Source organism: Ictalurus punctatus, chromosome 21 (genome assembly GCF_001660625.3).
Source record: "Ictalurus punctatus breed USDA103 chromosome 21, Coco_2.0, whole genome shotgun sequence".
NCBI classification, from domain to species: domain Eukaryota; kingdom Metazoa; phylum Chordata; class Actinopteri; order Siluriformes; family Ictaluridae; genus Ictalurus; species Ictalurus punctatus.
The window spans coordinates 2,600,290-2,665,000 of record NC_030436.2 but is presented as its reverse complement, the minus strand read 5'-3'; the positions used below and the strand labels follow the sequence as shown (position 1 = coordinate 2,665,000).

Here is a 64,711-nt window from a genome sequence, read left to right as displayed (position 1 = left end):
GTCGTTGCTGTGCTCTTGGAGGAATTTTGGAAGGTCGGTCACTTCTGGGAAGGTTCACTACTGTGCAGAGTTTTTCCATTTGGAGATAACGGCTCTCACTGTGGTTCTTTGGAGTCCCAGAGACTTTGAAATAGCTTTGTAACCCTTCCCAGACTGATGTACAACCCCAATTCCAGAAAAGTTGGGACGCTGTGTAAAACATAAATAAATATAAATAAAAACATCTGAATTACGCATGTAACCCTGTTCCTTGAGAAGGGAACGAGACGTTGCGTTAATCATAACACTATGGGAGCGCCTCTCACATGCGACCAGCATCTGAAGCTTGTGTAAAATCATGCCTATTTATAAGCCTGCCATGATCAGGTGATGTGGCAATTAAGTGCGTCGCATGATATAAATATGGCACCTGTGAACCGCACCATCAGCCTCTATTATCTGAAGCGAAGATGCAATTCACAGGTCTGCCCTGGTATGACAAAGCTACACAACGTCTCGTTCCCTTCTCAGGGAACAGGGTTACATGCGTAACACTGCAAGACACTCGAGCCTGGGGTGGAATGAATATCCAGGCTGTAATAACGAATGAATCTGTGTGGCGTAGACCACCTGCAGCAGCACACACATCCTGTAAGGATACCACTTTGGACAAAGCCTTTGCGGAGGTGACCGCCCTAGTGGAATGAGCCCTTATGCCCAGAGGCGTAGCAAGACCGCGCGCCTCATAAGCAATAGAGATTGCTTCCACTATCCAATTAGAGATGCGCTGCTTTGACACAGCATCACCTCTACTGTCGCCACCAAAGCAGACTAGTGGCTGCTCCGACTTACGCCACTGGCTGGAGCGGTGGACGTAAGTACAGAGAGCCCTTACTGGACACAGCAGGTGCATTCTCTCTTGTTCCGGTGTGGGGAATGGAGGAGGGCAGAAAGCCTGCAACACCACAGGGTGGGCAGCCAATGTAGGCACCTAGGAATATAAACCAGCATAGGATACAGGAAGGCCTTGGCTAGTCCAGGGGCAAAGTCAAGGCAGGAATGGGCAACAGAGAGACCTGGTAGATCTCCTACTCACTTGAGAGATGTCAGGGCCAGCAGAAGAGCTACCTTTAGAGTCAGAAGCTTCTCACAGGCTGACTCTAAGGGCTCAAATGGGGCCCGACAGACCTTCCAGGACCACAGAAAGGTCCCAGGAAGGTATGTGTGGCCTGCAGATGGGCCTCAGCTGCCTGACACCACGCATGAACCTCGAAGTTAGAGGATTTTGCCCCACAGAGGCTCCATCAACAGGGGCGTGGCTGGCTGAAATGGCAGCCACGTAAACCCTGTTTGTAGGAGGAGCCAGTCCTGCTGAAAAACGTTCTTGTAAGAACTCCAGGACTGTAGCTATTGCGCAGTTCACTGGGTGTACAGTGGATCCCTATGGATGGGAATCTCCCAAGGACTGCCATCTAGCAGGGATATTATCTCTGAGAACCATATTCGAGCTGGCCAATAAGGTGCTACTAGCAGCAGACATAGACTGTCTTGGCGAACTATCGCTAGAACTTGTTGGAGCAGAGCGATCGGGGGGAAAGCGTACAGATGTGACCTAGGCCACATGTGCACCATGGCGTCCAGCCCTAATTGTGCGGGAGGAGTGAGAGCGAACCACAGCGGGCCATGTGTTGTCTCCTCGGAAGTGAACACATGCAGTCCTGCTCGGCCAAACCTCGCCTTATGGACTCCACCACTTGTGGATGGAGTCACCAATTCCCTGGCCTCGACCCCTGCCTCAACAGGGTGTCTGCCCCCATATTCCCAGAATGTACATTGCACTCAGTGACAAAATTTCCTTCTGCCCAGAGAAGAATTAGTTGCGCCTGCCTGAACAGAGGGCGTGGACATAATCCTCCCTGGTGGTCAATATATGAGACCACCGGTGTGTTGTCTATAAACACATGGTGACCTCTCAGTTGAGGAAGAAGGAATTTCAGTGCTAGAAATATGGCCCACATTTCTAGGCAATTTATATGCCGCTCCAGATGAGGGCCACTCCAGAGACTGTGAGCTGGACAGCTGCCTAAGACAGCACTCCAGCCCGTGAGGGAGGTGTCTGTCATTACTGTCTTGCGCTAAGGAGACACCCCTAGAGTGTGACCCAAGGCTAGAAACTAGGGACACTCAAATTCTTAGAGCACGTAGGCATCGCAACGTGACACTGATTATTCTCAGAAGTTTCGTCCTTGGACGAAACCCCCAACTTCTCAGCCACCACTGAACGGTCTCCTCTGCAATAGGCCCATAAGCTCCAATAGTCTCCCAAGATCCAACTTTCCCTTGCTCAGTGTTGATAGGATTGACCCTACGCATGTTGGGGAACGCCCTCATCGTAGTAGAATCCTTATAACCCCTAGAAAAGTTGTCCACTGCACTGGGGAAAGCATACTTTTCTGAGGTTCAACCAGAGCCCCAAGCTCTTCATGTGGGCGAGAACAACATCTGGATGTTGAACCGCCAGTCCCCTGGATCATGCTAGAATTAACCAGTCATCCAGGTAGTTTAGTACATGGATACCCTGTAGTCACAATGGAGTCAGAGTGACATCCATGCACTTTGTGAAGGTGCGAGTGGATAAAGCTAGCGATATTTCTATGTGGAAATATGCACCTTTTAGATCTATCGTCGCAAACCAGTCCTCAAACTGAATCTGTGGAACGATAAGTTTGGGTGTCAGCATCTTGAACCTGTATGTCCGAAGAGTACGGTTCAGATGACGCAGATCTAAAATTGGCCACATAAACCTCTATTTTTTGCGAACCAGGAAATAACGGCTGTAAAAACCTCCCTCCCTCAAGGTACGGGGTACATGTTCTATGGCCCCTTTGTCCAAGAGGGATCTTATTCCTGTGCTAACGTCGGGCTCTGGTCTGTGCTGACTACTGTGGTGAGCACACCTCTGAACCCGGGGGGTCGAGCTCTAAACTGGACCCGGTAACCCTTTTCTACAGTAGACAGAACCCATGGAGACAGATTTGGCAGTAGTTTCCACGCTGCCAGAAGGTCTTTTAGTGACGTCAACTATTCCACATTCTGACTTTGCGTAGCTTTGTCATACCAGGGCAGACTTGTGAATTGCGTCTTCGCTTCAGATAATAGAGGCTGATGGCGCGGTCCACAGGTGCCATATTTATATCACGCGACGCGCTTACCTGCCACGTCACCTGGTCATGGCAGGCCTATAAATAGGCATGATTTTACACACGCTTCAGATACCAGTCGCACGTGAAGGCGCTCCGATAGCTAAACGCAATGTCGAAGGTCTCTTTGAAAGGGAACAGAAAGCAAGGATTTGCAAATCTCATAAACCCATATATTATTCACAATGGAACATAGGAAACATATCACTTGTTTAAACTGAGTAAATGTACTATTTTAAGAAAAAAAAAGAAGGTAATTTTGAATTTGATGGCCACAACACGTCTCAAAAAAGTTGGGACAGGGGCAACAAAAGACTGGAATGAAAGTGTTAGTAAAAAGAAACAGCTGTAGTCTTTCAGAAGTAAAGATGGGCAGAGGTTCACCAATCTGTAAAACTGCGTCTACAATTTGTGGTACAATTTCAGAATAATGATCCTTAACATAAAATTGTGAAGACTATGAATATCTCATCATCTACAGTACATAATATCATCAACAGATTCTGAGAATCTGGAGAAATCTCTGTGTGCAAGGGACAAGGGTGAAAATTAGTCTTGCATGCCCGTGATCTTCAGGCCCTCAGGTGGCACTGCATTAAAAACAGGCGTGATTCTGTAATGGAAATCACTGCATGGGCTCAGAAACACCTCCAGAACTCACTGTCTGTGAACACAGTTTGCCGTGTCATCCAAAAAATGCTGGTTCAAGCTCTATCATGCAAAGAAGCCATGTGTGAACATGATCCAGAAAAGCTGCAGTCTTTTTTTTTGGCAGAAGCTCTTTTAAAATAGACTGAGGCAAAGTGGAAAATTGTTCTATAGTACAGACAAATAGAAATTTGAAATTCTTTTTGGAAACCATGGATACCACGTCCTCTAAACTATAGAGGACTAAAGAGGAGAGGGACCATCCGGCTTTTTATCAGCACTCAGTTCAAAAGCCTATATCTCTGATGGTATGGGGTGCATTAGTGCCTATGTAATGGGCTAATAATATAACCTAATGGTATTTTATTTTTTACATTCATAGAAATAATTACAATTAAAATGTTAAATCGTTACAAAGATAAATTGAGATTTTAATGATCTTATATATATATAAAAAATCATATTACTTAGGCTACTGGACTAAATTTACCATATAAGTTAACCAGGGGCAAGTTATTATATGTATAATAGTATAACTAATTATAATTTACTACAAATTTTTTAAATGGCTTACTCCAAGTAATACTGTATTTAAAGGGTGAAAAAGCAGCAGACCCAAAAGGGCAACTATGGCAAATATACCAGGGGACTATATATAAGGCACCTGAAGACCTGTAAAAGCATGTGACTTCAAAATACATTGAAATGTCTCCAAAACAGTAGAAAATAATCAGATGGCTTCCAGACTCACTGGATGGTATCACTGTTAGATTCAGCAGTGGCACAGGAATAATTATTTCATAATTATTAATTATTTTCATAATTTCACTAAAAATAAAAATACCTTATGGGGATGGGGTGGGGGGGGGACACATTATTATATAATAAAACATTATTTATCTTTGGCCTACAACTTTCAAGATAATTATGATTGATGATTGGTTTTACAAAACATGCATACCATTTCTCTCTCTGATGTTCACATCCCTTCTGAGTGTGTAGCAATTAAACACAGAATTAAATAGCTATTATTTAAGGCTTAGGGCATTTTAATGACTTGTTTATTCAAGTTGTCCCCCCAGTGGTGTAGAGGGTGTGTCAATACTCCAGATTGAGGTAGTCTTGGAGACGTCTTTCTAAAGGGAGGTCCCTGATGGCATCTGGAAGTCCTCCAGTGATCAGCAGTCTCCTCCTCAAAGCCACTCGGCACAAGTGTACAAGTTCACACGGTTCGTGATATCGGCATGCTGGGATACGAGACCTCCAATCCACAAGAAGGGGGGTGTGGTTTCTGCGAATGAACCGCTGAGGGTAACAGCAAAGAGATTTCCAAATAAATTGACAGACGGATAGATTCACAGACAGGCAGACAGCTAGAGAGAGACAGGCAGGCAGACCAATATACAGGCAGACAGACAGATATCAGACATTCTCACAGCTCCTTACCTGTATGTGAGTGATATTGATGTATGTGATCACACGCAGACATAGCACCATACACTCCTGTGCACAGATGATGATGGCATCAAGAGGTGTGTCATTGGGGATGGGGGTGAACAGGATCCAGGTGATGATAGAGGCGGGGTTTGGGAAGTGCTCCAGCATGCCATACTGTAAAAACACCTTCAGTATCTCACACTGACGGCTGCGCACCACTGGCAGCACACAAGCAATGGACTTGGGAAAATCAGATTTGTGAATATGACGTGGAAGCCACAACCTGCAAATACAATATGTACTGTCACCTGTCTGACTGACTGTCAGTCTCTCTGAAACTGAAGGTTCAGTTTATACTATAACTTTATGTTCTTTGCACTCTTACAATAAAGGGTACTAAACTGTACCATTCTTGTATTACAGCCAAGTGCAAGGGTACTAATGCATCTTTAGTGCACCTCTCACCTGAAAAGGTGCACATGATCTACCGTACTGTAAACGTTACTCTAAAAGCTATTAAAAGTACAAGAGTTGTCCAGATGTGTTCTTTTTAGTCAAAATATGTTCTTTTTAGTCAACATGCTTCTGTCTGGGTGGCCATATAGTGCACTTATAGCTATAATGAATATGTATAGCTATGTAATTGCAGTGTAAATGTTTTTACCTGTGCTGACGGTAGCTTTGACTCTCACACTCCATAGTTATCTGCAGCAGAACCCTGATCAGATCTGTCCTCCTGTGCTGCAATACATACTGTGTGATCATCACAGCATACTGTTCCCTACTAACACGGGTAAAGTCCATGCCATAGAAATAAGACCCCGGATACGAGGGCACAGCATTAATAAAAGAATTAAACTGTTCTGGTGTGGCATTGGGGACAACATCATGGATCAGTGGATAAAATGCTGGATCCACTGGGTCTAAAGGCAAAAAGACAAAAACATCACATAAACTCACTGTCATCACTGTGATCCTGGTGTAGCTCATTATTAGAAGGCTTATTAGGAAAAGAAAAAAAAAACTTTGGTCAAATGCACACTGATCATTAAGGGCTAAAAAATCTACTTTTGAAATTTGGGTTTGGAATATACTTTGTATAAAAAATGGAAAGAACTAAACTCTGAAGACTGAGAAACATGCTAAAAGAAATTTGCTATCTTCAGTGAGAGTTGTGTCTGTGGTAAGTGTTGTCCTCTCACCAGAACCATGATTCCTAATATAATAATAAAAAACTCCTGTGGCGATAGCTGCAGCTCCAGCTGCATACAGCAATGGGCAAAGATCTGCTGCCTGAAAGAAAGCTAAACTCATAAAATGTCCCATAGTAACACTGAACTGAATCTTTTCAGGTTGTCATAGAAAAAGGTGAAGATCAGTAAAAAAAAAACAGGCTGTTGGTTTACTTTCTAATAGACTGGCTGTTTACAGTTAAACAGCCTGTCTTTTAGAAAGTAAACAAACAGCCTATTTACAGTTAAACAGCCTGTCTATTAGAAAGTAAACAAACAGCCTATTTACAGTTAAACAGCCTATTTACAGTTAAACAGCCTGTCTATTAGAAAGTAAACAAACAGCCTATTTACAGTTAAACAGCCTGTCTATTAGAAAGTAAACAAACAGCCTATTTACAGTTAAACAGCCTGCCTATTAGAAAGTAAACAAACAGCCTATTTACAGTTAAACAGCCTATTTACAGTTAAACAGCCTGCCTATTAGAAAGTAAACAAACAGCCTATTTACAGTTAAACAGCCTATTTACAGTTAAACAGCCTGTCTATTAGAAAGTAAACAAACAGACTATTTACAGTTAAACAGCCTATCTATTAGAAACTAAACAAACAGCCTATTTACAGTTAAACAGCCTATTTACAGTTAAACAGCCTATTTACAGTTAAACAGCCTATTTACAGTTAAACAGCCTGTCTATTAGAAAGTAAACAAACAGACTATTTACAGTTAAACAGCCTGTCTATTAGAAAGTAAACAAACAGACTATTTACAGTTAAACAGCCTATCTATTAGAAAGTAAACAAACAGCCTGTTTTTTTTTTACTGTTCGTTACCTTTTTCTATGACAACTTGAAAAGTCTCAGAATCAGAATTTCAGAATCAACTTTTTTTCTAAGTGTGCTCATACACATACAAGGAATTTGTCTTGGTGACAGTTCTTCCAGTGCACAGCAGTACAAAACATAGACAAAAAATAAACAAAAATGAAAACTAAAAATAATAATAATAATTGAATAGAAAATAATGCACCGATACTACATTGACTAAATAAACAGCTCAAGCAAACCTGCAAAATTGTAAACAATCACTAAGACATCTAATATTTAATTGGTTCAAAAAATTTTAAGAAAGGGAAAATAAGCATTGTTATAAAACCACTAAATGATTAATTTATTGGCTTACCAATAAATGATTCATTTATTGGCTTACTGTAACAGTATTAGTATGGAGTACATTTTATATTATAGTTGCAATAAATAAATCACAATAAGAACATGTTTATTTTTCCATAATAAAGTACAGCTTAAACAGATCCTAACAAATTTAAATATATAACTGAGTACAAAGGTGTCTTTGCTGTGAATATCATACAGTGCAGTGAAAAAAGTATTTAATTTCTTCTGTTTTTGTTTACATCTCATAATAAATAGTTTTAGATCTTCAAATGAAATACAAAATAAAAGAAAGGCAACCTGAATAAACACACAATACAGTTTGTGTATAATTAATTGTGTATATTTGTATTAAATACGAATTGCTGTTTATATACAGATACAATATCATGCACATACGGCATCAACATTAGGTGCAAAAGGTCTAATAAGCAGTAAAAAGCAGGCGTCATCCACAGCCCTATCTATTAAAAAAAAAAAATCATAGTTTGAACACTGGGTGTTGCTATCACATAAAAATACAATTTTATCCAACATTAAGTTAGTCAAAATAAATTTGCAAAGATTTCAAACAAACTTCTTTCACGTTGTCATTATGGGGTATTGTTTGTAGAATTTTGAGGAAAATAATGATGGTTGGAGAATACATGTCAAATGATCTGAGACCATTCCTCCATACAGAATCTCTCCAGATCCTTCAAAGGCTGATGGACTCTCCTTTTCAGTTCATCCAACAGGTATCAATGGGTTTCAATTCAGGGGACTGGGATGGTCATGGCAGGACCTTGATTTTGTGGTCAGTAAACCATTTTTGTGTTGATTTTGATGATGTTTTGGATCATTGTCCTGCTGGAAGATCCAACCACAGTCCATTTTAATCTTTCTGGCAGAGGCAGTCAGGTTTTCATTTAATATCTATTGACATTTGATAGAGTCCATGATGCCATGTATCCTAACAAAATGTCCAGGTCCTCTGGCAGAAAAACAGCTCCAAAACATTAAAGAGCCACCTCCATATTTAACCGTGGGCATGAGGTACTTTTCCGTACTTTTTCATCTGATCATAGAACCCGATCCAATTTGAAGTTCCAGTAGTGTCTGGCAAACTGAAGACGCTCGAGTTTGTTTTTGGATGAGAGTAGAGGCTTTTTTAAAAAACCCTTCCAAAAAACCTGTGGTGATGTAGGTGACTTCGGATTGTAGTTTTGGAGACTTTCTGACACCAAGACACAAGTAACTTCTACAATTCTCCAGCTGTGATCCTTGGAGATTTTTGGCCACTCAAACCATCCTCTCCACAGTGTGATGAGACGATATAGACATGCGTCCACTTCCAGGTTGATTCATAACATTTCCCGCTGATTGGATTGTCTTAACTATTATGAGAGTGGAAATGGACATTTTAAATGCTTTTGCTATTTTCTTGTAGCCACTTCCCATTTTGTGACGCTCAACAGCCTTTTGCCGCACATCACAACTGTATTCATTGGTCTTACCCATTGTTATGAATAACTAAGGGAATTTGACCTATGTGTTACCTCATATTTATACCCCTGTGAAACAGGAAGTCATGGTTGAACAATTTCCTGTTCCTAGTCACCCAGGTGTACAATTTTATTATTATTTTTTTTTTAAATATCAATGGGAATATTCTTCAAATAGATTTTTTATGCTGTGTTGCTCATTTTGATGTGTAATCTAACTCATTGTACTGATATTAAAACTAGCAAACCAATGTGAGTGAACAATGTAGCGGCATAAACCAAGGAAGTTAACACTAGCTGAATTTAAAAAAATAATTTATGGACTGTATGACCTTAGTGATCACGAAATATCTTGGTAAGTTTAGCCAGTCACTGGATGAACTGCACTAACAGAACAAGCACTGACAGAACATCTCCATTCTAGATAAAAAATAGATTAAAATGATGGATAATTTCAGCTAGCTGGCAAATTGTGGCTCAGTCAGAAATGACTCAAAAGCTCTAAAATCTTTTCCTGACAACTGTAAAATCAATATGCATGTGAAAATTAAACAACTACAGTTTTCTAATTAACATATTAATTAATAATGCTGTATTTTCCACTCTGAGTTAGCAGATGCACTGTTTTAAGTTACACTTTTTGTAATTCAATGTGGACACACGCATACACCTGTCCGGTGTATCTACTACACATGAATTGGTTCTAAGGTCTCTACTGTGCAGACTGGATCAAATTTTTACAAAATGCTGACTGCCATTTTGACCCAAAAAAAAAGCACAGTGGGAGTGAATGGTGCCATGTTGTCCACTCATATACAGTTTCCAAACCTCACTGTCCTAAAACCACTTTACTAAAACTTTAAATCCATGAAGATGGCTTTGGATCTCAATTCATATGAACATTTATGCTATGATGTGAACAGGGGATAAGTTCAACAAAACTGCACTATTGCACTATTGACCATGTAGTATTAGCACATTTATAGAAAGGGGTTTATTAATAATCATTTTATCTGGCATCACCCACATGATGATGGGTCACATTCCAAATTTGTTCGGTTTGGGCAAATTCTACCATACTAACATTGGCAACCCATGTCTTCATGGAGCTCACTTTGGGCACAGGTGCATTGTCATGCTGGAACAGGTTCAGGCCCCTTAGTTCCAGTGAAGGGAATTTATAATGCTACAGCATATAAAGACACTATAAAATATGTCATTCTATATTACATATACAATCCACAGTGACATCTAAATGTATGTAAAAAATGTATTATTTAGGTTTAACCATAATGAAAGAGAACTGAAAATTGCATATACACCCACACCCCACGTTTATGGTCACGTTCACAGTCACCTAGTTACTGACTGCACACACCTGGACATGATCACGTTTTTGGTTTAACAAATGTGCTATGTTCTGTAATATTAACTCTTCATAAACCTTTCTCAATTAGCTACTGAGGCTTACTGATGTGCCCCGTTCTGAGTATCAGCTAGTACTAGCTGTAAATGCTGGATCAGTATAAAATGTGAATTTTCACATATTTTCTGATCCAATCCAATGGCATTGTATGCCATTAATGGTCAATTCAATTCCATTTTATAAAGTTTATATAGTGATTTTAACAATGGACATCTTTATAGAAATTCGGATATAAAATGTTAATGAAATTTTTAATTTAAGCAAGGCAGAAGCGATGGTGGCAAAGAAAATCTCCTTGAGATGACACAATGAAGAAACCTTGAGAGGAAACAGACTCAAAAGGGAACCCATTCTCTTCTGGGTGTCAAAGGACAGTGCAATAATAAAAGAAGTTCTCTTCTATATACTATATATTCTATATATTCTGTATACTAACTAATTGTTTTAATGGGAACTTGAATATTAGCATCATTACCGTTTTAACTTTAAGGCTATCATATAAAACAGAGTTATTAACTGTTCAGTGATGGAGATGTGCGTGTATGTGAAATAAACAAGACTTTTTTGTTTCACTTGGCTTTATTTTCCCCCAACATTTGCTTTCATTCTCAGTAAGGCTGCAGTAATCACATTCAATTGCTCAGACTGAAATGAATGGGGTGAGACTGGATTTTGAGCCCTAAATCACATTCTATTTGGCCTGGTGAGGACAAAGTGCTTGCATTACAGGAATAATACTACCAAATTATGACTACTCATAATGTTACGCTATAGCAGTGAATAAACAGGAGATTAAATGCAGAGAAAGCAGATTAAATGGATATCTCGCCTTGCCATGGGTGTAATTTTCACATGCATGAAAGATGTAGAAGAGTTTTGCTGTAAATAAAGGCCACCATTGGTGTTTAAAAGGTGACTGGTTGACTGGTTTAAAACCATGTTTTTCCCATGTTTTTTTTTTAAATATTTTTTTTTATCAGTATATGATGAGTATTGGCTGGTTATATATTGAATTGTGTTAATGGAGATGATATATAAAGCAACTGTGACAGTTTGCCTACATGTTTTTTAAGGCTACGTTGTTAGCACCATTGCGCAGTGATAGTATGCACCCCATTCAGAATCACAGCATTGAGTCAAAATGAATGCCAATATTTTCTTAACATTATTTTTTTCCCCATCAGTAATGAATAGCAGATTAAAAGCTTAAACAATTTTAAAATGTTATTCTTTATATTCTGTTTATCTCTTGCTCCAGCCTGCATGTTCTTGGATCCTCAATTCTCAAACAACTCAGTTAGATTCCTTGGAATCTCGTGGGGTGTCCTTCTCCTTCCTGGACTCCTTCACCACCTGAATAGGAAACAGGGTGATGCTACTAGTACTGAACAAATCTATCATAACAATGAGTAAAGTTTGGTCCCACATTTCATAAGCTGAAAAAAAAAAGCCCTAAGTTTTTCCTCTTAAATTTTTTGTCACACGGAATTGTCATTATATCAGGTCATCTAATCAACCATCCATATTGGTCATCTTGCATTTGGTTTGTCTCCCTCTACTGTGCCCATCAATGGAAAGGGACCACCAAAGGACAACCTTATTCTCTCTCACTCTCTGTTTATCTCTCTGTCACACCCTCTTGGTCTGTCTCTCTAAATATTTGAGAGAAAATGAATGAATAGGGTTTCTATCTTTTATCCACTTGAAATCCTACAAAAGTGAGTTCAAACATAAAAGGGAGTTCTGCACATAAGCGTAACAACAGGGATATTCTGCATGTGCTTGCCCAATGGAGACTTTCATGATTGGCCATAATACCTACAGGCTGCAGCCAATGGGAATGCTTCTCGATCAGCGAGTGTCCTCACAGGACCGATCAGATCGCCTCAGGTAAGTTAAAAGAGTCTTAACGGGGCCAAAATTTTTTTATAGAAATAATTACTTTAACAGAAGCAATAGTACAAACTTTGATATGGATAAAGGGTCGTGCATGTACCTGAAATGATCCAGGTTTAATCTATTTTGAACGACCTTATTCATCTTATTTATTTATTTTCACTATTATAGCTTGCTAAATATCATATCCACAGTCGTGTTAGCCAACATGTTAATTACAAATAGAAACTTGGTCAATACTTACAAAGAGAGATATGTAATGTTTGTAAAGTGCTTTAGCTGTCATTTATGCAGATTCTCAAGCCACTATGGGCTTTTACTGTACTACTTTCATTTTTTATTTCACTGACAGGCTGTCACTCTTTTTTTTGATGATAGTCAAAAAAGAGAAGAGAAGAGAGAGAGAGAGAGAGAGGGAGAGAGAGAGAGAGAGAAAGAGAGAGAGAGGAGTCAGTGGAGCAGGAGAAAAAAAAACAATATTAAATTACTTTGGTCCACCCGGTAAAAAAGCTAGGAGTAAGAGGGCAGAGGATCATGATATGGAAGATAAGGATGAATGAATTGTGTTTGTTTTGTGCCACATTCACAGTCACATGTCGTTCATTCAAGAAAGCATATTGTTTTGGAGGAGACGTGAAATAAGTGTAATGTTATTATATATTATAGAGGTATTTATATTTACAATACTTCAGTATTTCCATTACAATACATAACCTCTCTGAAAGTGATTAAGAATCCACAACAAGATGTCTTACCTCTCCATCACGGGTCTCAACAGTTTTGATCACAACTTTTTTGCCATGTACAACATCAGTGGGTAGGTCATAATCTAACCAATCAGAAACAGAGTCATGGGGTTCAGCTAGAAGAATAAAACATGCCATTTAAATCTGCATTTAAATAATACATTTGCATGAGTGGTATTTTAGAAAGACAATAGGCCGACTTACCGCCACTGCGCATACTCATTGACGTTATGTTCATGACAGGAATAGTAATTCTGAAAGAACACAGAAATCCTCAAGCACAAATATAACAAAAATATAGCATGTTTGCTGAATGACAAGTAAGAGGAGCATTTCTGTCATGTGGCACATCCCAAGCGTACAGTCGTGTGAAAAAATAAGGGTTCCTTTTGCTATGAGGTGTGTGGTGTCATCATGCCAAGCTCTGGCAAGGGATTTAAAAAGATCTCCACATTATTTGAAAGACATCATTCCACTGTAAAGAAAATAATCTACAAATGGAAATATTTCACACGACTGCCAATTTGTCCAGGTCTGGCCGTCCCTGCAAATTCAGCCCAAGAGCAGACCGTCTAATGCAAAAAGAAGTCTTCAAGAAGCCCAAAATTTCTTCAAAGGATCTGCTAGTAAGTTTAGCAACTGTTGGTGTCAAAGTGCCTCCTTCTACAGTCAGAAAGAGATTGCACAACTATGACCTGCATGGGAAGCATGCCAGTTTGCTAATGAGGATATAGGCAAAGACCAGGCCTTTTTGAATAATGCGCTCTGGACAAAGTTGTTTGGCCACAGTAACAGCAGAAATGTTTGGTGCAATCCAAAGGCAGTTTTTCAGAAGAAGCACCTCATACCGACTGTGAAGCACTGTGGTGGAAATGTTATGGTTTGGGGTTGCTTCGCTGCCTCAGGGACTGGACAGCTTGTATTCATTGATTCAACTATGAATTCTGCATCATATCAAAGAGAGCTTGAAGATAATGTGAGGTCATCTGTCTGAAAGTTGAAGGTGAACCGAAAGCGGACCTTTCAACAGGATAATGAATGGAACGGCTCAAAAAATAAGAAATGCAGGGTTATGGAATGGCCGAGTCAAAGCCCGGATTTGAATCCCACTGAGATGTTGTGGGGGGATTTGAAATGGGCAGAACATGCAAGAAAACCCTCAAACATCTTGCAACTGAATGAATATTGCAGAGAAGAGTGGGCAAAGTTTCCAACAAGCCTGGTGGATAATTATGCAAAAACAGTTACAAGAAGTTATTTCTGCTAAAGGGGGCAATACTAGCTTCTGAGGTCAAGGGTGTACTTACTTTTTCCCCATAGACGAATATCACATCTATTGATATTTCTGTTGAATAAATGATTGAAAATGCTAATTTTCCTTATCGTTTTGTTAAAGTATATCAACTTCATTAAAAAGGCAAAAAGATGATGTTTCAAAGAGGATCAAATGTTTGTTTGTCCAAATATGTCAGAAAGCCAACAATATCCATGGGGTGTACTTATTTTTTCACATGACTGTAAGTGTTCAAGAGAGGTTCTAATAAAATTCAATATAACATGCCACTGTTTGAGGAATCTGGTGGTTTGGTATGTAGTATGTAACACGATAAGAGCTCTAATAAAAGACACAAATGAAATATAACCTCTAGTGATATGTTATCAAGGTATTTGTAAGCTCTAAATCTGTATTATTTGTCCTTTTGGACACATGCTTTTTTATTGAGAAGAACAAGCAGTTATGTACAACCAATATAGTAACATAATGAAAAACTGTAACCATAATTCCTTTGTACTATATTGGTCTAGTGTGTGTGTGTATATATATATATATATATATACACACACACACACACACACACACACAATGTGTAATGTATACATATATATATATATATATATATATATATATATATATATATATATATATATATATATATATATATATATATATATAATGTAATAGTATATATATAATCCAAATTATATTTGGATAAAATGCCATAAAACACCTTGGATAAGATGTTCTGTCAGGTCCACATAATTCATCCTTTTTCAACTTTTTTTTCGACAAAACTTCGAGTCCAATTTGGATGACATAATCCTGAATGTTAAAAAATCTATTGAAGAAATTCAACAACTGCACTGGACTTCCATCATGGATTTTCCATTTTATCTTATCAATCTTATTAATCGTTCATACTCTACAGATGCAGTAAAGGACAACAGGTTGAAAAAAAAAGCATTCTTTTAAAACTGGCTTATACTTGCAGTGTATTATGGGAATTCCTTGGTCGCCAAGACCAAACCTGACCAAACATGAAAACTTGAAAATTAAGAATTAAGAATTAAGGAAGCTTGTTAGAGCAGATTTTGTTCATGGTCTTTTCTACTGTGTTGGTGATGCTGGTCAAGATTTCTAACCAAGATCTCTCTTGTAATTATATAAAGTTTATTCAGTTCATTCAAATCAATTACCTGCTTTCCTCTCCTTCTAGTAACTTCCTGTAAGTGGCAATCTCAATGTCCAGGGCCATCTTTACATTAAGCAGGTCCTGATATTCCCTCAGGTGACGGGACATTTCGTCCTTCAGGTGGTGGATCTCTTCCTCCAGACGGTTGATGTTGTCTTGGTAATTTCCAGCCTCCACTCCAAACTGGTCCTCCATTTCCCTCATCTGCCTCAGCAGAGCCTCATTCTGTCACAAAAGTGAAAAATTTGTTGTGAAATAGTATATCAAATTTACAGTACAATATCTGATTACAGGACAATATTAAATGCCAATTGATCTAGCTATTTTTTTTGGTGTGGGTATATATGTGTATATATATATATATTTTTTTCTTTCCCAGAAATGAGCTCTGTTGCCAGCCAGAACAGTGATGCACAGCTATTTGCCTTGCAATGATCTCTAAAGAATTACAAACTACTCCTTTAAAAAAAGTAGCCAACACTGTTTTCTTTCATATTTTCTGTCATATTTCATGCAATCTATCTAGAAATAATGTTTTATTTTTGTGATGTCATTACATCTATTGTTAAAGCACATTAATAATATAAATAATTCAGGCTTCCTTATAACATTATACCATCAGACCAGTGCACTGTCCCACCTCTAGGCAGAATCTTTTAACATTCTGAATAATTATGTAGAAACCAAAATGCAAAATGATAATATCCCCACCTTATAAAAAAAAAATATATTAAATGAACAAAAACTTCTGACAAAAAATTTAATCATACAATCTCCCTTTACAACAAATGTAGTCTATTGTTTATTTGTATACATCTATATACATCATGCAACATACATACAACATGCAAGCTGTTTGAAAGTTCAGCCTCAACCTAAAACCTGTGTCCCCCTGCAGTGTTTTATGTGGACAATTACACATGGGACTTCCAGATGAACTCCATGAAATAAAGGTTATCTGAGCTCACCGTGCTCTTAAGGGCATCAATCTCACAGCTGAGGCTCTGAATCTGCCTCCTGAACTCGTTGGCCTCCTGCTTGGCCTGTCTCGTGGCATCAGCGTTGCGCTTGGCTGAGTCGGTCAGGTCAGTAAACTGCAGTGCAAGAACAGAGAGCGTTAGTTTGCTGCTCCAGCATGAATAAGATGCTGATTATGTACAGGTGCATCTCAAAAAATTTTAATATTGTGGAAAAGTTCGTTTTTTTCCCCGTAATTTAATAAATAAAAAAAAGTGGATCTTTCATATAATCTAGATTAATTACACATAAATTTAAATATTTCAAGTCTTTTTTTGTTTTGTTTTGTTTTAATCTTGATGATTACGGCTTATATTTATGTAATTGTATAATGCTCTCATAAACATACAAAATGCTCCTATACTGATTCAGAGTATTTTACCTGAACTGGATAAGTTTGAAATATGAAACAATTGTATGTGAATAGTTATGAGCATGTGAGAACCTTTTCTGTGTAGAGTGTGTCATTGGTAAGACTGAACAGTGGGAGGGCATAGTGTGTATGTGTGTGTAAGTGACAGTATGTGAGACCTTTTTACATTTGTCCATCCATCCATCTTCTATACCGTTTATCCTTTTCAGGGTCACGGGGAACCTGGGCCTATCCCAGGGAGCATCGGGCACAAGGCGGGGTACACCCTGGACAGGGTACCAATACATCGCAGGGCACAATCACACACACACACACACACACCCATTCATACACTACGGACACTTTAGACACGCCAATCAGACTACCATGCATGTCTTTGGACTGGGGGAGGAAACCGGAGTACCCGGAGGAAACCCCCGCAGCACGGGCTTTTTACATATGTGTGTGAGGTAAAAAAAAAATAAAAAAAAAGTAAATGAATGAGTACTCTGTGTGTATGCTATATGGGTATAAACATTGAACAACTTCTTAAGCGATGCCTAAAAAAGTTTGTGTACTGCCTGCCATGGTGTGTGTTGGCCTTCTTTCCTCTCACCTTGGATTTGTACCACTCCTCAGACTCCTGCATGTTCTTCGTTGCAATACTTTCATATTGAGCCCTGATGTCTCTCAGAGCCGCAGTCAGGTCAGGACGGACTGTGGCCTCCACCTCCATCTTCATCTGCTGGGTTTCATAGCTCACTTGCACATCCTGGATTTCCTATAGGTATAGGATACACAAAAACATTCTTCATTCTTCTTCTACACAATATACTTATACAACATAAAAGACTCACATAATAAATGATTATTTTTGCCTTGATTATCATTTGTTCAGGCTGAAATTGTAGGTATTTTCTTCTGTCCTCCACCTTTACATGAACTTTCCAGTTACCTTTTATTCAGTTCGATTCAACTCAAACTGTACCTCATCATGCATCTTCTTGAGAAATTCAATCTCATCCATCAGAGACTCGATTTTCCGCTCCAGCTCCAAACGGGCCAAAGTGGCATCATCCACATCCTGCAAGTACACACAAATATGATGACATAAAAGCAACACAAAAAATACTTACCTAATGATAAAGCCTCCGAGACACTCCGTTATAGGGATAATAATATTAAATAAATAGTACAGCCCAAAATAAATTTTTCACAATTCATTTAGCACACCCCCAAGTTGTTTTTTTTAAAGGATGGTTGCAGAGGGTTTGGGGGAGGGGGTGTGGGGATGTGGGGGTGGCACCTGGGAATTGTCTTGGTGGGGGGGTTGAACATATGTCCCCACAAGTATAGGAATATCTGACAGTTTTGTCCTTTTGCTTTCTGAGGTAGATTTAAGGTTAAATTTAGGTGTGGCATATAATTAATTACAAAAACAATTATAGTGGATAGTCCTCACAAATATAGTACAATGTGTGTGTGTGTGTGTGGGGGGGGGGGGGTGTATGTGTGTGTCCGTGAAGGGTCATCATCACCTTACGGAACAGGACCAGTTGGTTCTCAGCATCTTGTCTTTTCTGAGTCTCCTCATCCAACCTGCAAGACACAAAGGAAGTAAATCAACATATTTTCTTTATCTGTATACAGTTATCAGTTGTATATGCATGCCTTAGATTATTTATAGGTGGCCATAAACGTGTATTAGTAGTTATTGTTTGTGAGACACCAATTACACCATCATTTGTCACGTCACGGCAAACCAGTGACTACATTTCCCATGCTGCACGGCAGCCTACAAACATAGCCGCCATGGACTGCAATTCCCAGAACACTCACACACACCCACACACACACAGATCCCATTGGTCTACCTGCCTCTCTAAATAAAACCTCTAACTCTGCACTTGCGTCTATCCTAACGTCCATCATGTTGATTACATGACGTTGTATCATTGAAGTTGTCACCATAAATTGTTGTTTTTCCTGAAGTCTTATAGTTCGTTTTTTAATAGTTATTATAAATAGCTACTAGATTAAATTTAAACAATGCTCACAATAATCTGGCCATGTATTTTCTGGAAAGATTTTCCACTGCGAATATATATGATTCATCAATACAGTGGAACAAAAAATATTTCATGTATAATCAGCTACATTAGTGGTAAGGGGAACATTGTGTAAATTAAATTACCACTGAAATATTCCTTTAAATAATTACATCCAAACTTTTGGTTAGCATAATATTTGAAAATGTCAAAGCAACAACAGTATGAACATAAACCAGTAGTAATAATTAGAGCCAGTTCCATTTATTTTTGATCCTTTAAAATAAAATCATTGTCATTATTGTGATGTGAGACACTTTATAATTGTGCCCTGCGATGGATTGGCACCCTGTCCAGGGTGTACTCCGCCTTGTGCCCCATGATCCCTGGGATAGGCTCCAGGTTTCCACGTGACCCTGAAGAATGGATAAGCGGTATAGAAGATGGATGGGTGGATACACTTTATAATCACAAAAAGATTAATAACTAAACAGGAGCTTAAAATATTGTGCATGTTGAATATTGTACATGCTGAATAGCACATTCTATGCCACAGTGCTGTTGACTTTTCATTTGATCAGAGGTGTTGATTAGTTTTCTATAACAGCACGGCTTAGATATTAATTATGCCTGCAAGGCAAATCACAGGTTTATATTAATGCACTTGTTCTAACACATTATTGTTTCTATAGTAACCCTGTACACAGGGTTTTTTTTTCAGACACTCCACATCCACAAATTTAAAAAAAAATTGTGTAATAGTTGAAATGTTGATGTTTTCTTTCAGAAGATGTTTGTTTAGCATTTATGGAAGGAATCTCCAGTGTCAGTGCATTGTCACAGTCAGAGGTAAAACTGTTCCTTTGTCCATTTCCTGACATAGGAGAAGTCTTCAGGACAGAGAGCATTTTCTTGGTAACATGACAAGTTTTGTCTAATGACTGTATAGATGGACATGATAACACGGACTCAAAAGTGAAGCCAAAATGTCTCTGAGGCCCTCTAGTGGTTGGCTGCAGTTCAGTTTGTAACACAACATATTCCCATGTTAGTGAATGTTAAAGGATACAGGATGGCATTTGATCTCAACAAATTATTTTCAGAAATGCAATTATATAAGATATGTGTGTTTTATAGGAGCTATTTGATCATAAATAAAAGGGCATGGTCGATAAGGTGACTGACAGTCTCGTGAATGGTCACGCACTTTCCAACACGCACCTGAAACTCTTGACAGTACTGTAGCAATGCTATGTCTTTCCCAGTATGTTACACATTTTGATGTCTTACAGTAGCTCATTGTATGATATTTTAACTAGCAAACCAATATGAGTGAACAAAGTGATGGCATACACCAAGGCAGTCAACACTAGCTACATTTCATAACAGCGGAGAGTAAAGAGAACACTTCTCCATTCAGATGGGTAACATACTGCAGATGAACATCACAGAGAGCAGGTTGTATTGAGGGCAAATTCTGATTGCTTTTTACCAGTTTATTTTCAGTTGATTCCTTACATTAACAATATACTTACATTATTTTGATATAATGATAGATAATGTCAGATAGCTAGCAAATGGTAGCTCAGTTAGTCATGACTCAAAGCTCTGAAATCTTTTCCAGACAACAGTAAAGTCAATATATTTTCAAAAATGATCTCTTGGGGGCATGAAGCATGAAGACAGGTTATCCCAGACCCTGGCAGAGGCCAAGGGGTTCACTGATAGAACAGAATATTCTGCTATTCTGGGATATGACAAAACTGCACAAAATCCCCACTTACCCTCCTTTCTGTTAATAAATTCATGCTTGGTTGTTTTTCAGGCTTTAATAGGACTGTCATATCACATCTGCCCTGCTGTCTCATGTCCCTGTCCTGAATAAATGAGGTCCCAGCAGGCCGAGTGCCAGAGGATCAATTAGCTAATGCAGCAGCCGCTAAAAGGATGAGAAAATGGGGGTCAAGGCACCCACCAGCTGAGCACATTCACTAAATCAGTAACGCTGCGGAGGTGACACTTGTAAAAGTGAATTTAGCAATTTAATCAAGGTGAGTTAACTACACCTAAAAGCCTGGCTAAAAGGCACTGGACAAATCACACAGGAAATAAGATTAGCTATGACATGTCTATTATTTCTGTCATTAAAGATTTGTGATTTAAAGTTATAGGATTTCTTTCTGTGTGTTAAGTTGAACACATGACTGTATTCTTCTTCTCCTTCTCCTTCTTCTTCTTCTTCTTCTTCTTCTTCTTCTCATTAATATTTATACTGTGAGCTGTCTGTGTTCCTGCTGTTTTTAGCTCAAGCCAAGTCATCCTGTGAAACCTGAGATGTAGACGGGTGTGGTCTGTGTGTGTGCGTGTGTGTGTGTGTGTGTGTGTGTGTGTGTGTGCGCACGTGTGTGTCAAACCACATTGATTTTTCCTTTCCTTTGGTTCCTTTTTTCTCTGTCTCCATAATGCTCTCTCTCTCTCTCTTTCCACGCCCTAAATGACCTCACCGACCCCTGTTGGTGCCCATTACTTTAAGTCAGAGAACTATTAGTTTTTTTTCTGAAAAAAAAAAAAAAATTAGTTAATGTCAATGGTTAATTACTTATAGTGTCCCTAAAATCTGTCATAGTGTTATAGAGAATGTTAAGAAGCTAAGTTTTGTAGGTGTTTTTTAATCAGGACTTGTTGTAATCATATTTGTTTAACCTGGCTGAATTGTAGTTGCTCTCAGTTTTAGTATGTGTTAAGATTTTTCTTGTATTTCTTATATTGTAATATATTTTATTTTATGTAATATATTTTAAAAAATATACAATTCTACTTATATTTTGAAACATTGTGACAGTATAGTGCAGCATATTGCGCAATGCTGTGTTCAGTTTAGTGCTTAATAGAAACTAAAATAGGACCTTAAAATGGTATATAAGATTAAAATCTTATCTTGGATTACTGCTGGGACAGGATATTAGTGTACCATAAAGCAAGCATATTTAAATGCACATTCATAAGATACATCTTTTAGCACCACTGACTCGTAAAAGCCAGCCACACTCCCAAAGTGGCCATAACATGAAACTGATCCATATTATAGCCTCCCATTGTCTCATCACCGTTCCTACCCAGTGCCACGCCCGCCCCATGGTCTGATTTGAGACACAGCCTGAATGATTAGACTAATGAGAAATATGATGGCCCCAAAGGTTTGGTCGTATGTCTGTATACATCTGTGTGTGTGAGCATCAGAAGAGGAGCATATCAGTGATCTGACTTGCAGACCAGAACCATCGAGAATTCCCACGACCACGCCCAGACAGTTTTAAAAAACATTTCTGCATCTGCTTTCCTGCTGGAAACTGCCTTGTGTTCACTGTCGAATCTACATCTATATGCCTCAGATCAGTTTTGTATGCTTATTTTTTTTTTAGCTTTTAGAGCAGAATTCAATGTGTATTTGATGAGCAAAAATCACATATAAGTTGCCCAGAGTATAATTATGTATGGCCTCAAAATATGGAACATTGGATTGTTTTACATGTTAATATTATTCCATATCTGTCCAGAACTTTACGTTAAGACAGATTTCAGGTTTACTATCTATAAGTTTGATCATACTTTGGATGGCTTATACATACTTTTATACATGAAAGTGGCTGAAAGAAGTTTATTGTTTAACTCTATTTTTTGATTATTTAAGTATTTGACATATTTTAAGCTCTATTGATCATGAGGCATCTTCAGCCATTCAGCAATGCTATTCCCAATGACTTCCCTAAAGCTTTCGATCTCTCTCACCTCTGCTTGAGCAAGGCCAGATCTTCAGCCATGTTGTCTCTGTCCACCTGGATCTGATCTCGCTCCTTCCCAATGAGATCAACCTGTCTACGCAGCTCCCTCATCTCCTGCTGGCAGAGTTGGCTGGCGCGGTTTGACTGGCCCTGCTGCTGTTTGCCCTTGTACTGGTTGAGCTCGTGGGTGAGCGTGGCATTCTGCTGCTCCAGGTAGCGCACTTTCTCGATGAAGCTCGCGAAGCGGTCGTTCAACTCCTGCAGCTCCTGCTTCTCATTGCTGCGTGTGCTGCGGAACTCTTGGTTGATGCTATCAGCCAGGGCGAAGTCCACTTTGTCATAAGAGACGTGAGGAACCGACGGAGCACTGGAGCGGACCCGGAAAGTCCGTGTGGACACAGAAGCTGGAGCCGGGCTCATGTAACGGGACGAGTACGAGGTGTAGGCGGGCATGGCGGACATGGGGGTAGGTCCACCAAAAGTGCGGCGGTAGGAAGTGCGGCTGGTCAAGTGACTCATGATGGCTTTTTTTTTTTTTTTAAATAACACTTCTTGTTCACCTTCTCAAGGATCTTTCTGCTTCTCTGCAGGGATGTCTGGCAGTGGATGAAGCTAGGCAGCAGGAGCAATGCAACATCTGAGTGAGGAACACACAGGCTTTTATACCTCTGAGTGAGTCATCTCTCCTCCCCCGACCTTCCAATCCTCACGATCTCTCCATCCATTGTCTATCCATCTTTCATCCACATGGCCTCAGCCACTCCCTCCCTATAACCCTTCTTTTCTTCATCTCTCTTTCCTCACTGCTCTCCTCCTCACCTCTCCTCTCTCTCTCTCTCTCTCTCTCTCTCTCTCTCTCTCTCTCTCTCTTTCTCCTTCCTTTCCCCTCCATCAAACCCCTCCCTTCTGTCCTGCGCTACTGGCACGAGTCCTAAACATCTTCTAGACTAAGACATCATATCTGAACCCGTTGCCCCACCCTGCTATCTTTAACAGCACAGATTCAACACAAAACACTTCTCCTCTAATTGTGTTCTCTTTTAATGTCTAATAATATACATATTTCACAATTTAGTAATAATGGTGATGTTCACCCCAGACCAAACAATTACTGAAATACATTCTTTATAGCACCTGTTTTTCAGTTGGTATTAAATATATTCGTGAAACAACTGTGGAACATCAGCTCTTTTTGTCCTTCCTTTTCCTTTCTGTGAAAGTAAAAAAATATTGATGTTCTCAGAGCACAGCATAAGGCATGACTCTGCAATCCTACTCCTGAGCACCAGATTGCAAAGTGCTGTATCACATTTCTTTTCTGGTCTCATCCTTGTCACAAAAACTGAAAAAGCAGCTGTACCCATAACGAACACAAGCAAATAATGAAAATTAAGATACCCATTTAGGACGCACGGTGGCTTAGTGGTTAGCACGTTCGCATCACGCCTCCAGGGTTGGGGATTCGATTCCTGCCACGGCCCTGTTTGTGCGCAGATTCCTCCCTTAGTCCAGGGTGTACCCCCACCTTGTGCTCCCAGGGATAGGCTCCAGGTTCCTCACGACCCTGTAGGATAAGCAGTATAGAAGATGAATGGCAGATACCTACTTTATGACACTGAATGCAAGATTAAACACCAGCTTACTATTTTACCAATCCAAAAAGATTATTAACAATACATGGTGTATTGCAATGGTATATATACACTGTACTGTATATTTATTTAATCCTTATATACATTGTTACTTTAATATTTGCATTAATGTGATGTGTCAGGGTAAAAGTGTTTTTCTGGGAATTTTTTGGCAGGGGTAAATGCATGTTATCAGCCTTGATGTTTTGAAGTTTTTGTAGTAGAGACTTAATATTTGGCTATGCGGTTGTGCTTAATTACTACATGCACTGCCTGACTTATTTTACTTATCGTTCTGGTTTATTTTTACTTTTTTTTTTTTTTTTGTATTGCGTAATACAGGATTTTGAGACACCTATTCTTCTGTTTGTTGGCCCAGCTATAAAACAGCATCCATCCTGATACTGTATATCATATTGTACGTCATATGCATATTGTTTCAACTGGTTTGTACAGAGAACATGATCCAATTACATGTCTGACAATGGAACAGCAGTATATGAGTTTCAATACAAATCTATCCTCATTACAAGAAAAAAAATGAAGCTACCAAGAGAAAAGAACAATGCAGTTCATGTTGTCTTATTTTTATTAATAGCTGAAACAAACAGCAGGAAACATATAAGCTACTGCTAATAAGTCTTTTAAAAAAGATTGATAAAAGGTGCTTTTGCATATATTGTCTTCGTTTGATTTGTACAACTGGAAAGATAAATTGGTTGCGGGATGAAAGTGGTCACTTTTGATTTAAGGATGTCTTTAACTCTGTATTCATATTACAGTAAACATCCTGGTCTTTATTAAGTGACTCAGAGCTTTTAATAGAAACATCTGGAAATAGACAGGATGTCCACCATCACTGCTGTTAATGTATTGTTTGTACCTTTACATCATCACTGTTGTCATGTTGGCATGACTGTGCTGAGGATTACACTGCTGGCTGACATGTTGACTTCACTACTACAGTATGTGTGCTGTTAAGATTTATATATTTATGTATTTACTTAGAAACTTCATACACACAGAGATGTGTACATACATTGTCCTTATATCTTTACACCTGTCTTTCTTACACATTTCTATACATAAGCATCAGATGCAAACCTAATTTCTTTGTACTTATACAGTACCTGTAAACATGTTTGTGGTGCCCCAGATAATCCATATATATTTCATTTCATACACTGGGTTAAAAACAACCCAAATTTGGATATTTTTTGTAACCCTGGGTAAATATAGGACAGAACACATTTTGGGTTAAATTAACCCATTAAGTTAGGTTGTTAATTTTAACCCAGAAAATTTGTTGTTTTCCAACCCAAAGGGTAGTTTCATTTGTACAAAAATGCTGGGTTAATTCTATATCATAAACAGGTTGATATTTTCACCCTTTGAAAATGCCAAATATACACCACATTATAAACAAATATGTCAGTATGCTATCTGCTTTATTTATACACAAGAAGGTGATGTATTGCAAGAGCTGCTAAAGTTGTGTTTATATATAGATTTTGAAGTAAATGACTCAAATAAGCCATATATATATATATATATATATATATATATATATATATATATATATATATATATATATATATATGACGAAAACATTAGATTTTGATCGAAGGAGACGTTTAAAACATCAAACAAAAACGGTATGCTAAAGTAATGTTATCATCTCAGGTGAGTGTCTAGGTTAGCATCGCTCATCCCTACTGTGATTGGTGACAGCATCCAGCTAGCTAACCCTAACTCGGAGCCTCAGAGACGATGCAGACCCAGAGAATTATAGAATAACCTCAGTCCATATTTCACAGCCAATATAAACATCATGACACTGGTAGTGTAACGCCATCACTGAGGAAGTAGTAATGATGCAGTAATGAAGCAGGATGATGACGTCAGCAGCACAGTCCACAACATGATTGGACAATAATTTAACACACGTTGTGTTGGTCACTCGTGTGAAATAGTTTTCTTTTTAAACACATTTATTGGATAATTTAACACAGTGTATTGAAATAGTAATAACACAAAAAGTGTGTAGGATATTAACGCATCCTTTCTGAGGGTGTTTCTCCAAATAACAGTGAAAACCGAACAGTCTGTCCGTGTGAAAACTGCTACCTCCTCCTGACGAGAATTCGAGTTGATTCAACCACTGAGGGGTGCATTGATGAGGGGTGCGAAGCCTTTACAAAGGTGCACAGATATGAAATGCATAAACATTGCAAAAACAGTTGCGTTTTGCACTAATGAAAATGGGGGGGGGGGGGGGGGTGTCATATAAATGTTTTAGGATCATATTTGGACAAACCTTTAGTGCTTTAATAAATGTGTTCATGAAATGGTTGATTGTAACAATCACTATAAAATGTGAAAAGACATGAAAAGTACCAACCAACTGCAGTGGCTGTAAAAATATATTGTGTATGTCTTACAAAAGAATGTAATTTTAGCTGTAATAATGGCACCAATGTTGAACAAAACCAACTAGCGTTCTTTCTCTTCTTCCTTTTTCTATTACACGTCTCATGTTACTATATATATAAGCTCATTCTTCTTTTTGCTGTCTACCCTTATAGCAAATGAATAATGGCCTAATGTGGATCCACACTTCCCTAGTTCATCTGGCTCGCATATAGCCATGGAATGATGATGATTAACTGAATGTGCCAGAATGCAACCATAACTCCAGCTTCATAAGAATGTATGCATAAAACTGGGCTACATTTATACACGTAAATGTGTCTGCTTACCGTTGGCTGACTTTTAGACAATAGAACACTTGACATTGCTAAAACTGGCACTCATGCACCTAAGCTCAACCATATTAGACCTAGAATCTTCTGCTGTTTGGTTTCAGTTACACATTGACTCTGTCTGACTGTTCCATTTTTCTGTCTGTCTATTCTTTCACTTTGGCTATATTACTTTCTGTCCATTTAGAGCTGTGCTATTCCAGTTGCTGACCATGTTATGCTGTGTAGTATAATTGATTTCCTGGGTTCAGCCTTGTGCTATAATCTAATCAACCTGCTCTACCGAAAATGAGCTTCTTCTGCTCCATCTACTCATTTCCTGTGAGACTGTGACTCGCCATTTCCTCAAACACCAATTCCTCTGCCTTCTTCCACTATGTATATATATGTTCTTTAAAAATCTAAATAAAACTGGAATATAAATAAAACAATTAATGAAATCTTTTTACAAAATCTTTTCACCCAGATCTTCGTCGCATTTTTCATATCACAAATCACATCTTGCACAAATAAGGATAGCATCTATTTACAAATCTACAAATCTAGGTCCAAAGTTAAACTATTATCATGCTCATATTGTACAACTTTCTAATAAAATCTCCCCTTTAAAATGGGGATGTGGGGCCTAGGTGGTGGATTGTACACACTATACTAAGGAAAAGGTTTCTCTTGTCCAAGATGGATGCCCCATAACATTACAGTGTTTAGCTATAAGGTCAATATTTGTACATTTTTACAGGTTTATAGGTAAAGACTATCAAAGGGATGGTTTTTGAATACTTTTCCATTACTAAATCCAGTAAACGGTAGACACAAAACAAGTCTTGGCTGATTTGCATTAAAATTTTGTACATTTTAGCCAAAAAAATTTAAAAACATATTTAGCCAAATCATTTCCATAAACCAGTTAAAGTTGTACAATAACAAAAACTGACACACTTGTCTTATGTTTTCATCACATTCTACCTGCATTGTTTCAAATGAGCAGCAAAATGGCAAAATACAACTAAAAATTGGTCCCAGTTTAATACACATTGAGCTTTCATGTGTGTGTGTGTGTGTGTGTGTGTGTGTGTGTGCGTGTGTGTGTGTGTGTTAAACCCACACCATTTTTCACTTGAAACTCTTCCCTTCTCTCCAAGTTAATTTGTGGACACTGAAAAGTGATGGATACTGGTGAGGTTATCATGGTGCATTTCATTAAGCATGAATACAAAGTGCATTCATGGCATACATGTTGCAAACTTTCACTGCAGACAAAGAGACTATTAATTGGCTGAAGGCTTACAGTACTAACAGTAAAGTGCAGCATGCTCACCAGTTACGGCTTTCCACATCAATAATTCAAGCAGGGGGTCCTGTTTCTTCCTGTGCAGTCAACGATCAATATAGTAATCACGTTGATTTAGATGGTAATGTTACTATCTCATACATTCATGTATTTTATATCATGTAGAGTATGCTCCCAGACGATAAAATTATCCATCTCCAAATTATTCCTGAGTGTCCATTCATTTAATTGTCTAGGGTAATGTGCTTAATGCAGATTGTGATATTCATCCTCATTTCCTGATTATTGCCTATTCTTTTAGGAGGTTATACCACAATACTGTCATGCTATTTTAGAAAAAAAAAATCAACTAAACATACCTACACAGTTTCTCTGGATGGCCTTTCAGTTAAAAGACCTTGGTGTGATTATTGACTCCAGTCTTTCATTTGAAGCTCATATCGATAATATTACTAAGATAGCCTTCTTTCATCTCAGAAATATTGCAAAGATAAGAAATATAAATGTCACTACATGATGCAGAAAAACTAGTTCATGGTTTTGTCACCTCTAGGTTGGACTATTGTAACGCCTTGTTATCTGGATGTTCCTGTATGTGCATAAACAAACTCCAGTTAGTCCAGAGTGCATCAGTCTTACTCGAGTTACTAGGACTTACTAGAATCAGAAGATATGACCACATCACCCATATCTTATCCACACTGCATTGGCTTCCAGTCAAATCTCACACTGATTATAAAATACTCCTATTGACCTGTAGAGCACTGAATGGTCTTGTGCCGCAGCACCTGAGCAAACGTCTTGTCTTTTATGATCCGCCACGCCTACTTTGATCAAAAGGCGCAGTCTAATTTGTTGGTACGGTGAATAATAAAGGCTGTAGTAGGAGACAGAGCTTTCCGTTACAAAACCCCACAGTTATGGAACAGCCTTCCAATTAGTGTTTGGGATCCAGACACAGTCTCAGTGTTGAAGTCTATACTGAAAACATTTGTTTAGTCAAGTCTTTTGTTAATTATTTTTTTTAGGTAAATGCACAGATCTAGAGCATTCATTGGCATTCAGTAGATTGTTTTGTTAAACTGGGATTCAATCTCACTCAGGTTTGTAGATAGAAGACTGTTCTTATATGTCAGGATGTCCTCATATCTGTGTTTTCTTCTGGCTCTCCCTTTTATTTCTGCTGTCAAAGCTAGTTTTGCTGGAGTCCCTGCTTACACTCTGCAAACAATGTACATATTTGTTAACCATTAATCTGTGTTCCCTTATCCCCCCCCACCACCCACCCCTTTCTCTCTCTGTTGAGCTATACATGCTACTCCTGTGATACCAGTGATCCTAATTCCTTCTGCTCTTCAGACCTGCCTGATCCATCCTGATGCCCTACTTCTGTTTGGAATTTCAATCAAATGAAAAGCTAGCAATTAATCCATCATTAGAGATTATGGCAGCTCTCATTCAGGATTACTATTAGCACCCTGTCTAATCAAAAACACTCACTAGCTTTTTAAAAAAGGGTAATAATTTAATTTAAATAATTACATTTAAAAAAGCTTCACTGCCAAATGTTGGCAAAATGTTAATTAACTCTATGTTTCACCAACAAATTATGGTATTAGCTTCAAAATAAGGAGGCACTCATGTTTTGTTGTTTTCTCAATGGGGCAGACTTTATGTAAGGAGTACAAACACTGCCCAACTATTCTGCCCATCTAGTCGACTAACTCCCAAATGGAACACAGGGGTAATAATAATAATAATAATAATAATAATAATAATAATAATAATAATAATGTAGTACTGGTATAGGTAGTTGTTAGTATGATAATATTATATCTATATCTATATCTATATATCTATATCTATATCTATATATATCTATATATATATATATGTGTGTGTGTGTGTGCGTATATGTGTGTGTGTATATATATATATATATGGTGCACAAATTGAGATGGAGACATTGTCTAGTTATTGAAGTATATTAAAGATGGACTAAAGCTTTATTGAATGGTGTTCCATTTTCCCAGCCATCAAAACAGAGCCTAATATGTCACACTACAGAGCATTGATCCTTCAGGTCATAAATCTATTTGAATTGTTCCTACACTTTGATTAATTAAGTAATGAATATGGAGATACTAACAAAATACGGAATCATAATGAGAGGTCTGGTTTAACTAGATAGCATTAAAAAGAACATAAATACAAAAGAAGGACTTTTTTTCCTCCTATTTATATTATATATGTGCAAATTATAGAACATACGTGGCTGCTGCAAATATGAATACTTATATTTGGGTGAAGATACTGAACGTGAAATATGTTTTGCTGCATTTATGCATATTGATGTATGTTGTTTATGCTTTGCATGCTCCTTCAGTATCTATTTCTTTCATTATGTGAGAGTCAAAGTATCTACCCTTTTACTTCTAACATGAAACTTCTACAGCATTTAAGGACTGAAATGAGTTTGGCTGGATTTAATCTAATAAAACACCACTTAACAAATATAAAAACAATGTTTAATACAATACCTTGGAATTTGTTTATAAAGATATATTTTACTTTCGGAATTAGGAAAAATGATTTTTAGCTGGAAACAAACTTCTTTTTCAAAAAAAATCTAGCTTGCTAGTTTGGCAGTTACCTAGTAGACCAATGAGTTTTCTGAATAAAATAAAACATAAAAGTTATGTATTTTCATATTAAGTACAATTTCAGTCCTATTAACATTCATAAACACACTCTTTCACTACTGTTTAAAAAGAAACTGAAAAGAAATCGCAAAAGGTCTCATTCATTCTGGGTATATTCTCCTTCCAAGTCTACAATTGCAATCTCTTAAGCATCTAAGACTAACAACCAAGGGGAAATGGCAAGGGAAAGTATTAGAACTGGGCCCAATTGTAGAACATGAAGAGGGAAACAGTATTAACGCTCCACCTAATTTTGACCTTCCCTTTAAGATTAGCATATAATTTACATATGTAAGAGAACCTGACTTTACTAAGAAAGTAAAGACTGTGGTGCAATAAAGCAGTCAGATATGCTCCTTTGCATAATACATAAACAAATTAAAAGCTTAAGAGATATTTCTTCCTGACACAGGGAAAAAAAATAGGTATGATTAATAAAATTTAGAAAAAGATCACAAGAGCTTTTCATTCCATAGGCCACAATAAGATTATAAAAATCATCTCCATGAAACTAAAAAGGAACTGGGACAATAAGAACAGTACAAATTTAGAATAATGCAATGTACGATTAATTTTTTTTTAAAAGGTTTATTGGGTTTTCACAGTAAACACTGATTACACAAAGGCAGAATGACAATAATGACCTTCATTGTCATACAGTATAGGATTTCTGGGCTACAGAGAAACAAACACCAGCTGTAATGTTAATACTTGTTCTGGTATCACATCATACTGCTAGCAAAAGACGGTCTGAGGGATATTTGACAGTTCTAACATGAAAAGACATATTGTAGCAAGACTTGGAACTCTAATACTCTTCTCCCTCCTCCTCTCCTTCTCCCTCAATGGAATCAACACCAACTTCCTCGTAATCCTTCTCCAGGGCAGCCATGTCCTCTCTGGCTTCAGAGAACTCTCCCTCCTCCATACCCTCTCCTACATACCAGTGCACAAATGCACGCTTGGCATACATCAGGTCGAACTTGTGGTCGAGCCTGGCCCAAGCCTCTGCAATAGCTGTGGTGTTGCTAAGCATGCACACAGCTCTCTGGACCTTGGCAAGGTCTCCACCGGGCACCACAGTGGGTGGCTGGTAGTTGATACCAACTTTGAAGCCAGTTGGGCACCAGTCCACGAACTGGATGGTACGCTTGGTCTTAATGGTGGCAATGGCAGCGTTGACATCTTTAGGTACAACGTCACCACGGTACAGCAAGCAGCAGGCCATGTACTTGCCATGACGTGGGTCACATTTGACCATCTGATTGGCTGGCTCAAAGCAAGCATTAGTGATCTCAGCCACTGAAAGCTGCTCGTGGTAAGCTTTCTCAGCTGAGATAACTGGAGCGTATGTGGCCAGAGGGAAGTGGATGCGAGGGTAGGGCACCAAGTTGGTTTGGAACTCGGTCAGATCAACATTCAGGGCACCATCAAATCGGAGGGAGGCTGTGATGGAGGACACAATCTGACCGATTAACCTGTTAAGGTTGGTGTAGGTAGGACGCTCAATGTCTAGGTTTCTACGGCAGATGTCATAGATGGCCTCGTTATCAACCATGAAAGCACAGTCGGAGTGCTCGAGAGTGGTGTGAGTGGTCAGGATGGAGTTGTAGGGCTCCACCACAGCGGTGGACACCTGTGGAGCTGGGTAGATGGAGAACTCCAGCTTAGACTTCTTGCCATAGTCAACAGAGAGACGCTCCATCAGCAAGGAGGTGAAACCAGATCCAGTTCCACCCCCAAAGCTGTGGAAGACCAGGAAGCCCTGGAGACCAGTGCACTGGTCAGCCTGTGGAGAAGAGACAATGAAAAATGACGGTTAAAATAAATAACATAATGTATGATTTTTAAAAAAAACAACACCACCACAGCAAGTCTATAAAGGTTCCAGCTTCTCACCAGTTTGCGGATTCTGTCAAGCACCAGGTCGATGATCTCTTTGCCGATGGTGTAATGTCCACGAGCGTAGTTGTTGGCTGCATCCTCCTTTCCAGTGATCAGCTGCTCAGGGTGGAAGAGCTGGCGGTAAGTGCCCGTGCGAACCTCATCTGAGGATCAATATAAAGATGATTAGGATGAATCAACAATTTACAACTGCGGTTATCAACTGAAAGATTAAGAAAGAATGGAGTCACAATCCTTTGCTTACCGATCACAGTGGGCTCCAGATCCACAAACACTGCCCTGGGGACGTGCTTGCCAGCTCCAGTCTCGCTGAAGAAGGTGTTGAAGGAGTCATCACCTCCACCGATGGTCTTGTCACTAGGCATCTGTCCATCAGGCTGAATACCGTGCTCAAGGCAGTACAGCTCCCAGCAGGCATTTCCAATCTGGACACCAGCCTGGCCGACGTGGATGGAGATACACTCACGCTGTGGAGAGAAAGCAACCGATTTAAATATATACGACACAATAGGGATGCATGCAATATTTAATAATGAATGTTTGTTGCAATGCAGTGAAAAACTGAAAAACACATGGCCTCATTCATATAAGAAATAAATGTCTATCATATCAGCTATTATATGCAGATACTATTAATATTACTGTTATGATCATATTTAAATTCTGATAAACCAGTACCAATATATGCACATGCTAAGGCTAGCTGCAACCTTTCTGATATTAGGACATGATCAATATTTTATATGACCATAAATAAATCACATTCACTTTTGAATCCACGTTGAAATGTAGAGAGCCTATTTTACTGTTATATCCTGACATGCTAATTATAACCCTGAACTCCTTTGTCTGTAAGAACAATAACGGTTTTTTTCCATCCTTCCCCCGCCCTGCTGCCCGATCAAATCAATTATTCTTTTATTTCTCTCCATCCTTCATTTACAAATGCACATCTCCGTAGGTTAAAACCAACAAAAAGCAGTGTTTACATATACAGAAAATCGCTTCAAGAAAGAAAGGAGGAGACTTGCCATTTTGTTCTCTTTCTGCAGATGCTGTCGGCGCTGAAGAGTGACGGACACTGTACTCGCCTCCGCTGGACAAGGGCGTGCAGCGCCAATTGTCACGGTCCTTAATGCGCATGCGTGGAAATGCGGGGTCGGGCGGCGAACGCTGCTGGAGTAGGAGACGCGCATGCGCAGAGAGAGGCAGGAGGAGACGGCTATGTTGCGCTTGAACGCAGTGAAGTAAACGTGCCTTTATTCCACACGTTTATTTAAATTATTCGTGATTGAATCGTTAATGTTCCTGAATTTATGAAGCAATAAAACACGAGGAAAATGTCACGCTAGTTAAGAATAAAACTTTATACATTTTCTCCACCTTATTTACATAATTGATTAAATGTTATATAGGGTAATGTTGAAGATATGTTGTTTATCGAGCATCCCTAGACAGACGGACAGACAGACAGACAGATAGATAGATAGATGGATAGATAGATAGACAGACATTCTTATACAGTTTATATTTATTTCTTTGTGCATTGTAGATTCCTATATGAATATGCTATACAATAGGCCTATTTCTGATATTTATTTATTTTTTTATTTTTATTAAATCACCTATAACCAATTAAAGTGTCTGTTTAACCTGCTAGGCAAATGAATAAATCACTAATCAACATCTTGTGTGTGTGTGTGACCTTTATGAGTTATTCACCAACCTGACATTGTTTAAATACAGTACTAGCTTATAAAGCCTTACGATTGCAAGCTGCCACTGTATTTAAAATATGCATTCTTTTAAACAAAACCTCTTTAAGATAAAGATCAGGTGTGAGTTGCTTTGAAGCATGTGCTGTCGCTCAGGTCTGATCGCCACCGCCCTTCTTTGTCTGAGTTTACTGCAGCGCTGACGTCACCAAACTGCAGTGCGTCACGTGACCGGCTCTTCTCCGCAGTTCCTGGTGAACACGCCTGAGCCTTTATTTATTTATTAATTTATTTTTATATCCAATAATGCAATAATATTTAATCGTCCGTCGAATTCAATGAAAACCTGATGGGCTTTCCCAAAAGGACAGCACACCTTAAAATAACCCCAATTATTAAAATATAGCATTACACTGACTGTCCTATTTAATTATGAACCTTTTCAAAGAGAAATAATAAAGTGTAATAACAGACTGCAGGGCTTGTATGATATAAAAAAATAAGCATTTTGCCTTGGTCTGACTATAATACTTCATATATGTATGAGTGTGAGAGAGTGATAAAGGGAATGATTTTGATCGAATGATTGATTTCTGCATATTTATTCATTCAGTCGTCGTAGTCATTTTCAGTGCAGTAGGGTTTAAGACAGGGGGGAAAAAATGTTTTTAACAATTAAGTTGATGATTTCACAGCATAATAACCGTGCTGCTCTGCAAGAAATTGGTAACAGGGTTGCCAGATTGTGGGAATCACTACATAAGCGGTCTGTTAGGAAATTGGCTTATTATAGTTACAGTTTGAGTTAGTTTATACCGAATGCTCTGTTTACATTGTGTGATATCTGAGGTCTCATTACTTGTCACACTGCACAAGAGGACAAAATCCCAACAAAATGTTGGCTGAATTCTATAACAAACTGTGTAATAACCTGCTATCCCTGCCAATTTATATAAACATCCCCTAAGATCTAAAATAAACAAACAAACAAACCAATAAATAAATAAATATTCAGAGATCCAGGCTCATACAGAAAAAAGACTTATATAAACAGAAGGATATTTTTTTAAAACATTACTGTATTTGGACTTGATCGTAGCAGATGTCAAACTTTCACACTTCCAGATTTTTTTTCCTGGTTGGTGTTTGTGCACTAAATCAGTCGCTGGTGATCAGGTCACATGATGTATTCTAAGACACGGATCTTAACTCACCAAGGAATTATTTCACGACGTGCGATTTTTGTCTGCGACTGGAAAATAAGGCCGAAAATCGTAGAGTGTAAACCCGACGAGTTGTAGACAAAGACAGCGCTCTTTATCGATCTGGCAACCTGCACATAAAGCCAGGAGTGGTTATTTATTCATGAGACCGCCCCCTTCAGCACCGCGGGCCTTTATAAAGAGGGGCGCCACGGGGCCAGTAACGCAGTTACTACATCGACTCTTAACTGTCGGACAAGGTAACGAATTTCACCGGCGAGTGAAACCCACAGAACTCTTCTTCCTCCGAGCCGGTTTCTTTTTATACGTATCAAAATGGTAAGTGATATTTAGAACAAAACCATAAATAATTTATTTTCCGTTGTTGCTTATTTTAAATACGCCCGCGTGTGAATAGCGGTCAAAAAAGCTTTGGTATTGGTCATAAAAATGAAATCTCGTAAAAAGCGACTAATGCGTTGAAGTCTGCGTATTATTTACGCAGTAATCGTTTTATTATTGCAATGAAATGAAACAGCGTATAGACTGCGCAGATTGTGCTGTGGCTGATGCTCCTCGTGCTTGGCGGGCGCGGGAAACCAGTTAGCTAATGGTTAGCGGTTCGAAACGAGCAAATATCAGACAAAAGACCAGAAAAGCATCCAGAACTTCTAATAGCAGACATACGACGTGTTGACTTAACATTAACATCAGCCTAAACGATTAACCGAATGGTTTAATCGGATTTACGGCCATTTTCTTTTCTGTCAAGACTGAGGGAGCTGACGTAGGCGAAATGCCGTTCTTGTATCGGCGCGCGCTTCCCGCCTTTGTCTCTGTCTGCTGTAGCTAGCTATAAAAGCCACGACCGACGTCGTGGTAAGATTACGTTTTTCGCCGCAAAAGATCATAAATATTGAACATTGAAATGAGTTTTTTCCGAGCGAAATAACAAGATTTAGAATTGAAACGTGTCTATTCGGCTGTGACACGGACAGCCTGCCATTTAAAAAAAAAAAATTTCATTCTGACCTAGATTTTAGCAGCACTTGCTGAGTTTCTGTAGGGTTCGTGTGGAGAACACTGACCATTGTACTGTAAACGACTTTCCTGGTTCCGTTATCAGGATATTCGTATGTAAATCTGATTAGATATGTGGTAGTTCCTTATAGAGGAACGGAGGGGGTGATGGCCCTCCACCCTGCTGTACCCATGGAGTTATGTTGGCAGTAACAAAAGAGGAAATCCCCCAAATGTGCCATTTGCCATTGAACAGATGGGAGGATGGGTGTCCTGTATTATAGATTGATGTATTGTGTCCTATCTGCAAAAGCACTTTATAATACAGCACCCATGGACAATTCTGTATAAACGTTGACTATTCAGACGTAGACAATGCTAGTTTTCACAGTCCATTTGAATCTGAAGTCCTGTTGCCAGGCAACGGCACGACTCAGGCAGGAAATGTGCAAATCCCACAGCGACAGCAGGGTGGAGTCAAAGATGGAGCGAATGGGGGAGGAGGAGAAGGAAGGAGACAGCAGATTGTGGAAAAAGAGGCAGGGAGGTGGGGGGATAAGTGGCGTGATCTAGGCTAGACCAGCCCTCTGCGGAACATTCAGGAATACACGCCTTGCCTTCTCAAGCTTAGACCTACTTCTTATAACAGCACCACACACTGGTCCTGATTTAATGGACAAGTTTCAGATTGTATGATACATTTGTGTAAAAGGGGGGGGGGGGGGGGGGGGGGGGGGGGCTTTGGGATCTGTGAGTCGTTGTGCAAGGTCAGGATGTCTGTCTCGGGTTATGTACTAAACACCTTGATCTCATTACATATTAAAATTAAATATTAAACACTATTAAATATTAACAGACGCCTGGTTTAAACATTTCTAGAACACTTAGTACATTAGGACATCCATTAACAGGCTCGTTTCTGAAATGGTGCTTACAAAAGTACAAACAAGGGTGTGGTTTTTGTGGGCATGCATGGCGCTTTTCACCAGCGTATTTGCCAGTTTCAAAAGGTGTGTCAGGTGTAAAGAGCCTTGCTGATGTTGACTCTGAATTATAAATATGCGGTTTGATGTAATTAACTACTAATAATACTCAACACTTCTTGCTTTTTTTCTTTACCCACAGCGTGAGTGTATCTCCATCCACGTCGGCCAGGCTGGTGTCCAGATTGGAAATGCCTGCTGGGAGCTGTACTGCCTTGAGCACGGTATTCAGCCTGATGGACAGATGCCTAGTGACAAGACCATCGGTGGAGGTGATGACTCCTTCAACACCTTCTTCAGTGAGACTGGAGCTGGCAAGCACGTCCCCAGGGCAGTGTTTGTGGATCTGGAGCCCACTGTGATCGGTAAGCAAAGGATTGTGACTCCATTCTTTCATAATCCTTCAGTTGATAACCGCAGTTGTAAATTGTTGATTCATCCTAATCATCTTTATATTGATCCTCAGATGAGGTTCGCACGGGCACTTACCGCCAGCTCTTCCACCCTGAGCAGCTGATCACTGGAAAGGAGGATGCAGCCAACAACTACGCTCGTGGACATTACACCATCGGCAAAGAGATCATCGACCTGGTGCTTGACAGAATCCGCAAACTGGTGAGAAGCTGGAACCTTTATAGACTGCTGTGGTGGTGTTGTGTTATTTTTTTTTTTAAAAATCATACATTATGCTATTTATTTTAACCGTCATTTTTCATTGTCTCTTCTCCACAGGCTGACCAGTGCACTGGTCTCCAGGGCTTCCTGGTCTTCCACAGCTTTGGGGGTGGAACTGGATCTGGTTTCACCTCCTTGCTGATGGAGCGTCTCTCTGTTGACTATGGCAAGAAGTCTAAGCTGGAGTTCTCCATCTACCCAGCACCACAGGTGTCCACCGCTGTGGTGGAGCCCTACAACTCCATCCTGACCACTCACACCACTCTCGAGCACTCCGACTGTGCTTTCATGGTCGATAACGAGGCCATCTATGACATCTGCCGTAGAAACCTAGACATTGAGCGTCCTACCTACACCAACCTTAACCGGCTGATCAGTCAGATTGTGTCCTCCATCACAGCCTCCCTCCGATTTGATGGTGCCCTGAATGTTGATCTGACCGAGTTCCAGACCAACTTGGTGCCCTACCCTCGCATCCACTTCCCTCTGGCCACATACGCTCCAGTTATCTCAGCTGAGAAAGCTTACCATGAGCAGCTTTCAGTGGCTGAGATCACTAATGCTTGCTTTGAGCCAGCCAATCAGATGGTCAAGTGTGATCCACGTCATGGCAAGTACATGGCCTGCTGCTTGCTGTACCGTGGTGACGTTGTACCTAAAGATGTCAACGCTGCCATTGCCACCATTAAGACCAAGCGTACCATCCAGTTCGTGGACTGGTGCCCAACTGGCTTCAAAGTTGGTATCAACTACCAGCCACCCACTGTGGTGCCCGGTGGAGACCTTGCCAAGGTCCAGAGAGCTGTGTGCATGCTTAGCAACACCACAGCTATTGCAGAGGCTTGGGCCAGGCTCGACCACAAGTTCGACCTGATGTATGCCAAGCGTGCATTTGTGCACTGGTATGTAGGAGAGGGTATGGAGGAGGGAGAGTTCTCTGAAGCCAGAGAGGACATGGCTGCCCTGGAGAAGGATTACGAGGAAGTTGGTGTTGATTCCATTGAGGGAGAAGGAGAGGAGGAGGGAGAAGAATATTAAGAGTATTTCTCCCAGTTGAATCGCCAGTATGCTTGTCACGTCAAAGATCTAGCATTCTCACTAGCATAGATTGTTCTTACATTACGGGCACCATCTTGCTTTCTTATGTTTATGTTTGCTTTGTCTGTTGAAGTCTGGCAGTGTCTTGAGAACATGGTGCCATACTTAATGGTACGGTCCTGTACTGTTATGAACCACACATTCCATGTGATTGTGATGCGCAATAAATTATTGAGTCAAAATTCAGGTGTGTACTGTCTTTGTCCTGTAACTCGAAGTCAAAATCATTATGGGTGGTATTTAAGAATATTTTCCAACACTTGCAGCAAGTGCAAAAGAAAATTTATTAAGTATATTAATTTAATTGAGATTAATGAGTAAATCTCAACAAAGCAGGATGTAAATTTAACACTAAATTATCCCATCATTAATCATTCCATCAAATAATTACCTGGTGTGACTAAATATACAGTGTAATAATGTGACTAAACTTTCCAAAAGAAAGAAAATGAGGTTTTTAATAATAATTTTTTGTCTTATAATCTATACATTTAAAAGTATTATGATTATATAACATTGTTATAATTAAACAGTCTTCTAACAATATTAAATTGTATGTACAAAGTTGTGCATGTTCTCCCTGGATTTTATTCTGGGTTCTCTGCAATCCTGACCAGTATAAAGCGCTTACTAAAAGATGAATAAATGAATGAACAATATTAAATATAAAAAGTTGGAATCATAAACAATAAATAAATTACTTTGCAATCTTAATCTACATTTTGTATTAAACAGGTTATAGAATTACAAATGTTATTAATCCCACAAGGGGCAATTAACAATAGGGCTTAATACAACACAACCGACACATTAAATAACGTCTAAACATATAAACACATGCTAAAACATACATGAAGTATCATGCAGCATGCTTCAATATAAATTCAGTTGCTCAAATACCTAATAAATAGGAAATTAAGAATCACTTGATTACAAGTTGAAGTATTATACATGGTTTTTTTTTGGGTTTTTTTAAAGTATTTTATTTGCAGGATATTAAACATAATACTTTACACTGGAACCTTTATGAAATTGATGCATGCGCAATGTTTCCAACAATCAGCTTAATGGCCTTAACATCTTCTAGGCCAACTGGGTAAGAGAATCAAAGTGTTTTGTTCAGGATTTGACCCTATAAGCAGGCATAAAAGCTTGTCTAAACAAATCAAACTCTCCAAAACGAGATTGGAGATCCATGCTCCATGTGGTCCATAAAAGCATAATTCCATTTTGTCTGATATATGATGTGTAAGAAATAAAATATGACAGGACATGCTGTTATGGGAAAATAGTCCATGATGGGGTGGTATGATACTGCATAACATGAAGTGGTTTTTATTCCTCTTATAAGAGCAATTTGCAAGAACAACTCTATCACACTTTATAACCATTTATAGTTACATTTAATTTTGCAGAAGAAACAGTTCCTAGTTACATTATACTAACAATAATCAAATAGTCTTTGTAAACAGTCGTTCCCTCACCAGCCTTGAAGTTGAAGTTAATGAGATAATAAAAAAATGCAGTTAGTCATGTTATCCAGAAGCCAGAAAGTGTAAACTCCTGTGCCCAGACATTGCTCATGTATCATAAAACTTACTGTTACTCAAGACTCTTTCCATAAAGGTTAAATAAATGCTTCCGTATATAAAATTACACCAAATCAATATTTTTATTTTTATTAAATAACATTTTTAAAATCATTAATTTATTAGACATAAAATTCCCTTTGAATGAGTGGTTACTATAGAAGTGATTGATTCTATATGATTCGAATCACCGGTGGAATCACAGCTGGAACTACTGTAAGAGCTGCTGTTGTACAAAATTAATCAAAATCTTCTGACCAATCGGATTAGAGAATTCAACAACTCTGTGGTATACTGTGAATGTGCTGCGTAAATGCAGCTTTCCACATGCTTCTATAGGCACACTTACTGTATTCTGTTTAAACATACAATGGATATAAAAAGTCTACACACACCTGTTAAAATGGCAGGTTTTTGTGATGTCAAAAATAAAATAAATAAAAAATGAACCAAGATAAATCATGCCAGAATTTTTTTTTTCCCGCCCTCAATGTGAAATTACGACATATAAAAATTTTTTCATGAAAAACAAAAACATTTTAAGGGGAAAATAGGAAAGAAAACAAAAACAAAAAACCCAACAACTTAAAATAACCTAATTGCATAAGTGTGTATACCCTTTTATAATTGGGGGTGTGGCTGTGTTCAGAATGAACCAATCATGTTCAAAAATAATCATCATACAGCTGTCATCAACGAAATGATTTATTTCCATGGACTTAAGTGACTTTACTTAGCTTAAAAAAAAAAAAAAAAAAAGGGCACTTTCAGAAAGTGAGACAGTGAAGAGATATTGTGAGCCAAATATTCAGATGAAATGTAAATAGGTATCCCCATTGTGGATAGCTAACACAACAAATCCTGTTGAGTTAGCTCTGTTTTGATTCAAAACACGTAAAGCTGTTATCGTAATGCTAGCTGTAATCTCAACCCTAACAAACTCACCCCTTTTGCTTCCTAAACAGATAGTACTTCTGCTGATTATGTATATACAGTATGTATATACAGTGATGTGCAAGTCTTAGGCACACCAATTTGTTTTAATACTAATTTTGTAAATTGTTTATTTTATGACTTTATGACTGCATTATTGAGTCAGTAAAAACATTGTTTTCCAAACATTACTTTTCCAACCAAAATTAAATGTTACAGAAAGAAAAAAAAAAAAAAAAGTATGCCAGTAAAGAACATAGCATATAGCATAATAGACCACTTTCAGACTAAATAAAATGCAGGCTATAAGGGATTACCTGCAAAAACAGGAGGAAGTGTGACAGTCAAAGACCCCGGAAGACCTGCCAAGGTTCTCCAAGATGATAAGAAAAATTTACCAGCCAATTTCCTGTAAAACTACACAAATTATAGATGAGACAAATGACACGAGGTTGTCACACCAAATAGTGACTTTTAGTTTAGTTCTGTTTACTGTGCTTTATAGAAGTTTTTTTGTGTGTGTGTGTGTGTGTGTGTGTGTGTGTTGAAGTAAAAAAAATTTTTTTTAATCATATTTACTTTAGAGAATTTCTTCATGCTAAGATTTTGCACAGTACTGTCTATTGTATAGTAAATCACAGCACCTAATGAGAACATAAATTAGCTGGAAGAAGTGGTGCATGGCTTTAAACAGGGATGTACAGCGTGACTGCTTTGCTTGCATTAATGATTAAAAATAATCTGATTTAAGATGAATATTACTTCACTTGCACACACGCGAACATTCACATTTCCATCACTGAGGTGTCCTAAATCAGCAAAAGAAACAAATGACAAGCATCACCTACATACTAGTTGGAGTACCTTAACACTGGTGCGGTGTAAATTGTGAATGGAATGAAATCGTGTGCTTGTTTCTCTAGCTAGGGTAAACGAGATTGGGAAAATTAACTACAAATGAAAGTTTTTCAGTACTAAATGTTACCTTGACTCGCCATCATCTTGGAACCTCATCCCCCAGTTAGAAAAGACTCCGTTTATAGGATGATGAGTCACTTTCAGCATCTAATGTTTTAACAGTTACGGCAAGTGTTCGTGCAGCTGACACAAAAATCTAACTACAACTGGTTAAAAATTTCACTTGGGGTTTTTATGACCAAGTCAACAAATGTTACACTATTTGACCAAAAGTTGGTGGACACCCGACCATCACACCCATGTTCCTGTTGAACATCCCATTCCAGATTTAGTCCCCCCGTTCCCCGTCCCACCCTATTGCTGTTATAATAACCTCCACTCTTCTGGGAAGGCTTTCCACTAGATTTTGGATCGTGGTTGTGGGGATTTGCCCATTAAGCCACAAGAGCATTAGTGAGGTCAGGCACTCATGTTGGGCGAGGAGGCCTGCGGCACAATCGGCATTAACAGTTCATCCTAAAGGTGATCAGTGTGGTTGTCAGGGCTCTGTGCAGGACACTAGAGTTCTTCCACTCTATGCTTGGCAAACCATGCCTTTATAGACCTCGATTTTTGTCCACAGGGGGACTGCAATGCTGGAACATGTATTGGATCCTTATTTCCAGTGAAGGGAAATTGTAATGCTACAACATGCAAATACATTCTAGACAACAGACTCTATGCACGGCATGCAGCCTATATATTTCCGGTCGAATCTCAGGAAGCTTACGGTCCTTATTCAGCCATAGCGGTCATCTTTCAATGCAGAATAATATTAATACGTTTTTCTTGTTATAAAATCAAATATTAAATACATCACACTAATATAACACAAAACTTACTTAGTAATGAGTTCGAGTCAGTTAAAACACCTCAGACATGAGGGTATTTCTTCCCGGCATTGCTGAATCCCATTTTGTGAGGCTTCCCAAAGGTTTAACTCTGTGCTGAGCTTTCACACTTTCAGAGAACATAAAACCTTGACAGTGAGCGTCATACACCAAAAGCACAGGATGTAAATGCACTCCGTGAGAAAAACGTGGACGTGACCATGCATCGAGTTCACTGTACGCTTGCAACTTTGTGGCAACGGTTTGGAGAAGGCCCACATATGGGTGTGATGATCAGATGCCCACACTCTTGGCCATGTAGTGCATGTTTTCTATGGAAGATGCCCTATTTTACGATATCTGTAAAATGTCTGAAGAGAGAAGATCCATATTCTTTGCAGTTCCTAAATAACTGACTTTTAAACCACCAGGCACTTTAGACATTTGCTAAACAACATCTATTGCCCCATTCTACAAAGAAAGCCAATTTCACAGACATTACACTTTTTATTTGAGAGACACATTAGGTGATTTAGAAGTGAGGCTGAATGCCATTTAACCACACTTGAGAAGGATTTTGTTCAATGGCCCAGCAGTAACTATTTGGCAGTGCTGAAACATGAATTCAAAACCTTCCTGTCACTAGCACAGGACCGTAACTGTTTCAACACATTATTCTTTCTAAGCCAATCCTGCGTGCACTGAATGAAATATCTAGAACAATGAAAATGATATCTTGCCACATTTTTGTGAGTACAGTTGTGTGAGAGTGTATGGATACTACAGTTATGTACAGAAGTCCCAAATGTACGGATGCATATGAATAAGAATTGGCAAAGATAAACTGAAAAACGACGTAAGAAGTGACGCAAATAGGATTTCCCATCGTGCATAGTCAACACGAAATATGTAAAGTTGTGATTGTAATGTTGGTTGTGAACTCAAAACCTCAAGCTCATCCAGCTTTGTGGCCTGTTCATTGAAATGATGCCTAAATCAACATTTCAAGCTGTCATAGTGGAACACCTAAACACTTGGAGCCATATAAAGTATGACAAATTTGTTTCCCTGAGTAAACTTTCACTACTTTGGGTTTTCATCCAAAGCCTCATTTCACTTTCACCCTGACTCGATGCCAAGCGTTGCTAAGAACACCTCTCAAGTTCCAAATAGGTGGCATAGAGTCTGGTTGGGTATTGTAACTACTGTCGACTGCTTTGCAAACAACCTCCAGCTCCTGAACTCCTTCTGGTAATGGAATTGTTATTTCCCAAAATTTCCAGGCCCAAGCTCGACCAGGTGGAGGAGAAGGTGCAGAAATTTCTCTTTCCTCGCTATTCTGTAGTTTGGCCACATGCCACGTCTTCCCTCCATCCAATGAGACGTCGACCCTCACGACCTCCCTTCCTCCACCGCTCCAGGTATAACCTTTAACAGTCAAGTTCTCCATGTCTCGGTCTACTGAGGAACCATCTGTCAGATTTGTAATGGCTGACTGAATAGGGAGCTCCTGGATGGAAGGGGCTGATTTAAAGTCCACTGTGTCCCAATCAGTGCCTGGTGAAAAGCCTTTGTAGTCATTCTGCTGCCAGTGACTCTGACTTTCCTCTTCGCTAATGATTATCTTGCCGAGCCATTTGACATTTCGGGCTCCAACAACTCCAGGAACAATGACCCGGACGGGGAAGCCATGATCAGCAGGGAGATCCTCTCCATTCATTTCGTATGCTAACAGGACATCTCCCTCTTCACTCATGGCCTTGTTTAACGGGATCGATGCTCCATATGCTGTACCAGTCACATCCGCATCTAAACCTTCAAACTGCACATGCCGTGCTTTAGCTGCCACTTCTGGACCAAAGCCGTAATGGTACAGTACATCTCTCAGATAAGCACCCGACCATGTAGCATTACTGATCGCTGCAATTCCCCAGTTTAGACCTTTGACCTGCTTCACTTTGTTCATCTCAGAACGACGGTTCCCAGCACACTGGAGGGTGGCCATTATTGTATGTTTAGGAAAATGAGACTTAAGATCATCCAAAGTCAGAGACACAGTACCGCCAGGCAGGCCCTCAATTTTCAGCCTGTACGTTTTAGGATCCACACGGGGAACAGGAAGGTGGTTTCGCTTGAAAAAGATGGCAGAAGGGGTGATGTAACTATCAGTAAGTATGGCAGGCGGTGGTTCAGCATTGAAGGGTTTTAAACTGTTCACAATGAGAGCAGGATGACGAGCAGGGTCAGTAGAATAAGGATCTGCTGTTTCAGTGTCCTCCTTCTTGTTGTCCTCTGCTCGAAGAATGCCAATTTTATACTCAGACAGAATTTCCAGAATATGCTCTTGACCGTGAACAGCATAAAGTGCCCAAAAGGGTTCTAAAGCCTTACCCGCGGCTAGAAGGATTTTGTCGCCGCCCGGATGGATGGCCACAAAGTCAGTGATATCATAGACGCCTCCTTTGTAAGTGACCCATACGCCCTTTTCAACGGAGCAATGTTTTATAACTTCTTCCTGGCTGTAAACTGGTAGGGAGTTTGTCCGAGTCACCGGAATCGTCGCCTGCTCTGCCTAGAGAATGAATTGAGAACAAAGACGAAATGAGAAATGATTTGACGACATGGAGGCACTGCTTTGACAGAAAGTACACATGACTCAGTAGTTTGCCTTTTTCATTAGGTAGGAGTTTATTGCAGTACAGTATTGTATAGTGCACAAAGTTTTTGATGTAATTATATTCTACAAGGTCTCATACAACGTCTCAATCTGTGATCCATTAATTTTGAATAGCAACATGATAGGAGGAAGGATTGGAGGAAAGTTGGACTTTGTGTGGCTCCCTCTCATTTGTCATCTTTTTTTTCTAATTTGAAGGCAGTAGCATAATGACACACCAAAGGTTCTGCTTTGACAGAAGGACATTCACTGCATTTTTTTCCTCACAAATTTAAACACCCAGATGCCCTTTAGACTCTAAGCTTTTATTCTATCTAATCTTTCTATCTATCTAATCAACTCTATAACGATTGGCTCACTATGTATCATTCAGACTTGCTTTCTCAAGCCAACATCAAAGTCTCTTGTGACAAACTTTACCTAACTAGTTAGTTATTGCAATAAACCTATTCAGACAGATACATTTTCTGCTTAAATTATGCAAAGTCTCAACAGTCAGTCTAAAGTCAGAAAACACGAGTTTATTGCCACAAACCACAATGCCACACCCTTCCATATTTCAGGCTCAATTATCTTGGTGGGTGTATCCACATCAGATGCTTACACGTTAGAAAAAATAGAACCATTTCCTTTAGGTTAAATAATAACACCGGAATAAGAATCAGCAGCACAGTCAGACAAACAACAGCCATTTCTGAACAAAACCAGCTACTTAGGCTTCAGTCTTTGAGTGCACGTAAACCTTCACTTCCGCTAACCTGCTAGATGTTGAGTTTGAATCCCAGGACTACTCGGTTATCTTCCTAGACTGGATTCTGAATTAGCTGCAAGCAGATTTGGTTGAGAAAAAACATTTCAGATGAGAAATAAGGTTCCCCTGCCTTTCTCACATGTTTGGGAAGCTCCTGCTAAGGCCGCCTTCTTATTACCAGTGAAACTGTAATAGACAGAGTATTCTATATGTGCAGACACTATATTTTCAGAAGCATTACAGCTCAGACAAAAGAACCAAGTTTGGACAAATGATGCATTCATTAACTAGTCCACTTGCCCTGTGGATGCTCCTATGTGCTTGCTCATTGTTATGTTTTGGTTGCCTGGATTTATTTATTGTTATTTTAATGCCATGTCAGCATCATTTTCATGGCAAGAGCGAAACAGTGCAGTTTTGATCTAGCCAACATAAAACAGCTGGATCAACCTTGGATATTTTTCCTCCTGCTTTCAGCACCATTTCCTTCAATATACTGTTGTACCAGTATAATGAAGCATCTGCCAGACCATACACACTTTTTGAGCTTCCATAAATGTTCCTTCACAGGTAGCCTCAAGAGGAGGCCGGATGTATAGATCATGTGACAGTTCTATTCCCTGTAGAAATGCAGATTTTATATCCATGGAATGAAGTGTCCACTGTCTTTGACAAAAACAAGCAGTCGAAGAGACTCTGAAGTAAATGTGGGCGAATCCTTTTGCAGCTCTAACACCTCTAACTCCTCAAAACCCTTAACCATGCTTTCGGTACCAGTCCAGAGAGTGTTTCCTTGAGGGTGTCTCCAAGTCTTTTTCCTTGTTTGGCTAGGTCAAAAGGATAGATCTTTTGTTACCCATACATCCTCAATCACATTTGTGGGATTAACATCAGTAACAGTGGGTTCTATCTGAAGACTCTCTAAACTTGATCGGTCAACTGAATCTTTATTGCCTACAACATGCGGCCTATGGCCCAATGAGCAGCAGTTAATACCAGGAGCTTTGCATGCACGCCCTAGTACTTCGCTGTGTGCAAAGCCCCAGTGTCTCTGTATTTCAGAACTTACCCTGTTTACAGACGGACATCAGTTCCCTGCTCTGTATCAATACGTGTACCTATGTCATCACTTGCGTGCTGCGCTGCTTCATTCTACCCCTGTGTGCATCGAACTCTGCTGCATCTCGTTAGTTTCTGTTCCCTCCATGTTGCTGACTGCAGCTCCTGTCATATCCTGTCTTTGCACAGTGTCATTTTGGGCATAATCCTTTATGACATGTTGATCTCCGCTCTCTGTATTTACTTTTCTTAGTCTGAGGTAGTGTACTCTAATGCAGGTTCCTCAATGTCTGACAAACACCACTGCAACATCCTGGCCAATGCCAACTACTGGTCCTTTCCACTCTGGACGATAAACTCTCTTGCAGTACACTTCGTCACCCATTTCATATTTCTCATGTGTCTGACGCAGTTGTTTACACAGTGCTGTCCGTATTCTTTCTGAACATTCTGCTTCTGTGAAAGCCTTTCTTGATGCATGTAAAGCAGAAGTCAGGATGCTGCCTGCACCAAACCTTGTGAACTGGTCAATAACGTGGAACCACACCTTGTTCAAGTTCATGCAGATCTACTGCAAGTTTTATTATACCGAGATGCCAGTGGTAGGCCGAAAGCAGGCTTCGGTTTTGGTCTTACTGTATCTCGGACACGTTTCACATTCACTCACAATTTTGTCCAGAATGACACTACATTCAGTATCTTTATTGCCTGAGATTCAGGAGCCTCTGCAGTCTGTCAGCAGAAGCAGGACCAAATTGTCTGTGAAGCTTCATCAGAATTTTGTGGTTTTCTGCTGAGCTATTTTTTTCTGAGATTGTCAGGATTTCCTCATCACACTGCCTTTGTACATCCTCATTCTTTTGTTCCTTTAGAGTGACATCATCAGCAGCTATCAAGACAGTCATCATCTTGATTGTTTTTTTTTCTTCTTTTTTTCCGTTATTGTCCATAATGTTTACACAGTAATAACCAGAGCTTGTAAAGTCAGGTTTTACAGGTTGACTAAACATCACTGCACTGTCATTCTCCATAACCAGCACTGTCCGTGCTCTTTTCATGAATGCCTTGCTCAAAAGTAGTGAAATCTTTGCTGGGGACAACTTCAGTTTCAATATGACACTTTCTGTGTCCAATTTTTGCAGGAATTTTCAACTTTCTGGTGGAAAAGACCACTTTTCCATCCCCAAACTTAAAGGGTCTATGACTGTGTTTCTGCCTTCCTCAGTTATTTTTTTAAAATCTCGTTTTGGCTCAGTTCATTGATGTCGCTATTTAGCCATTCCTGTCCACACACAGTCTGTATGCATGCAGTGTCTATTGTTGCTGAGCCAAAACATTCTGTCAAAGATTTCTGCTCCAGTGGGCGACTCTTTTGCCTACAGAGTAATGTTGCACTTGTCTAGATCATGTTTTACAATCTTCAGTCAGTTTGACTTGCTCACCTCTGTGTGGACAGTCCTTGACCTAGTGGAATATGCTTTGATAAACAGCACATTTTGATCTGCATCTATACCTGTACAGAGGGTAAGTGCCAGGCAGTGGTGCCTTTTGTTGATCATTTTGCAACCATGACTTACTCCTCTGTTACATACGCAGTTTCCTAGTTAATCCCCACTGCAGAAGCAGACTTTCCTCTGAAAATCCTCTTCAGTGCTGACTTCAATGATGTGAAAGTTAAAGTCAAACTGTCGGTCTTTCACTTCCAAGCATGCAGTGTTCAGCAGTACGGCACCTGGAAGCTCCATCTTGTATTTACGCATCCATGAGTACCGCTGTTCAAAACTGATTATATAACCTGTCATGGAAACACTGCTATCTTTCATAAGCCGGTCAAAGTTAGAGTAAGCCTCATAAGTTCGGTCCTTCTATTTTTGAGAAACAAATCATCGGGTTTCACTTGCACATCAGGAAAGTTAAATGAATTAGTAATATAATGTGGGCAGTGTTAACAGGCTGAGGTAAATTCGTTAGCGTTAGCTTGGCCGGCTAAGGCATGATGGAGATCACAAAAAAGGTTTCAAACTCTGTCAACTGTTTTCTTGTTTAAACCTTCAAAAGGTTAACAAGTTATTCGGGTATTGTTAAACAAGTCCTGTTTAACCAAGGTTTAATACTTTAAAAGAGCCGACGCGCTGTCTTCTGCCATCTTATTTTCTGAGCTCGTCGCATAGTGTCCATCGGTTGCATACTGCAAAATCTCCCCTGAAGCAGTACGCCATCTGGGTATTTCTCGCCTAAGGTTTCTCGCCTACTGAGAATTCGGACATACTACCCCTCTTGCATACTGCTTTTCACCTACCGTGCTGTAGGACAGTACGCGATTTCGGACGCAGCCATTGTGTGTATTGTGCTAGCATACATGCACAGAGCAAAGAGTTTTGCCACTGCATGTAGGTTAAGGACAAAATAAAATCTAAATCCAAAATGTAAAGAAGTCAGCGTGTATTCCACACGGATTTCTGCATTTTGAGGTTTCATTTTCTTCGTCTTTCCTTCAATCCCTCTGCTTCACAATATCTCTCTCTCTCTCTCTAATCAAACATCGTTAATGTGTTCCAAAGCTACTGAACGATTAGCTAGTCTGCTCTTGGTTTCCCTGATGTACAGGGGGAAAGTTCTTGCAGTATTTCATGAATTAAGAGTGAATTATGAATAGCCCTTTACTGTCTGTGATTTTACTGACTGTATTAATAAACTTGCAAGTTGAACATCTTCAGCGGTTGGATGCAAGAGTGTTGTATGTTCTATCAGACAGATCCTTTAATTCACTCGTGTTAAGCAGGATTATTTTGTCCTACCAGCTGGTTCCTTAAAAAGTCTCAGAATTGTCCTGGTGGACTATTTTAAAGTAAATTTTAAGTATAACCAATAAGAGCCAATGTTTTATTAGTGGAATGATAACCGAGTACCAAAGTAGTTCTCTATGTCTTAGTCTGTGCATCTGGTCTCTCAACAGTGCCATGGCATCATCTATGACCTTCTTAGGAAATTCACAGTCACACATATGGTTTCAAGAGTATTTCCCTTTTGTCAGAAGCAGCCTGTTTCTTTGGAAAATGTTGTGTAATATATGGCGATTTTACTATCTTTCAGCATCCATTCATGTATTTCAATAAGGCGGTCAATTCTGCTTTTAAGTCTGCTTCACCTTATTGTGATGGAGTCCATAAGCCAGTACAGCTCCAGTTCCAGCTACCAGGCCAGTTATTGCATATCTGAACCTCAATCCTCTGAATCTGGAGTACTGCTGATCTCGGTTACTTCTCCCTGAATGCAGGGCGAGAAATCCTGACCGCACAGATACTGCAGGGACACGGCTCTTCAGCTGCCTGCAGAAACACAAGGAAGTGTGTGGCCTTTCAGTAAAACAAAGAGTGTTCACTGGATGCTTTAGAATACATCTTGGATTCTGCATGACATTCAAGAACCTTTTTTATTGTACAAACTTAGAATACCAAGAAATAACAGTAAAGTCTTCTGAAAAGCTAGACAATCATAACGCCAAGTAACTAAGCCATACTCTGACGTTTTAATGGCAATACATAGGCGTAGGCATACCTTGGAGCAATGGGAAATGAAACATGGACAAAACTTTTGCAGTGTCTGAGGTGCTGCATTGCACTGGAGAGCTGTAAAAAAAAAAAAAAGAGAGAAAAAATGTTTTTTAAAAAAAAGAAAAAAAAAAAGTCCCTAGTCAACAGATTTTTAAATGATTTAAAATTATTTCTGTATTTAAACAACACATTGTGGAGACATCCAGGCTTGGTGTACTGCATAGTCTGGAGTACCTAGTCATAAGTTCCTGCGTATGTTGTCATTAAAGGACACCAATGTAGTAAAGTTATGAATGATTATAAAATATGTGACACGCCTTGTAGGAACAACTTCCAGAGGTGCTGTTAAAGAAAACAAATAAATAATAATAATTCTGACCAATCAGAATGAGATGTGAAAAGCACTGTGGCATAAAAACATATATAAAACTTCACAATGTTCCTGAATGTGCCAGGTATCACTAAGGACAACCAGAATCTCTTTTCAGGTACATGTTTTTTTTTGTGCCAAAGAACTTCTTTAATTTGGCTGCCCAGTGTGATAGGTACAGGTAAAACATGTAATAATAGATTACAATAATCTCCTACATCCTGCTCAAATGCTCATCAATCAATTTTGTAGCACATGCCCACTTTAAGAATATATACTTTATAAAAAGAGCTGCAGAACTGTTAAACCATTTAACTCATGTTACATTTGGCTGGTCTGACACAGCATGCCTTATCAGTGCATACCAGCCTACTGCTCGCTAAAACTCACAAAGTGGGAGGTGAAATAAAAAATGTATCTAATCCAAAGCAATGCAAGACTCGGTGGACTGAATATAAGCTGAGCACAAACAACGCCTGGCGTTCGCAGAAGCAGTAAACAAGAAATATTTAGTGTGCAACAATCTTAAATACTAGTATTACACAACTAACTTGGGGAAAATATAAAACTACAAAATGTCAAAGGAATCTGCCGGTGTTCCTAAATGCAAATGAGTGAAAGGTATTTTATGATGAAACATACGTGGGATTTGCACGGTAAAAAAAAACAAAAACATTTGTTTGAACATGATAATGCAGAAAAGCTCCTTCAACACACTTCCGAGACACGAGGCAGAAAAGGCACTTTCTTACGTCTCCACAGAAACGTACATTTCAGAAAGGACCGAGTCTTCAGAACAAACAGAGCAGAAGATAACAAGAGAACGCCCTTGCCAGAATGTTCCGGAAATCTGCAAACACACAAAGTTCATTTTCTCTGGACTGAAATGTAAAAACTAGCCTGTTTTTCCACCTCCATCTCCAAGATTTCTCTTTGTATATTATATTATATTTATACAACTTAATTTTCCCCAGTCTGATCTTCGATGTGAACATTAACTGAAGCTCTTGACCTGTATGTACACGATGTTATGCTTCGTTCTTCTGCCACATGATTGGATGAATGGATAACTGCATGAGGTTATGTTAAAGTGGATGGTGAGTGTATCTATACACACACACACACACAATCAGTGTCCTAGTACATGACTCAAGGACGCTTTGCAAATTTGTTTTAGTGTTGTAATGCTACAGGTTTTAAAGCAGTGAATTCCTGCATTCAAAGTCCAAATCCTGTCCAAGCTGCCTGATGTACTACATGGTATGCCAAAACTGAATTGCATGTACCAGGTTTTATTGTTTTGAAAAGGAAAAATAAAGATTTAATGTGCGTTTGTGCATAATGTCTAAAGAACTCCTTTATTGTAGAAGCCACGTATTTCATGACATAGGGAGAAACTAAACAAGAGTGAATTACGCCTACATGTACTTATATACTAGATAGTATACACTTAGGTTTTGCGCACCCTTACATTTAATACCTTAATATATACATTAACCTGAAGGACAAAGCAATGTCATTTATAGATAACTACATAGAAACAAAATATACTGAACAACCTTGAAAGAGGGAAAGGGTTGTTGTTGTTGTTATGGAAACGAACCTATGCGTCGTCGTGTATTGTTTACTACACATACTCTTTAGCAGGCTAGTGTGCAGTTTGGATGTGCGTACTATCTGAGCATACTATACAGTACAGTAAGGAAAATATACATAACGACAGCTGCATAAAGACATCACAGTTTAACTGCTAGTTTCGAAAAATTTAGAAACAAGCCAAGGATTAAATACTGACATCGTTTTAGACGGAAATAAAGTGAAACAACAAACACACACGCACACACAAAATTCGCACTAAAATGATTGACAACTTGCGGTGTAGCTAGCATGGTATTGCTCATATCCGGCCTTTGAAGTTTACACGAGGACGATGAAGATGAAGATGAAACGAAAATATTAAAGAAATAAACTGAATGTAAGAACGTCACTTACCCGTGATGTAATTGCTTCAAGCTGTTCAAAAAGTGACTGAGTGAGTGAGCGAGCGAGCGGGCGCGCGCACAGGCTTTAGGCTCCTTGATTTTAGCTACTGAACACCGAGCGCGTGGACCAGCAGCCAGTCCTCCAATCAGCACCAAACCATATGATGACGTGGAGACTCGCCTTTCCAGCTACGCCACGCCCCTCCACGCCGCTGCGTTGGGATTGGTCCAGAAGCCGCTATAGTGACAGAAAATGTCAAGCTTCGCTGTAAGGAAGATGTTTGGATAAATCCATTTATCTATTTATTTATTTATTTATTTATTTATTTATTTTTAAACGAAATTTTATGAAATCGGGACTCTTAAGAATCGAAAGCGACGAAAGTAAACGCTTGTAGATTTGCAAGGAAAGACATTTAATAATAATAATAATAATAATAATAATAATAATAATAATAATAAAATTCCTGAAAAATCTGTTTCATTAAGAGCCACACATCTTGTTTTGGACTGGAATGAAAATGAACCTTTAAGTTTTTGTTTATCCTTTCTTTTGTGTGTGTGAGAAAAAGATCTCTCAGTACATTATTAATCAAGTAATAAAATACACAATGAAAAACAAAGAATGAAAAGTTAGATTAAATAAGCAGCGAAAACTACTGATGAATTATTAAATTATCATATAATCTCATTTTAGATAGGAAATGGAAACCTTATTAGAAGAAATCACTGTGGTTGCATGAGTGACGCTGACTATGACATGAAGCTGTATTTGCAAATAATGTAACATTATAATGATGTCTAATATAAATCTAATATAAATATAATATAAATATAAAAAGTCTAATAGCAGGTGCAGTGGCTAACGGAAACAATTTAGACAATTTAGTGTTAAACAATTTAGAACATGGCAACTTTTGCTTAAACACACCCATTCTTCAAGTGATCAAAACATTGGAACATGTGACTAACAAGTGTTTCTTGTTGCCCCGGTGTGCACTGTTAGGTTAATTGTTTAAACAAATAATAACTCTGAATATCTACTGGTTTGTTTGAGCCCTGCGTTTCACCTGTGCATTTGTTGTTAAAAAGGATAAACCAGCATGAAGACCAGAGTGCTGTCTAAGGGAGAAATGCAAGTCATTTTGAAGCTGAGAAAAAAAAGGGAAAAAGCCATAGCTCAAGCATTGGGTATAACCAATACAACAATTTGGAATATCCAGAAAAAGAAAAGAAACCACTTGTGTACTAAAAACCAGACATCAGACAGGTCGGTCAAAACAGATAATAGTATGAAAACTGAAACAGCCATTCTTTATGTAGTGCAGCTGCGCATTGGCAAGACCTCATTGCCGTTTGTGCCCCTGTATCTGAGATAAGTCTTATTTATGAGCCACTAAATAATATATGACCATCTCTAATTCACTGTTTGCTTATGATAAAGTGGAAACCGTCAATGATAAACGCATAATTACTGATAACTATTACATACTGCTTTATGAATATAAATGCAGTAATTTTAATGAATGTAAGAAATGTGAACAATTCCGGTGGATCTTTTCATTTTTTTTAAAACCCTTTGTAATATTCAGGCAGCCAAAGTCCATCCAAAAGAAAGTTATAAGTAATTTAAGTAGTTTCTGTTTAGAGATAACACCGTCCCACTGTCTGTCAGAAACCACACAGATCTATTCATGTTTACCTTACAACCTGTCTGTCAGCAGTTACACTTCTGATAACAACTGGAAGGTTGTAATTGTAATTGTTTCAGAAAGCCACTTCTCAGATCTGCTCTAGGACAGGATTCTGCTTTACTCCACCTTAGAAAAGAGCGCCTACTAAATTCATGTAACACAAAGGTGTTTAGCATGCAGTTTGTATTCATAGCAAGGTTAGAACAGTAACTACAGCACAAAAATAAAGTCAAACTGGAGATACATGCAGATGGATCAGAGTCCAATCCAAACTGCAGAAGCTCTTTTATATTCTTAGGTTTGTGCATGTAGACCCTTTTCAGGCAGCCAGGTTTTTGGCAGAAATAAGAGCTGAAATCAGTAGCAGAATTCATGACGCTATCATTATGCACAAGAACCTTTGAACCACGACCCACAATACATCAGTGATCCACCAAAACTACATCTAGAGACCGGCAGAATTATTGAGGACAGTAAGCGAGAGGAAAAGAGCCCAAAGTGCACAGTTTTAGAACTGTACAGTTTAGTTGATTCTTGTGGTTGTCACGTTTCAAAATTCAACTGTTGAACTATTAATGAAAGGCATTCCTGAGAGCTTCTTAACAAAATGCTAAGTCTTTCAGCAAGCGTCAGTAGAACTGCAATTGGCAGCATTGCAGCACTGCAATTTGGTCATGCACACCTTCAGCATGCTTGGTGGCAAAAGCACCTGATAACCAAAGTAAAATCTGGAGGTTTATCATTGATGCTTTGGGGATGTTTTGTGGCTGGTGGTTCAGTGGATCTGATTATGAACAAGCATATTTCAGCCCAAAACCTGGTCACCTTTGCCAGGAGGTAAAGACATGGCCATAGATAGAGAGTTCAGCAAAATGACAAGCCAAACATGCTTCCAAATCAACACAGAAATGTTTAAAGAAAACTTTCACCCAGTTAAAGATGTTTACCCATGTGAACTGTAGAACCTGCTGTGTGAATGAGATTATTGTGACACTGAAAGCTACTCTTATCTCCTCTTGTCTGCAATTAATCTGCCACTGTTCAGTTTTTATGGTCTCGCCTGGAGGACCTCGGTAAGATGATAAGCTACTTCTTTAGGTTTAAGGCCTTCAGAATGAGTAACCTCACCCTGATCTGTACAGCTGTGACTACTGTTCTACTGTAATGTAAATAATATAAATTGAAGGTCTGAACAGGCTGGATAAATGTTTATAATCTAAACTGTTTTGGCAGTTAGGCTGGAGCAGTTATACTGAAAATTGCTTTCTCTTGGACATTTCAGGGAACATACTGCACCTGAAACAACTTGTACAATTATTTCAATTTCCCTCATCACAGTCTACCTTAGCTCACCTTCAACCACTGGATAGAGTTGCATAAGATTCACTGCAGTTTGCTTACCAGTTTTCCCACGCCTACTTGGACACATCAGACAGCACTGTAAGGATTATGTTTTTTTTTTTTTTTTTTTCTAGTGTTATTAAAACCATACAGCTTGAACTGTTAAGGGAGAAACTCAGGTTGATGCAGGTGGATGAACCCCTCATCTCATGGATAACTGGCAAAGCACAGTTTGTACTGTGTGCAGTATGGCTACAACAGGTTCCACTCCTGTCCACTAAGAACAGGAATCTGAGGCTATCATGGGCACAGGCTCACCCAAACTGGACAGTTAAAGATTATAAAAAATCAACTGGTCTCTTTCCATTCTTCAACTGTCCGGTTTCGGGGAGTCTGTGCCCATGATATACACAAATCAAACACTTTATTAGGAACACTATACTAATGCTGGGTAGGGCCTCCCTTTGCTCTCAAAACAGCCTCTTCATGGCATGGATTCCACAAGAGGTCTGATCCATGTTGACATGAATGCATCAAGCAATTACTGCAGATTTTCCAGGTGCACTTTCATGCTGCAAATCTCCCGTTCTACCACATCCCAAAGGTGTTCTATTGGATTCAGATGCGGTGACTGGGAAGGCCACTGAAGGACACTGTGACATTGTGACATGGTGCTTTATCATGCTGGAAATATCCATTAGAAGATGGGTAAATCATGGCCATGAAGGGATGCACATGGTCAGCAACAATACTCAATTAGGCTGTGGCATTCATGTGATGATTGGTTGATATTAACGAGCCCAAAGTGTGCCAAGAAAACATTCCCCACACCATTACACCACCTCCACCAGTCTGGACTGTCAACACATGGTAGGTTGGGTCCATGCTGTTGGCACCAAATTCTGACCCTACCATCTGAGTGCCTGATATTCATCAGACCAGGCTACGTTTTTACAGTCTTCAACTGTCCAGTTTTGGTGAGTCCGTGCCCTCTGCATCCTCATCTTTCTGTTCTTGGCTGACAGAAGTGGAACCAATTGTACAGAGTGGTTATCTGAGTTACTGTAACCTTTCTGTCAGCTTGAACCAGTCTGGCCCTTCTCCGCGGAACTCTCTCATCAACAAGGCTTTTCTGTCAGCAGAACCTCTGCTCACTGGATGTTTTTTCTTTATTGCGTCATTCTGAGTAAACTATTGTATGTGAAAATCCCAGATGATCAGCAGTTATAGAAATACTCAAACTAACCATCAAGCCACAGTCAAAATTTCTAACCATTCTGATGACTGATGTGAGCATTACCAGAAGCTGCTGGCTCATATCTGCAAGCCCCCTCCACAAGAGATTTCTGACTAGATTATTGGGGTTTTTTTGCAGTGATTTTTACTGTATTTATGTTATCCGTAAACGATGTTCTTAACACTAGTGTAATGCTGCAATTTCCCTTGGGATTAATAAACTATCCATCCATCCTATGATATGCCACAGTTAACAATGGGCCTGCATTGACTTGACCCAATGTTATATATAACGCTTAATCATGTCAATGCCGTGATTAATAAAAACAAGCATAGATAGTCTGGAAACTCCCTAATCAGTCATGGTTTGTTAAGGCGCTCACTGTGGTGTCAGTACAGCAAATACTGCAATAACGATAAATATTATTGACATCTGGTACACCTTAAAAGTTCTTTTGTTCTAAAGGTTTAAATTTTCACTTTCAAATAGGCAAATGAACACACAGGAAAGCTTAGCCGTTGCTTCTCATATTCAAATGTCTGTATTTTAAAATTGTAGCTTCGTCATTCATTTTCCTGAAGGAAAAAGCGCTGTGTAAAGATTACATCAAGACCTAAATCCAAACAGCAACAATTATACCAACATCAAAATCAAGCAAACATTAATAAAGATCTCTGTTAGTTCTCCAAGCTGATGTGTCTGTATTGGCTACATGTCAGATTTTGGCTATATTGTATGTTGGTACAGTTTTACAGTACTATAATATGAAAATTATTAACTGAACCTTTAGTCCAAATCCTCTGTTACGGCTCTGAAGGGGATTCTCACACTAAGTGTTTTGTTTGAGAGCCCTTTATAACCTTTCTAGAGTTAGAACAGTTGTCTGCAGGACAATCTACTGAGGCAGCAGTCCACTTTCCTGCTCAGACACACAGTGCACAAGTCCTGAGCTGACTGATCAGCTGCAGATTTGAGAATCATTGCTGGTTCAGCTTGGCTGTCTCAGCTTTGATCAGGGAGATCAGCTCCTGGTTTATGAGGAACACAAAGCGAAGCCCTGCAATCTGGACAAACAAAAGACACACTCAGTATCGCAATACTTGAAGAGGTTTTCACAATATATCAATTGACACAAAAGAGTAAAACAGCATGCAACAGTGTGTGACTATACCGTCTACCATTTTCATTTCAGTGTTTACACAAACAATTAGGGAAAACCTGACAACTCGTAAAAATAGAAACAAACAAAGAATAATGTGCTAATATCCAAACAGGTTCTTCTTCCTGTCTGGATTGAATTTTACGCAGAGATGCTGTTGGTTGTTATCAGGGTCTCTGTGACTGTTCATAATCCTTCTTAAAAACATCCAGTTGGTAAGTGTTTTATAAGTACAGGTGGAACTTTCACATATTCTAGATTCAGTACACAAACTGAAATATTTCAAGCCTTTTTTTGTTTTAATCTTGATGATTACAGCTTACAGCTCATGGAGATCAAAAATCCAGTATCTCAAAATATTAGAATATGAGAAGACCTTTAGCTTCTGCTGAAGCAACAAAAATGCGAGAGTATCAAAATAACTCGCTACTGATGGAATACGAAAATGCTCGATTGATTTTTCAGCACGTGATGCTAGGGCTGCACATTATGGTCAAAATGATAATCCCGATTATTTTGATCAATACTGAGATCACGATTATTGATTGATTTTAGGGACGACATATTTTTACTGCACTTCCACATTTAAATAAACAGACCGCTGCTTTCACCTCCATGTTGTGCTACATTCCTGATAATGTACAAATCTTTGTATCAAAATAGACTGGTCCTTAAAGTGCATCATCTCGTAGAAGCAAAATATAAATAAAATTGTACCCAAAATATAGGATAAGTAAAAATAAAAAAGCCATCAACTAAATGAAAATATGCATCAAATATAACAATATTCAACCAAATGAAAACAATTCAGGCGAATGCAGAGAAGTCAATAACAGTGTTTACAGGAGGAGAGACGCAAGACAATTTATTTGCCCCTAATTACAAAAAGTTATGAGCACAGTTGAAGTTTAGGGTGTTTTTTTTTTTTTTTTTAATTTGTAATTAAAATTATTATAATTTTTTTTTTTTTTTAGAGATGGTAATGTTAATGTGCCACAATATAACAAGTAGGCATGAGAAAACTTGATCTGGTCAGTTATAACAGAATTTAGGAACATGGTGTGAGCCATGACACATTAATTTACCTTCTGATAAACTACATTTAATATTTTCAGTTAGTTTTACAGACTATATGCAAAAACAACCGTTAACCTGTTCACCTTGTAAACAAATACAATAAACCTCAATGTTCAGTGTTTGCAGTCTGCTCCTCTTAAATGTATTTAAAGCTAGACTATTAGACATTTTCCACTGTCATGGTTCTGGGCTGGAGTCAGTTCTCGACCCGCTCTGTGTATATTGTGTATATATCTGAATAATCTCATATAGGATGTGATTGGGCGAGTCCATTTACTCATCAGATGCAAAGCACTTTAGTTTAATGGTGTTCATTAGGGAAGCTCCGATCAGGATTTTTACAGCCGATACCGATCCAGATACCGATCTTTTTTGATTAAACTTTAACCAGGAGGTCTGTCATAAACAGTTAAATGTAAGCTCTCTGCTCATGGTCACTGTTAATGGAGTTAAAATAATAGCAATGACAAATACTGTTGGTTAATTGATACAAGCATTAACAAGCATAAAACATTTATTTTAAAATATCTTAAACAATAAAGAATCCTAATTAAAAGTAGATTAACACAATCATGATCCATATTAGGAAAAAGGCTAATAGTCTTCTAAGGAAATAGCAAACTAAGCTTAACGTCAAATTGATATTAAATGCAACCCATAGTAATTAAACATTATTTCATTTCTCATTTTATTGATATTTTATGAGTTTATTATAATATCTATTTTTGTATTAAATTATTTATTTATAACTAAGCACATTTTCTCTTTACATTTTATTAGTCTTCTGTTTGTTTGTTTATCAGTTTTAGATTGGTTCCCCAGTACAGTGTTGCCATGTCTGCTTGATAATAGTGCTTTTTGGGGGATTTAAATCAAAACATGAGAACTGGAGCTGACTTTTCTAGTGATATCTGGCAACCTGAAGTTTAAATGAAGTGAATATGCTATGCATTAGATTTTGTGAAGAGCGTGAAGGAGAGCAGCACCGTACTCCTTCGGAACAGTTGCTACTCTTGATTATGATCGGTGAGGAATTGTTTCATAAAGAAGTTTGAATTAAACCCACCTTGTAGCGTTAGCATTATTATTAATTTACCTCTGTGTCTACACGAGCAGGTGAAAGTTCAGGTCATTTTGCGGGATCAATAAAAGATGGCGGATTGTGAGATCGGGAAGTTGAAGATGATGTACAGAGTTACTCTTGTCATCATTATGGCTTCTCTGCAGTATTTACACACTTGTTCGGTTGACTGAGGAGATGAAAAGCAGTGCGAAAGTAACTGTTGCATGGTGTAGATGCATTTTGGACTTCCTGTAGTTTTTATTCCGATTGTATTATACAATGCCGAACAGGTCAAATAAATATTTATTCGCAGTCGCACAAAGTACTTTTCAGTCACAAACGCGAGTGAAATGGTCGCACTGTAGAGCCCTGAGTTTATCTGCAAAGTTTTTTCCCGTTCAGAGTAATGACGTTTAATGTCCCTGACAACCTCTGTAGTGCCGTTTAGCATCATTTTAGTTTCATGATTTCCCCTCACACAAAGCGCTGGAGCTCAAAGCGAAGCTAGCCGCTCGAGCGCTAAAATGCTAACTCCGTTTAAGGGTTTTGGCAGTACAAAATGACGTCATCCCTGCGCCACTCTATGGTGATTGGCTGTAAGTTTAGGAAGCACTTGATTTGATATGCAGCGGAATTTTCTATGAGCGGAAGACGAACTTTAAACGTCAATATCACAGTCGATCATGTTCATTTAATCGTGGGGGGTCAAAATCGTAATCGCGATCGATTTCCAATTAATTGTGCAGCCCTACGTGATGCTATGAATGTTTTTAATACAACAATTATAGCTTGCTCTGAAAGACCAGAACCTTCTCAATTGTGAAGCTCGTAGCCAGAAAAGTGTATGAGAGGAATAGCTGAGACTAATAATTACATTGCTTTACAGGCAGCTGTAGCCTAAATCAAGTGAGCATATGTAGACATTACACGTAGATGTTTGCATAGGTGAAATTGTGCTGAAAATGAGCCGATCTTACTTAAACAGTAAAAAAGAAAAAAAGATCCTTGCATTTCACAACACTAAGAACAATGTTCACAACTATTCATGTCTCCTCACCTCCAGCACAGAGTTGTTGTTAAGTTTCCATTTGTTACCAGTCAGGACTGGTCTGCCATCAATATAGATCGGTCTACGGCCCTCGTTCACGATGAAGAAATCGCCATTGTTTTTGAGCTTGATGATCCCTACAGTCCACATAAAACACCATCACAAAATTTAGATCAACAAATGATCTTCAAAAGGCCATAACATTCAATGCCAAGAAATATTAGGCAGGAATTCTAACATGGGTAAAAAGCAAACTGATGTTATATCATAGCAGGATCTCTTATTTCAGTTCAGTACCCTGCTGCCTGGAGATTTTCCATGCAGGTCCCTCTAAAGACAGATCCACATCTATCTGTTTGTCCTTGGTAGCACGGCCAAGGGTGATCTAAGAGGAGGCAGACAAATAATTTTTTTTCAGTGGTTATAGAACCAATAATGCAAAATGTATGCTAATTTTTATTCAAGCTAGATCCATAGCGCGAAACGGATGTCACGCAAAACAGGTTAAGTCAAGGGAAAATTCATATAAAGATTTAATAGAAAATGAATTCAAAGAAAAGAGACACAACTACATAATAACAGAGGGGAAAAAAAAGAGTGTCAAACTCACCTCTCTAGACCTCATAAGGTATCGGACCATGCGTCCTCTTAATGCAGCCAACGTCTGGTTATCAAACTCTGGTGAGTTCATGCCTACATACATATGACAGAAATTGAATACATACTGCGAGTAAGAAGATGCAGTATGGATTTCCAAAGGTTGTATGAAGTAATAAAACAATCCGGCATGTTGAAATGGCATGATTATCTGTTTGGTAGCTTAGCATTGCTGTTAATGTGTGACTGACCAGTGATGCTGTCCACCAAGACCTGCCAGCGTGGAAGCTCCTGCTCCAACTGCCTTATCTCCCTCTTCTGGTGCCGATCTGCAACCATCAATTCTACACAGAGAACAGTGATTGCAGAATTAATGAGTCATGGATAAACAAAAATGGGCAGGAAGAGCAAAAATAAATACTTAAGATTGACGAGAGAGCATGAATGGAGTGACACCAACTCACCATGCTCCAGTACTTCATCTCTGCTGTCCCTAATATAAACACACCCAGTCAATATAACAATGAAAGAAAAAAAAAAAGAAGCTAAAGATTTAATTAAAAGTGCAACTGAGCTGAAAATATAGCTAAACTATTTTATTTCTACACATTGTAGAAATACTTTTATTAAAGTCAGACTATTGGAAAGCGCTAGTTCTCTAGTTCAAGGCAACATTTAAATGCAAGTTCAACAGTGTAGAAATATTCGTATGCACTGAGTGTGATGCGTGCTATTACTTCAGCTTGGAATCGTCGACCATCTGCTCAGCATCTGAGAAGTTAAGAACCTGATCTGCTTTGGGCAGAGGCTGAACTGGAGAGAAAAATAAAAAGATGTGGAATCACCATGAGTGTCATGGGTTAAAAGGGTTCTCAGGTGCAGGAATTTACTGCATGCTCACCACTTTGGTCATCCAGT

General features: G+C 38.9%; 6 protein-coding genes across 8 annotated transcripts in view; 1 reads left to right on the top strand and 5 right to left on the bottom strand.

The window, feature by feature from the left end:
- Nucleotides 1–4,267: 4,267 nt before the first annotated feature.
- Nucleotides 4,268–7,317, bottom strand: LOC108281103 (ankyrin repeat and SOCS box protein 17). The gene is made up of 4 exons (XM_017496674.3): nucleotides 6,467–7,317; nucleotides 5,929–6,187; nucleotides 5,274–5,547; nucleotides 4,268–5,132 (listed from the first exon to the last, which is right to left on the bottom strand). The coding sequence occupies exons 1-4, from the start codon at nucleotides 6,588–6,590 to the stop codon at nucleotides 4,926–4,928; spliced, it is 864 nt and encodes a 287-aa protein (XP_017352163.1). The 5' UTR covers nucleotides 6,591–7,317; the 3' UTR covers nucleotides 4,268–4,925.
- Nucleotides 7,318–11,145: 3,828 nt separating this feature from the next.
- On the bottom strand, nucleotides 11,146–24,392 carry prph (peripherin). Its single transcript, XM_017451050.3, has 10 exons — nucleotides 24,290–24,392; nucleotides 22,899–23,528; nucleotides 18,600–18,660; nucleotides 18,050–18,145; nucleotides 17,678–17,842; nucleotides 16,661–16,786; nucleotides 15,697–15,917; nucleotides 13,426–13,475; nucleotides 13,231–13,304; nucleotides 11,146–11,932 (listed from the first exon to the last, which is right to left on the bottom strand). The coding sequence occupies exons 2-10, from the start codon at nucleotides 23,408–23,410 to the stop codon at nucleotides 11,873–11,875; spliced, it is 1,365 nt and encodes a 454-aa protein (XP_017306539.1). The 5' UTR covers nucleotides 23,411–23,528; nucleotides 24,290–24,392; the 3' UTR covers nucleotides 11,146–11,872.
- A 7,457-nt stretch (nucleotides 24,393–31,849) lies between these two features.
- On the bottom strand, nucleotides 31,850–34,357 carry LOC108255233 (tubulin alpha-1A chain). Its single transcript, XM_017451049.3, has 4 exons — nucleotides 34,214–34,357; nucleotides 33,427–33,649; nucleotides 33,177–33,325; nucleotides 31,850–33,066 (listed from the first exon to the last, which is right to left on the bottom strand). Exons 1-4 carry the CDS (start codon nucleotides 34,214–34,216, stop codon nucleotides 32,086–32,088), a joined length of 1,356 nt encoding a protein of 451 aa, XP_017306538.2. The 5' UTR covers nucleotides 34,217–34,357; the 3' UTR covers nucleotides 31,850–32,085.
- Nucleotides 34,358–36,286: 1,929 nt separating this feature from the next.
- LOC108255063 (tubulin alpha-1B chain) lies at nucleotides 36,287–40,061 on the top strand. The gene is made up of 4 exons (XM_017450711.2): nucleotides 36,287–36,438; nucleotides 38,245–38,467; nucleotides 38,569–38,717; nucleotides 38,835–40,061. Exons 1-4 carry the CDS (start codon nucleotides 36,436–36,438, stop codon nucleotides 39,813–39,815), a joined length of 1,356 nt encoding a protein of 451 aa, XP_017306200.1. The 5' UTR covers nucleotides 36,287–36,435; the 3' UTR covers nucleotides 39,816–40,061.
- A 4,610-nt stretch (nucleotides 40,062–44,671) lies between these two features.
- Nucleotides 44,672–54,722, bottom strand: suox (sulfite oxidase). 2 transcript variants are annotated; one of them, XM_017450713.3, is made up of 5 exons: nucleotides 54,588–54,704; nucleotides 53,366–53,445; nucleotides 52,230–52,300; nucleotides 51,820–52,000; nucleotides 44,672–46,756 (listed from the first exon to the last, which is right to left on the bottom strand). In XM_017450713.3, the coding sequence occupies exons 3-5, from the start codon at nucleotides 52,286–52,288 to the stop codon at nucleotides 45,293–45,295; spliced, it is 1,704 nt and encodes a 567-aa protein (XP_017306202.1). In that variant the 5' UTR covers nucleotides 52,289–52,300; nucleotides 53,366–53,445; nucleotides 54,588–54,704; the 3' UTR covers nucleotides 44,672–45,292. The 2 variants fall into 2 exon arrangements, with proteins under 2 accessions (XP_017306202.1, XP_017306201.1); XM_017450712.3 differs by lacking the exon at nucleotides 53,366–53,445 and having other exon boundaries at nucleotides 54,588–54,722.
- A 4,645-nt stretch (nucleotides 54,723–59,367) lies between these two features.
- mcrs1 (microspherule protein 1) overlaps nucleotides 59,368–64,711 on the bottom strand; it is a 13,582-nt gene continuing 8,238 nt past the window's right edge. For both annotated transcript variants that reach the window (XM_017451069.3, XM_017451070.3), the window contains exons 7-14: nucleotides 64,695–64,711; nucleotides 64,531–64,606; nucleotides 64,258–64,286; nucleotides 64,045–64,137; nucleotides 63,807–63,889; nucleotides 63,494–63,581; nucleotides 63,206–63,333; nucleotides 59,368–59,913 (exon numbers count right to left, since the gene is read on the bottom strand). The exon at nucleotides 64,695–64,711 is cut by the window's right edge and continues 122 nt beyond it. In XM_017451069.3, the coding sequence (XP_017306558.1) occupies nucleotides 59,827–59,913; nucleotides 63,206–63,333; nucleotides 63,494–63,581; nucleotides 63,807–63,889; nucleotides 64,045–64,137; nucleotides 64,258–64,286; nucleotides 64,531–64,606; nucleotides 64,695–64,711 (601 nt within the window). In that variant the 3' untranslated portion in view covers nucleotides 59,368–59,826. The remainder of the gene's footprint in view (nucleotides 59,914–63,205; nucleotides 63,334–63,493; nucleotides 63,582–63,806; nucleotides 63,890–64,044; nucleotides 64,138–64,257; nucleotides 64,287–64,530; nucleotides 64,607–64,694) is intronic.

Coding starts and splice junctions, on each gene's coding strand:
- LOC108281103 (XM_017496674.3), bottom strand. CDS start 6,590: ATGGGACATTTTATGAGTTTAGCTTTCTTTCAGGCAGCAGATCTTTGC. Junction 6,188..6,466: donor TATTAGGAATCATGGTTCTG/GTGAGAGGACAA, acceptor TTTTGCCTTTAG/ACCCAGTGGATCCAGCATTT. Junction 5,548..5,928: donor CAAAGCTACCGTCAGCACAG/GTAAAAACATTT, acceptor TTGTATTTGCAG/GTTGTGGCTTCCACGTCATA.
- prph (XM_017451050.3), bottom strand. CDS start 23,410: ATGAGTCACTTGACCAGCCGCACTTCCTACCGCCGCACTTTTGGTGGA. Junction 15,918..16,660: donor TTGATGCCCTTAAGAGCACG/GTGAGCTCAGAT, acceptor CTTTTGTGACAG/AATGAGGCTCTGCTGAGGCA. Junction 11,933..13,230: donor TTGAGACCCGTGATGGAGAG/GTAAGACATCTT, acceptor TTTCCTATTCAG/GTGGTGAAGGAGTCCAGGAA.
- LOC108255233 (XM_017451049.3), bottom strand. Junction 33,326..33,426: donor TCTGGAGCCCACTGTGATCG/GTAAGCAAAGGA, acceptor ATTGATCCTCAG/ATGAGGTTCGCACGGGCACT. Junction 33,067..33,176: donor TTGACAGAATCCGCAAACTG/GTGAGAAGCTGG, acceptor TCTTCTCCACAG/GCTGACCAGTGCACTGGTCT.
- LOC108255063 (XM_017450711.2), top strand. Junction 38,468..38,568: donor TCTGGAGCCCACTGTGATCG/GTAAGCAAAGGA, acceptor ATTGATCCTCAG/ATGAGGTTCGCACGGGCACT. Junction 38,718..38,834: donor TTGACAGAATCCGCAAACTG/GTGAGAAGCTGG, acceptor TCTTCTCCACAG/GCTGACCAGTGCACTGGTCT.
- suox (XM_017450712.3), bottom strand. CDS start 52,288: ATGCAGCACCTCAGACACTGCAAAAGTTTTGTCCATGTTTCATTTCCC. Junction 52,001..52,229: donor TCATTTCCCATTGCTCCAAG/GTATGCCTACGC, acceptor GTGTTTCTGCAG/GCAGCTGAAGAGCCGTGTCC. Junction 46,757..51,819: donor ATGGACTCCATCACAATAAG/GTGAAGCAGACT, acceptor TTCATTCTCTAG/GCAGAGCAGGCGACGATTCC.